Raw genomic sequence first — 72,089 nt, forward strand, 5'->3', positions numbered from 1 at the left:
AAATGAAATCTTAAGTTTAGAAACTCTAAATACTAGTTCTAGTGTTAAGACTTAACTTTTTGGGGTGTCTGGGTAGCTCAGTTGGTTAAGCTTCCAACTTCAGCTCAGGTCGTGATCTCATGGTTCATGAGTTTGAGACCACATCAGGCTCTGTGCTGACAGCTCAGAGCCTGGAGCCCGCTTCCAGTTCTGTGTCTCCTTCCCTCTCTGCCACTCCCCTGCTCACACTATGTCTCTCTGTCTCACAAAAATAAATAAACATTTTTTAAAAAGACAAGTTTTTAACATAAGAATATTATACAACCTTTCTTTGCTCAATTTCTTCATATGTAAACTAAAATGAGATTAGAATTACTGATTTTCCTTTAAAATCTACAATTACAAGAAGCAAATAGATATTTTAAATACATGTGAGATGTTACATGAAAAGTTGAAAAGAAGCAAAAAACCAGCATTTAATGAGTGCATACAATATGCCAGACTTTAAGTAGTTCCTTTATGTTCAAAATTTATAAGATGTTAGTTCAGGAAAAATTACTCTGAATGAGTGAACAAGGAAGACCTCAATGAGGAGAGGGAATTTGAGCTAAACCTAGAAGTTTTCAATACGTAGAAAAAAAGAAAGAACACTCCAAACAAGCTTAACTTTCTGTTTATTAAGGAACAAGATACAATAAAGTGATCTTGTGAAGAAATTGCAAAACTTACCATGCCATTACATGATAATCATTTACAATCATGTTATGAGCATCAAGGAAAAAATTGATATTAGAAACAAATCTCCCAAACAAGCAATGGGACAAATCAATACCATGTGCCTCCTGATATAGTCCATTAAGAAAAACACATCTCTCTGCACTTCGTGTACACAACCTGAATCTAATCATGAGAAAATACTGACAAACCCAAAATGAGGGGATATTCTACAACATAACTGACCTGCATACTTCAAAAATGTCAATGTCATGAAACACAAAGACTGAGGAACTGTTCCAGATGAGAAGACACTAAAGAGACATGACAAACTAATGAAACCCATGATCTTGGATTACATTTCTCTAAGAGGGACATTCTTGGGCCAATCTGAAAAATCTGAATAAGGACTGTAATTAGATAATTGTATAATTTTGATAATTATACTCACATTATGCAAATAAATGTCCTTGTTTTTAAGATATACACACTGAAGTATCTATGGATAGGGGTATCATGTCTCCATCTTACACTCAACCGGTTTAGAAAAAAAATTCTATACAGAAACACAGGGAAGTATAAAACAAGTGTGGTAAACTGTTACTACATGGGGAAACTTGGTGAAGTATATATAGGAATTTTTTCTACTCTTCTTGTAACTTTTCTGAAGGTCTGAAATTATACCAAAATGAAAATTTTTTAAGAAAAAAATAAGGAGAAAAATAAAGTAATATTTCTATGTACAGAAAGAAGAAAACTTCCTGAAGCTCTGTTAACATACTAGAGAAATGACATAATTCATATCAGGAAGGATAGTTATTTGCTCAGGAAATTATTTATAGGACTCTTTGGTGGTGGTGGGGGGAACTGTGTAGCTTCCCATGAGAAAATTTGGAGGAAAATGGTATAATAGAAAGAGAGCTGAATTATTCTGCATAATGAAGCAAGAGAAAAATTTAGTTTCTTCAGATAATCTGGGCATGGGGCTAAACAATAAAAAGAAGAGAAGAAACGTGAATAAGCAATAGGGAAGAAAAAAACCAAAAACTTTTAAACTGGGGCCTAAGGAAATAGCTAACAAGGAATGCCTTGAGAAGGAAGTAGTAAAAGAAATTTTTGGACACAGTTGTCTAATAATAAACTTTAAGTTATATTTTATACCATGGTACATTATAATCTTCCTCCAAATTAAATACCCCCAAATATTTAATAAAAATCTGCTATATGTAACAGTCTCATTTGAAATACTTTGAAATATGAATGGAGGGATAGCATATGCTGAGCAAAGCCATCTGAGAAGACAATTTTGGGAAAGGAAATAGAGAGAAGAGACTGATAATTCAGTTAATTTGTTAAAATTACAAGGTGACCAGAATAGTGGTATTCTGGTGGTGGTGGTATTTGGCTGGTGGGAAGGGAAGAAGTTCAAGTTTTTCACAATATCCCTGTGTGAACAAGAGATTCAACCATTTGTTTTAAATATTACAGGGCAAAGCAACCTAAGGAGAAAGATAGAAGATAAGACTGTATACACTTGGGTTACATAGGCATACATAAATATTAAATAATATGATCAATAAAATGTGATTTTTCCCTACTAAAATTACTTGTTAATATGATACCATAATTACATTTCTAAGAATCCATCTGTGGCAGCCAATCTCAAAGATGGCCCCCAGTAATTTTTATCTCCTAGTGTTCATGTGCTCCAACACTTACTGAAGTAACCTGTAACCAATGACATGTTGAAAAAGTTAGGCAGCATGATGTTAGAGGTTACTGCATAAAAGACATTGTGGCCTCTGCCTTACTTTCTCTTAAATCATTTGCCCTGAGCAAGACAGCATCCATGTCGTGAGGACACTCAAGCAGCCCATGGAAAGGGCAACAAGGTGAGGAACTAAGGCTTTCTATCAACAGCCAAGAGCTACGTGCCAGCAAGGAGAGTGAGCCATGTTGGAAGCAGCTCCTCCCAGCCCAGTCAAGCTTTCATAATGAAAGCAGCGCTAGCTAACATCTTGATTGCAATCTCATTATAGTCCGTGAGCAAGAACCATCCTGCTAAGTTGCTCCCAAATTCCTGACCATAAAAACTGTGAGATAATAAATGTTTATAATGTTTAATACACTAAGTGTTGGAGTAATTTGTTACGTAGCAAAAGATAACTAATATACTCTACTAAATTAATAATCAGAGAGGATAGCTAAGATTCATGTGCAAATATGTTCAACATAGCTTAATTTATGATAGCAAAAATGGAACCTAAGTGTCTAAATACAAAGGACCTTTTAACGAATTATTTTACAGCAATATCATAATTAAAGACAAATTTTACTAGATCTTTCTCTCTCCTGGCAATGTGCTAGCAGGATATATTCCACCGCCATTAAAAATAATATTTTTGAGGAGTGCCTGGGTGGCTCAGTCAGTTGAGCATCTGACTTTGGCTCAGGTCATGATCTCTTGGTTCATGAGTTCAAGCCCCACATTGGGATTTGCACTGGCAGCACAGAGCCCACTTCAGATTCTCTGTCTCCCTCTCTTTCTCTGCTCCTCCCCTGCTCAAAACACTCTTTCTCTCAAAAATAAACATTAATTTTTTAAAATAAAAAATAAAAATATTATTTTTAAGAATATTTAACAACACAGTCATAATATAATGTTGAGTGAAAAAAATAGCATAGCATATTAAACTACATATATGATATGATTCCATGTTTTATAAGTATAGATTTTATTTGCCTACAAAATATATTCATACTTAAACATGGTTATTATAGATTTACAAACTGGAAGTCAAATACACACATAAACATGCAAAAGAAAAATGCTGGCAATTAATACAACAAACATTAACAGTAGTTATCTCTGGTTGGAGTAGGAGTGATTTTGGTATTTAAATTATCTTCTTTTATTTTTCTGTATTATTCCCGAATTTTCACAAAATGTACATATTACTTTATTATCTTCTTTTTAAAAATAGCAATATAGAATTTACCAAAGCACAAAATGTGCAAACCAAGGGTGGTGTGAGATTGTACCCACTCACAGAATTTGATTTCTGGAAAAGCCATCTAGTTCAACACCCTCATTTCACAGATGAAAGAAGTGAGACACAGGAGGGCTAGGTGATTCCTCTGAAGTTTACCTACTTGGTAATGGCAAAACCTGAAGGGAAACTCATTTCCTAGTTTCTGATCCAATGTTCCCTTTACTCTACTACATTACTGCCAAGAAATCAAAGACAAAGGCACCACAAGGTCTCAAAAGGGATGAGGGCAAACGTGAGAAAAATGGCCAAAATAAAAATAATGACCAGCCAACTCAGAGCAGTCATCACTTGAAAAATGAAAATCATGTTCTATGCAATTAGTTACTGAAATTCACTACTCAAACAAATCAATATTTAAGGACTTTTATAGAGCCATCACAACAGGTGGCCTTAGACAAAGAGGGCAGGCTAGACCAGCAAGACTTTGACCTGAACTGATCCAGAACTAACCTGTTTATGGGCAAGTGAAAAGGTAAATGCTATTTCATTGCCTAATGAATGGGAATCTTACTGCTGCTGCCTCAGCCACTCTTACCACATCAGAGCCGCGTGTACGTGCCTTCTCTCTACCTCCTTACTCATGCGGCCACGCGGAGTGTTGTAGCCAGCCACAGCACAGATATTTATAACTCCTTTGGAAGGATCTAAATGAAGAATGAAAGAGCCCCTCACATGAAAAAAACAAAACAAAAACAAAAACAAAAACAAAAAAACACCTCCACAGCTGACTCTTTCCTTACAGAAGAGGCCTGACTGGTTAGCAATCTGGACTTTATTTGTGTTTGGGAAAAATACAGATTTTGGAAAAACTTCTGTAGAAACCATAAAAACTATCTCCAAACATTTAGAGGATTCTAAGTTTGTATGTACTCTGTTGATTCTAGCTGTAGTAAATTATCAAGAAAAAAGCAAACGAACAAACAAAATCCAAATTTACTTCCATCTGATTCTTCCCTCTTCCATGGTAAAATGTTTAATCATTAGAAATGACAGAACCTCTACCTGAAACCTTTTCAAACTCTGATATATAATCATGAAGAATTAATATTAAACCTCTCATATAGTTACGGAATTTCCAAGGAAATTCTCAATTTTTGGACTATGATCAAGTGTGAGATACATGGTGCTTTTCAGTAAATAGGAAGCAACATGAAATTACTTAAGAAACCTCAAAAGAATCTATCAGACCATTGGTAAGGAGGAGATACTACTTGGCTCTTTAATTCTAAGCATCAAATAAGATTCAGCTTTTGCTTTGGTGTTGAGCAAAAACATAATGAATCCACTTCTCTTCTAAAAAAGGGACCTATTCATCCAAGAGGCAACAAATAAGGAGACTGTTGTTTCAAGTGATGATAGGGATGTTTCCAAATATTGTTGACTAAAGGATATGAGTGATCCAAAGGGGACAGAGAACTTGGTTAGCCTATCACTTACTTCATGACTTTCTGCTAGTTAGAAAAAGAGACTGGGGAAATTCCCATACCATTAGGCAAGGATTTCATGGGTGACATAACTCCAGTGGATCCCATACTATCTGTCCCCCAAACTAATACAAAAAAGAGCACATGACCAATTAATAGACAGATAGGCCCTCTTTCCAATAAATCCGTGTACATCACACCTTGTATGTATAAGTATATTTAAATTATTAAAACTCATTTTAAAAATTTGATCTCTATTGAAATTTACTACATGTAGAAATACAAATATATATGTATTTAAAAAAATAAAATACATACTTTCAAAATATGTTTATACTGGCCAGCATTCTCTGGTCAGTTGTGGAATTAAGTGACTGCACTTTTGCTTCAAAGGGATAAGCACTAGACTGGGGAAATAGAGGATCTCAGACACTGGAGGGTTACTGTACAAACACACAGAAGAGTCAGCTTTGCCTGGTGTGAGGAACCAGAAGTGAGGCCCGGCCTGCCCTGGTGTGGAGCTCCCACCAGGGCCCTCTTGGTTAACTGGGGGCTATATCCAACATCAACCATAGTTACACTGGTTTCTGAGATCCTACTTAGCTGAAGCTAAGGCAGAACAGGCAAATAGACGTTGGATCATTCTGACCCATCTTGGCCCAACAAAGACCCATTTGAAGTGCGTAAGGTTGAGAAATCTCCTCTTGATGTCTTCTTAGAGAAGATTTTTATCTGTATGAGACGGTTGAGGTGTGGTCTTGCCTTAAGGTAGAAGAGAAATCTCCACAAATCATCATCTTTGATGTTCAAAATGTTGCCAAATCAATCTCTTCTTTGAATGCTTCTACTTTTTCCATTCATACCTTTCAAACTGTGGATGATAAATTTACCACCCAGTTTTTAGGATGCTGTATGGGAATTGTTGTTTTTTTTTTTAATTTACCACTACCCACATTCCTGGATTCTGACCCTTAGCCTTAATATGTCAATATTTTCACATAAACCTACATGGCCTCTCATCTGTCAATCACTTCTCTGGGACATGCCAGTGAGTCTCCATCATTCTCAAATACTGAGTTTTAAATTGTTTTCCACTGGTTTCAGCACTGTCCATCAAATTGCCATGAGTTGCCTAACTGAATTTCTTGACCTGCTACTTACTTAGGAAAGAGTATTTTAAATTCCTGATCCCTCAGTTTTTTTATTTGTAACTCAAAAATGGGATAGAGGATGATAGTAACAATTCTTCCAAACTCCAAAGATCTTCCTGAGGACCAAATAAGAAAATGTATAAGTAATTAGATTATAAAACTATATATATTATAATAGAAAGCTAAGATAGTATATATTATAATAAATATATAATTATGAGATCATTACTATGCTGAGATATTATAGAGATATATATCTGTCTGTATGGACTGGGAAAAGCCAGCTTCTTATGTGGTCTGAACACCATAGTTTTTCTTTACATTGCTCTTTCAAATTGTAATTTCCTCTCTTCCTAAATCTGATTATCTTTCATTCAGCCGGATTCCACCAAACCTCACTTGTTCCAACATTAAATACCTGTGTGGCCTTGGACAAGTGAGTTGGGCAAGAAATTTATTGAGGGTCTTCAATGATGGATATTAGAGTTTTAGAGTGAGAATCTGATTTGCACAAGGTAATACCTTAAAGACCAGAAGAGAACTCTTATCTTTTGTCTTAGAGCCCAGCCACCATCCCCTGCCCTATCCCACTTCTCTAGTGATACATCAAGGAATTCAAAGATTATTGTCAAACTCAACATAGTCTTACATATGCTGTTTGTTAGTTTATTATGTCAAATATGTCCATAGTCTCTTCTTAGAATTTTTGTGCAGATGCCACAATTTTTTTCCACTGGTGAAAAGCCTCAGAGACTAGACTCTGTTAATAAGAAGTATTTTTTTATATTTCAATAATCATACTAAACTTTAAAATATTATTTTAGTTCTATTGAAATTTTTAACTTTTTTCTATTTCAAATATTTCTTTCTGATTATAAAATTAATGTCTGCCTCCTTTAGATGATTTCTTGTCTGCATTTCAGCTTACTTTTTTATGATCAATATTTTTTATGTACTACTTGATACTTCCATAAACATGAATAACTGTCTCACCACATTCTTAGCAGCAGCAAATTCTATCCATTTTGCAAATCGTTTAACTATTTTATTTCCATATTCCCTACTATCACTTCTGCAAAAAGAACCAATTCTTATTTGTTTAGATCAATTGTCCAATTTTCTAACCAAGTAAGATCTTTCATTTTTATAATTTTTTTCAGTTAAAGAAACTTTTATTCTAGTTTTTATTTTTTTCCATGCTCAATTCATTCTGCTTTTTTTCCCTTTAAATACTCATCATCTATGAGTTGGTTCTTTGTTCTTTCTCTCTCAGATCTAAATATCTCATCCTTGTGTTTAGCAAAGTGCCATAATTAACAAACATGCATTGGAGTCTGATAGAATTGAGTTTGAATTCGGTTCTGTCATCTCCTGGCTATTTGCCTGACACATTAGGTGACCTCACCAGGTCTCTGCTTCTTCCTCTATAATGTGTTGGTGTCCAGTAAGTATTCATTCAACAAGAGCTGTCTTTTCTCGGTATTTTTTGAGTACTTCAGTTTAATCTTCTACCTCACTGATTCTATTTTCTGCATGTGACTTTGGTTCTTTATGTGCTCTTTTGGTATTTTAATTCTCTGAGTCTTCGGTTGATTCCTTCACTCATCTCTTACTCTTCTCAACATGCTTCCCAACTTATTGGGTTTTGTTTGTTTGTTTCTTTTGTTTCTTTTTTTTTCTTTCTTTCTTCCGTTTCTTTTCTTTTCTGTTTCTTTCTTTCTTTCTTTTTTTTTTTTTTTTGCTATCAAAGGGATCACATTTCCTTGGTATTTCTTGGAGGCACAAAGCAGAAACTTCTATGGGTTTCTTCTCTTCCCTGTAGTAGATATTTGCCAAAAGCATGCTTTACCTCAACTCTGTTAAGGCACTATAGCTGTTTTTATATGGTGGAATATCATCTTGTGTCCTCTGTTGCTTTGATCCTGTCCCTTGATGAAAACCTGTGTAGGTCTCATGACTTGTCTGATTGCTTTTTGGTAACGGACAGTACTATAGTCACCTTAAATGAAAAACATAGTCTCCATTCAGAAACTAGAAGTGTCCTGCCAGGAAATTAACCAGAATTGGGTTCCTAGTATGCTGCAGGCTGGAAACTTCCAGTAGAAATGGAGTGAAATGGGAATCAAGGAATCAATCCCATTGCAATTGCACCAAAAACAATAAGATACCTAGGAATGAACTTAACTAAAGAAGTAAAAGATCTGTACTCTTAAAACTATAGAGCACTTATGAAAGAAATTGAAGACAACACAAAGAAATAGAAAAACATTCCAGGTTCATGGACTGGAAGAATAAACTTTGTTAAAATGTCTATACTACCCAAAACAATCTATACATTTAATGAAATCCATATCAAAATGCCATTAGCATTTTTCACAGAGCTAAAACAAACAATCCTAAAATTTGTATGGAATCACAAAAGATAGCCAAAATAGCCAAAGCAATTGTAAAAAAGAAAAACAGAACTGGGGGCATCACAATTCTGGATTTCAAGCTATATTACAAAGCTACAGTCATCAGGACAGTATGGTACTGGCACAGAAAAAAAGAAAAACAAAACAAAAAAAACACCACATAGATCATGGAACAGAATAGAAAAGCCAGAAATGGACCGACAACTATACAGTCAACTAATCTTCAACAAAGCAGGACAGAATATCCAATGGAAAAAAAGACAGTCTCTTCAACAAACAGTGTTGTGAAAACTAGGAAGCAACATGCCAAAGAATGAAACTGGAGCACTTTCTTAAACCATACACAAATATAAATTTAAAATAGATGAAAGACCTAAATGTGAGACAGGAAACCATCAAAATCCTAGAAGAGAAAACCAGCAGCAACCTCTTTTACCCCAGGAAGAGTAACTTCTTACTAGACATATCACTAAAGGCAAGGGAAACAAAAGCAAACATGAACGATTAGAACTTCATTAAGATAAACAGCTTCTTCACAGTGAAGGAAACAATCAACAAAGCTAAAGGGAAGCCCATGGAATGAAAGAAGATATTTGCAAACAACATATCTAATAAAGGGTTGGTATCCAAAATCTATAAAGAGCTTATCAAACTCAACCCCAAAAAACAAATATAGTTAAGAAATGGGCTGGGATGCCTGGGTGGCTCAGTCAGTTAAGCGTCCGACTTCAGCTCAGGTCATGATCTCACAGTTTGTGGGTTTGAACCCCGCATCGGACTCTGTGCTGACAGCTAGCTCAGAGCCTGGAGCCTGTTTCAGATTCTGTATCTCCCTCTCTCTCTGACCCTCCCCTGCTCATGCTGTCTGTCTGTCTGTCTCTCTCTCTCTCTCAGAAATCATTTAAAAAATAAAAAAAAATAAAAAAAAATAAATGGGAAGAAGACATGAATAAACACTTTTCCAAAAGACATCCAGATGGCTAACAGACACATGAAAAGATGCTCAACATTACTCATCATCAGGGAAATACAAATCAAAACAACAATGATATACTACCTCACATCTGTCATCATGGTGAAAATTAAGCACAAGAACAACAGGTGTTGGCAAGGATGTGGAGAAAGGGGAATACTCTTGCACTGTTGGTGAGAATGCAAACTGATAACAGCCACTCTGAAGAATAATATGGAGGTTCCTCAAAAAACTAAAAACAGAAATACTCTACAATCCAGAGATTGCACTATTAGGTATTTTTGTATAAAATACAGATTCAAAAGGGGTACATGCATGCCAATGTTCATAGCAACATTATCAACAATATTAAAACTATGAAGAGAGCCCAAATGTCCATTAAATGATGAATGCATAAAGAAGATATGGCATACATACATACAATGGAAGATTACTCAGCCATCAAAAAGAATGAAAAATTGCCACTTGCAATGACATAGATGGAGCTAGAATGCGTTATGTTAAGCAAAATATGTCAATTAGAGAAAGGCAATACCACATGATTTTACTCATATGTTGAATTTAAGAAACAAAACAGTTGAACATATGGAAAGGGGAGGACAAAGAAAGAGAAGAGAGGGAAACAAACCACAAGAGATATTTAACGATAGAGAACAAACTGAGGGTTGATGGAGGGACGTGGGTAGGAGATGGGCTAGATGGCGATGGGTAATAAGGAGGGCATTTGCTGTGATGAGCACTGGGTGTTGTATGTAAGTGATGAATCACAGAATTCAACTCCTGAAACCAATATTGCACTGTATGTTAACTAACTAAAATTTAAATTAAAAAAAAAAAAGTTTAAAAAAATAGGGTGTAATAAATGGCCTCCTCCCTACTTCTCTGTATTCAATTTCTACCCTGCCTGGTTTACGAACTGCTTCTGGACACTTTCAGGTGAAATACAAAAAGAACGAAGCATTAAGGGAGAAAGGTCTTATTTAGAGATACTCTAATAATGAGCTGCCTTCAGGCCCCTTGGGTCTGGCAGGTATTTGAAGTGTTTTCTTCAGTGAGTGTATCTGAGGGTTCTTTGGTGATCTCCATCACTCAAGCCCCTGTTCTGCAGTTCTCTTGACCTAGGCAGATGTGTCTCTGTTTGGAGTGGTTCCTTGCCACTCATTTTGCAGCCCTTAGGAATTCAGGGCTCATCTGAAACCTCTTGCTACCAGAGTCCTCCTTTCCTCCAGATAGCCCCATGGGACAGGACCTAAGAAGATACCATGCTGGCTCTCTCTCCTGACTGCCCACATCTACCCCAGAGCAAAGTCTACTTGCTTCTTTGAACTAAAATGAAGTGGCCACAGAATGCTATGGTCTTCTCAGACATGGGTCAGGCAGCCATCTTCTGTGAACACCTCCCACAAGCCCTCAGAGGGATCTTGCAGCAGCTCCCTGCACTGTTAGGAGAGGAAAGCAGAACCCCTTAATCCTTCCATCTCTTATGTGTGCATCTAGGTTGGGCAAAGGGAACTATCACTTTATAGTAACAGTTTCCTCTCCAAACAAATATCTTCAAAAGTCACTTCCTGATCTCTTCTATTTCCTTCTGATTTGGCTGAGGGGTCAAAGAGCCATAGCTGAGGTGAGCAACCATTTCCATTGTATTAATCATGTTTTGTTTTGTTTTGTTCTGGTTTTTTGTTTGTTTTTCTAGGGCACGATGTTTTGACTTTCTGGGGAGACTTCAGGACAGGGGAAGAAACTGCCCCTCCCAGGCTAGCCAATTCCTAAAAATGGTAAACAAGTTACTTGAAAGAACATCTTTTATATGCAAACCAACCAATCCAGAGTGTACACCTTCAATATCTCCTTATCAAACTCACGCATCAAGCCATTATTTCCCCTGTGCTCAATAACCTGGGGCCAGGTATCAGAGAATTAAAGACTACCTCTACAGCCAGGAGCCCACTACCATTATACAATATAGCCGGTTCTGAGCAGTTTACCCAACCCCACTTGGCTTTTCTCACAGAAATCCCTGTAGAGATTCTGGGCTAGGCTTTCTCCTTGTTCCTGCTTTTGACTCCTGACTAAAACCTGATGTTTCTCCTGTGGCCCTGTGTGGCATGATGTGCTGCCTTCTCTGGGAAAACATAAATAATAAATTGTCTTTGAATGGCATTGGCCATTCTTTTTCATCCTTCAGGACTGCCTCCATAAATTAAATCCTAGGTATAATGTTAATAAAATTGTAATGCTGCATATGGAGATCTGCTTCACAGTCACTTTGATGTCTGATGAATATCAATGTCATCTGAGTTGACGTTTCAATTTTTATCATCTTTTTATAATTCATAATTAAATTTTTTGATAGAATACAGAGCTCAGACTAAAGTTCTACATATGCCCTCAAACTGTCCCTAGGATATGTTTGTTCATTCAAAAGCTGTTCAGTTGACATTATGTCTGCCAGACAGTACACTTGGTGACGGGCATATGAAAACCTCTGCCACACAGAAGTTTAATGTCTGCTCATACTAGATGCAGCTGATCACATAGAATCAGTGCCCTGGAGCAGACTGCCATTTAGATCTAGAGGCAGAAACTGCCATATGACTTTCAGCACTATATTTTTTTAGTTAACCAGTAAAGGAACACAGTCTTCAATCAGTGTCTAAAGTCACAAGTAAACCAAAGACATAGTTATAGTGTCAGGGATCTAAAAGCATCTAAATGCTTTTGTTAGAAGCATTTACCAAAACACCACTTCAAAGGGATATTAGATGAGAGCCAGCATAACAATCTTAAATCCACTTACCATTTTAAAGGGGAACTAGGAAAAGAGAGGGAGCCTAATGACATTTGAAAAACATGGAGAATTATGATGGCTAATAAGAGAGAGGTTAGAGGAGATGATGAGGAATGGAGCCAGGAGACAGTTCTGAGTCAAAAAGCAGGTGGACACAGAGCTTTTTATCTGGCTCCTGGGAGGCTGGGCATGTTAAAGAGGGCATCTGGCGGAATAAACATTAGCCCAAGAGATCAGGCATCCACAGAAGCAGGTAGCAATTCCGTATGCTAACTCTGTCATTGTTCTAATAGTCTTTATAGAGTTAAGGACACTGTTTTCTTCCTTTTCTATAGTCTAAACATATTAATCTGAAATCCTGAAATTGGGACTGATGGTGAGAAACTATTTCTAATGTCAAATTATAATCTAAAGAAGAAAAGGCAGGTTAAAAAGACCAGAAGAGGACAGGAGGGCAATGGGCTCTATTCCTTAGTAGGGGACTGCCATGTAACCGTAGGGGTTAGAGTCAAACATTTCTCCCAGAAATTGGGGTTCCAGGTTTATTTACTTGTTTTCAAAAACTAGCTGAGGTTCCTGAAACCATCATCACCTTGTTCTAAAGCCAGCTACCCTTAGCTCTAAATAATGGAACATGATACCTCCCTTGGTACGGAGGAAGACCTAAGTCTTCTTACCTTCCATTGGTAGGTTGAGCAGCTACAGAAGTTGATACACTGTTCTCAAATACCAGGGACTCTGTCTCTTCTGAGAATTGAAGAGTCAGCAAGTGCTGTCTAATCTCCTTCTTCATATCAATGATGCCTAAGGGTTAATACCAGTCCAGACAGAAAACTTCCTGAGTGGTTGCAGCAGATTGAAGGAAGAGATCCACTTGCCAGCAGTGGAAGTATGTGGAGACAGGGAAAGATTATTTGAAGTACAATTTAAGGGAAAGCCAGGTCAAGGCATCTGTGTGGCTTAGTTGCTTGAGCATCTGACTCTTGGTTTTGGCTCAGGTCCTGATCTCATGGTTTGTAAGATTGAGCCCTGCATCCTGCTCCGTGCTGACAGTGCAGAGCCTGCTTGGACTTCTCTCTCTCTCCATCTGTTTCTCTCTCTCTCTCTCTCTCTATCTCTCTCTCTCTCCCCTTGCTTGCTTGCACTCTCTCACTCTCTCAAAATAAATAAACTTAAAAAAAAATAAGGTGAAGCCAGGTCAAAACAAAGGTTTACAATCTGATCAAGTAACCAAATAAGTCTATATAATAGGAGAGGAGGTACAGGAAAAGGTTTAGTGTTTCATTGAACATGAGGAGACTGGAGCAGACATAAAGAAATTCCATATCTAAAAATTAATACAGCCAAAGTAGTTCATTAGGTAAAATTCAAAGCCAGAAATATAGGTGTTGAAGGGGCAAAAGGGAAGTAGATCCTTCCCTTCCATGACTAAGGAAAAGAAATTAAACTATTTCTCTCGTCTTTCAACAGTCACCCAATCTTAAGCTGTCTTTTCTCAGTTTAACCATTTAAGATTGAGTTTTCTCTTTTTGTTTTTAAACCTGACTTTACCCATTTGAAAGTTATTCATGAAAAATGTGCACACACAGTCTACATAAGCCTAGGGGTCCTCTCAGATCCCATAATCCACTGAAGACAGTTTGTAGACAATTCCCTCATGCAAAGAAAGTATAGCCAAGAAATATTTTGGGACTGACTTTCGCTGTTTATAATATTCCAATTCTCATAGCATTAAAATTGGGGAAATATTGTTGTACTCCTACACTACAGTATAAAAGTTAACACCTCTTGGGTTAAGAGATGGCTATGTAGTATTCACATTCAGAACAAATTTTGTATCCCAGACACAGAGCTGGAGTGGTTTCTAATTTAAAATTAGATGTTCAAGAAAAGAAATCTGGATACTATAAAAAAAATTATACCTGTATCAGGCTAAAAAGGATTTTTTAAACAATTGTCAGGCCAACACATCATATTGCCAAACCCATAAACCGCTTCAAGAAACAGATGGAATTTATATCACAGACTCTCAAACCTCATGGGAGGGATCTTTGAATCCAATTAACCCTTTGGCAACAGGGTTTAATCTGGAGGGATATGCTCAAAGCATCCAAAAATATTTTGTCTAGACTTAACCCACTGCAAAATTTTCTATGGTACATTCTCTGGACAGGACAACATGGATCTAAGGCAGTGGGCAGGCACTGATGATATCATCCCAGAATGTAGGTTCTCTTTATACATATCCTCAAGCGTATCTCCGTAACAAGTTTAGAAGACAGGTATTCCACACCAGTTGGATCTGCCGTTCAGTCTTGCTAGGATTGCAATGGCAAGTGCCAAGCCCCAAATTAAAAGAAACTACAAAAACATGTTCACATGTGCTGAGCTACTACCAACAATATTCAAAACTGGCAAAAGCTGGAGAATTATAATAGAATGTTTCATTTAAAATGGCCTCAGTGCAATTTTTGTAGATATTTTCAACCAGTTTTAGAAAGAATTTGGAGTTTAAAACAATCCATCCTCTTTAACATTTTATTGACATTTTGAATATTATCTCTTTCTTCAGTGGGTAGACTGGGCTGGTTATGAAATAGTTCATTTAATTAAGTTGATTCTTGTGGTTATAGGTTGCTTGCTGCTGCAGTACTATGGGAGCAGAGTAAGGCCTCCTTTCCGTGAGGCCTCAATAACAAGTGTTCAGCCATTGTGTCTGGAACCACTTGGGTGTGGTTTTCTGCAAAGGCAGAGAAGAGGAATGGACAAGCACTTCTCAAAGTTTGATGGCAAGACTCTAGGTTCTAACCTGGTTTGCCCACAAACAGAAGCTCTTCATACAGTGATGACCCTGGGAAGGGAGGGGAAGAAGAGAAAAAGGAAAAATTAGGTAAGCAAGGGAGAATTTAAAAAGGGAGAAATGAAAAGGCCAGTAGCAAATCAAAAAGGAAAGAAAATGAAAGCAGTTGATTCAGTAATTTATTGACCATATTGTTGAGAGGAGCTAAATAATAAGTTTAAGAAATGTGGATAGAAGATCAGGATGTCCACTCTCACCACTTTTATTCAACATAGTATTGGAAGTCCTAGCCACAGCAAGCAGACAAGAAAAAGAAATAAGAAACATATAAATGGATAAGAAAGAAGTAAAACTTCTACTCTTTGCAGATGACATGATACTATACAGACAACCCTAAAGACTGCACCACAAACCTACCAGAACTGATAAATGAATTCAATAAGTCACAGGACACAAAATCAATATACAGAAGTCCACTGCATTTCTATAAACTAATAATGAAGTAGAAGAAAGAGAAATAAGAAAACTATCTCATTTTTTCAACAGAAAGAATAAAATAACTAGGAATAAATTTAACCAAGGAGGTTAAAGATCTGTACTTTGAAAACTATAAAACACTGATGAAAAAAATTGAACACAACATAAACAGATAGAAAGATATTCCATGCTCATGGATTGGGAGAACCAATATCGTTAAAATGTCCATGGTACCCAAAGCATCCTACCGACTTAATGCAATCCTTTTCAAAATATCAACAGCATTTTTCACAGAACTAGAACAAATAATCCAAAAATTTGTATGGAACTACAAAAGACCCCAAATAGTCAAAGTTGTCTTGAATAAGAACAAACTTGGAGGTGTCCAATCCCAGATTTCAAAATATAGTAGCTGTGGTAATCTAAGCTGTAGTAGTCAAAACAATAAAATACTGGAACAAAAATAAACACGTAGATCAATGGAACAAACTAGAGTCCAGAAATCAACCCATGCTTATATGGTCAATTAATTTATGACAAAGGAGACAAGAATATAGAGTGAGGAAAAGATAGTCTTTTTAATAAATGGTGCTGGGATAACTGGAAATTAACATGCAAAAGAATGAAACTGAAATGCTTTCCTACACCATAAACAAAAATAAACTCAAAATGGATTAGAGATATAAATGTGAGACCTGAAACCATAAAATTCCTAGAAGAAAACATACGCAGTAATTTCTTTGACATCAGCCACAGCAACAGTTTTCTAGATATGCCTCCTCTAGCAAAGGAAACAAAAACAGAATTAAACTACTAAGGCTACCCCAAAACAAAAAGCTTTTGCATGGCAAAGAAACCATCAACAAAGCAAAAGCAACCTACTGAATGGGAAAAGATATTTGCAAATGATACATCCAATAAGGCGTTACTATCCAAATATATAAAGAATTTATACAACTTGACACCCCCAAAAACAAATAATCCAATTAAAAATGGGCAGAGTACCGAAACAGACATTTTTCTGAAGAAGACATACAGATGGCCAATAGATACATGAAAAGATGCTCAACATCACTCATCATCAGGGAAATGCAAATTAAAACTACAATGAGGTATCACTTTACACCTGTCAGAATGACTTAAATCAAAAACACAAAAAATAACAAGTGTTGGTAAGGATGTAAAGAAAGAGAACTCTTAAGCACTTTGGGTGGGGACTGCAAATTGGTGCAGCCACTGTGGAAAACAGTATGGAGCTCCTTTAAAAATTAAAAGTAGGGGCACCAGGGTGACTCAGTCAGTTAAGCTCTGAGTCTTGATTTCGGTTCATGTCCTGATTTCAGTTTGTAAGATCAAATCCCACCTCAAGCTCTATGCGGACAGCACAGAGCCTGCTTGGGATTCTCTCCCCCCCTCTCTCTGTCCCTCCCTCACTCGCTCATGCACTATCTCTCTCTGTCTCTCAAAAAAAATTATATTAAAAAAATTAAAAAATAGGATTTCTAAATGATCCAGTAATTCTGCTACTGGGTATTTACCCCAAAAAAACAAAAACACTAATTTGAAAAGATATATGCACCCCTATGTTTACTGAAGCTTTTCAATAGCCAGGATATGTAAAGAACCCAAATGTCCATCAATAGATGAGTGGATAAAGAAGATGTGGCATATATACACAATAGAATAGTACTCAGCCATTAAAAGTAATGAGATCTTGCCATTTGCAACAACATGGATGGATCTAGGAGGTATAATAAGTCAGAGAAAGACAAATACCATATGATTTAAGAAGTAAAACAAATGAACAGCAAGGAAAGAAAAGAGACAAACAAATAAAACCCAGACTCAAATACAGAGACAAACTGGTAGTTGCCAGAGGGGAGGTGGGTGAGGGAAGAGTGAAATAGGTGAAGAGGATTAAGAGTATACTCATCCTGATGAACACTGAGAAATGTATAGAATTATTGAATCACGATATTGTACACCTCAAACTAACATAACACTGTATGTTAATTTTACTTGAATACAAACATTTTTAATTAGAAAAGTTTATAAGTTGATAGAAAAATCTGGAAGGAAATACATGGAAATATTACTTATGATGGTGATTTTTCTTTTCAGTGCTTCCATCACCATTGCTGAATTATTCTTCAGTAGTTTCTCAATGTTTTATGTTCATTTCTTTAACAAACTTCTCTTATCTCCTCCTCTGCCTCAGACAGAATTTCCTCTGGAAATTGCCAGCCATGGTTAAACATGTTCATCATTATTAAAAGTAATCACTGACATTTCTAAATGGCTATCCACTTTCCTAAACACACTTCTAAGGTGTATCTCTCAGTTGCCATGACAACTTTGTACTCCAGGTTATCAATATCATTGCCTCATTTTACAGGTGAGAAAACTGAGACTTAATGAGGCCAGGAGATTGACCAAAGATCAAATCCCACCTCACCACCTTGCAGTGACTTGGCATTCTGCACTTTTTCATCTGTGCTGTTACTGCTCAGTAGGCAAAGCAAACTTTTGTAAATGGGTGATACTTGAAGAAGGGGGTCTCAGCACCTTTGAATGAAAATGTCTTTATTACAAAGATGCTTACCAAATGTTTATAGATAGCTCAGGGAAAAATTTGTTACAAGATTAAATAAACAAAATTAATGCAAATAATTAAACGTGGTCTCTGATTTCAACCTTGTTTTAAAAACTGGAAAGCAGTTTGAAGGGAATTTCATGTAGGTGTGAATAGTGATAAACAAGAGTTAATGGCACAGCAGAGCAGTTAAGGGTTAGACCCTGGAATTAGTCTGCCTGTATCTGAATCCTGGCCATGCCGTTGATTAGCCAAATGGGTATGGGCACATAACTTAACCTGTGCTTCAGTATCCTCATCTCTATAATGAGGATAATGATAGTATCTATCTCATTAAAATCAACATGAGAGTCAAAAGAATTAATGTAAGTAAAGCATTTTACTGTCTGTTACATGGTAATTCCATAAAAGTGTTAGCTATCCTCATATTGTGATGATTATTTTTAGGCATTACATATGATTTTAATTTTCATCTTTATATGTTTTGAAATTTCCAAATTTTTAATGTGTGTATGTTAACTTAATGATTTTTTTTAAGTTTATTCATCTTGAGAGAGAGAGAACACAAGCAGGGGAAGGGCAGAGTGAAAGAGATTGAGAATCCCAAGCAGGCTCTGCACCATCAGCATGGAGGTTGACATGGGGCTCAAACTCACGACCTGTGAGATCGTGACCTGGGCCGAAATCAAGAATTGGTCGCTCAACTGACTGAGCCAACTGGGCTCCCCAGTTTAATGATTTAATACAAAAAGACTATGAAACTAATCAAAAGTAACCAGCAATACACCACCTTCCACAGCTACTTTAGCTGAAGGTTCTGTCCCTATTAAGATTCAGAGCTCCTTTATAACACTCTCCATTTTTTTAGCTCCTTGGAAAATTTGTCTTACTGACAGGTAGGTGCCTTGTTTGCTGAGGAAAAGCTATGTGAATTATAGCTATCCCAAAGTCTCCCTGATGAAACCAGAGCAGATGTTTGAGAAAGTATTCAAGGTATCCAGGATTCCTTAAAGGGACAAGGTCCATCTTGAAATCATCAAGCAAAAGAAACAAACACCAATTTCCAGGTAACCTTGTGCAAATTAGATGGCAGGTAAATTAATCAAGTTTTCCTGACACTGAGTCTTTCACTAACTTATACAACCCTTAGCAACTTGCTTTGGGCTATTAGTCTCACCGTAAATATGTGGTGAAGCAGATGCAAAAGCATTTACCCCAAAAGTTAACAAAACTAGATTCACGAGAAACATGGCACACGCCAGACAGCTGGGAACAAATACAGAAAGCAGAACGTCTTCCAACCAGATGCTTCTCAAAATATGTGGCAAGCGTTTTAAAGAGTCCTGTAAGAATTTCAAGAACCATTCTTCTAGATGAAGAAAAGCACAGAAGGAATACAGACAAAGAGCAGATGGTATGCACAAGCTGTCTAAGATTTTGAAAGGAGAGATATTACAATTTGATAAAGTAGTGGCAGTTTATGTACGTTTTAGGCAGCACCCGGCACGTGTGTTGTATTTCAGTGGACGGCCCCCTACCCCTTAAAGGCTCCGTCACTCGAACAGCGTCTGCGGTGAGCTGGAAACACTGGATATAACCCGTTTGTATTCAAATTGTAATTTAAGCTTCCCAAATCAACAACAACTAGGGAATTGGATAATGATTCTATGATAATTAGCAATATATATGGAGCTCTTAAATTCGCTCCATTCGGCTTCTTTATGGAATTTTTAAACTGTTTTTTATTACAGTTGAAAAGGTGACAGTGTTCTTTGTGATAATACATTGAACTATGCTTAATGACTATTTACTAGTCAAAAGTCCTATTCTGGGGATACACAGAAGTTGGTACTAACCTTGAAGTGATGAAATGTCCAAAGTCAAATACCTCTGTGTTCTAGAACCACTTACCTCTACCACCATTTTAGTCATTAAAAAGAGGAGAAGTGCTGGCATATAAGGCATAGCTTTTGTGCATCTATCAGTAAACAAATGTTCCCTGAAAGACTTCCTAATGAGACAAGGACTAGAGAGCATAATCAGAATAAATTTGCCAATAAGTTAGAGTTTCAGTGGAAATAACACTAAAATGTTTGCGAAAAAAGTTCAGTGCTTGTGTGTCGTTTTGAACTTTCTCCACCAATTCCTTTTTGCTTATTTTAAAAATATAACAGATAGAGGGGTGCCTGGGTGGCTTAGTCAGTTAACCATCCAACTTGGGCTCCAGTCATGCTCTCACAGTTTGTGAGTTTGACCCCGGAGTCGGTCTCTGTGCTGACAGCTCAGAGCCTGGAGCCTGCTTCTGATTCTGTGTCTCCCTCTCTCTTTACCCTCCCCCCCCCCGCTCATGCTCTGTCTCTCTATATCTATCTAAAAAATAAACATTAAATATACACTTTATATTAAAATATATATACATATAAAATGAAGGGTGAAAGAGGAAAAAGTGAGAGAGAAAAAAGTATTTTGATCATTTCTCTACTTTTCTAGCCATTAAGAACCTTAGAGATTGATCAAAGGAAGGTTAATATAGTATACATAGGCCATGCTCTAAATGAGCATTTTCTACTTGCTCTACTGGATTGCTGAATGTGGGAACAGACCAATACTGAACAAATCTAATTACACAGATTCCCCAAATTTATCATGATTTCCACCCATTAGATTCTTGCAGATAGCCTAAGTCTCTTTTCACTCCCAAAACAGTTACAGAGCTGTGGCCAATCTGTCTATCCAAGAGATATATTAAAGTCTTTGCCATTTGATTAGGACTTTCCATTCCTGAGATTAATCTGCTTGACAAATTACACTGTCTCTCCTGCCAAAATGATATTTTCCTAATACAAATGCAACCTTGTGACAGAGTATGTTTCATTTTCTCCCTTATTTCAAATCCTGCTACCTACCAGAGGACAATTTTCCCTTCTGACTGACAGCAAAAATAAATCACTATGTGAAGGGAGATGGGAAAATAAAGCTTTCACATTGGAGGGCACAGATTTCTAATTCATATTCAAAAACTGATACCTAATTCTCTTCTGGGGCTTTGGCTGTATTCAGAAAGCCAACTGCTATATAGGAAGAAATGGATTTTTTAATATTTCATAAGGAGTTGTGTTCACTGAGCTGATACCAATTTCTGTCTCAATAGTCTTAGGTACCCAGAGACTAGATGTGAACAGAGCAGTGCCACTTTGTTCTTGAAATGGGTTCTACACTCCTTTCTAGCTGTTATCCCATCTCTGCTTCCTTGTACTGGCTGCCTCCATTTCCTGCCTGCTCACCCCCTTCCAAGCTTTGCATTTGGTTTCTTCACTCCTATGCTTCCACTCAACATAAGGTGCTCTTTTGATATTACCAGCAGCCATTTTCTTGCCAAAAAATAATTATGTTCCCCTGTCTTCTCTACTTTTGAGTTTCCTGCTGCATTTAGAACTCTCTTCATCTCTTCTTTCTCTAACTGCTCTGTTTCTCTCTTCTTAGATCATTCATTCCCACTCCTCAAAGCTGCTCTTTCCTGTTTCTCAAGGGTCTGTCCTTTGCCCTCCATACTTTTCTCTCACACTCAGTCAGTGAGTTTATAACACCATTGCTTCACCTATGTCCTGAGAAGGTAATTCCCAAGTCTTTATCTGCGTTTATTTTCCCAGCAGCCTCTCTTTACAAGTAGATGAACTGCTATAATCTCAAATTCAACCTGTTAGAAACTGACCTCCTCATCTTTTCTCCAGATTAGCTCTCCTTCCCCAGCACTCCACTTCTGTCCTTGATTTCACCATTAGTTCGGCTTGCCAACTCACAAAACTTATCTCTCTTTAAACCACTTATTGGACATGTAAAAAGTTGTACTTATTTAATGTATATATAATTCAATGAGTTTGGAGGTAAGGGTACACCCATGAAACCATCACTATCATCAAGGCCACAGACAATACCCATTACCTCCCAAAGTTTCCTCCTGCCCCTTTTATTATCTTTGTGTGTGTTATAAGAACACTTCTCATAAGATCTTTTATTTTAAAAACTTTTTTTCTAGTATTTATTTAGTCCTAGCATACAAACTTCAACAGAGCCCAGACTTTATTTTGTTCACCAATGAAGGTTGATACTAGAAGAGTGTCTGGCACATAGTAGGTTCTCAACACTGACTAAATGAATGAATTGTAAGTATTCAAGGATATACGATATATAAAATGCTTAGCAGTACATTGCAGAAATGAGTCCTCAATAAATGTTACCTATTATATGTTAATTATTATTATTATTATTTCCAGTAGTTGCAGTATTAAAAAGATGACTTCCTGCATTTTTGTTAGTGTTGTCTTGCATTTAGAAAAAAAAATTTTTTTTCAGTGCTTTATTTTTCTTCATTTTAGGAGAGCAGGAACCTGGTTTGTCTTTGTCTTTTTTATCACTGGATCCCCAGCAACTGGAACAATACAAAAGAAAATGTCTAATGAACAATCTCTCCTGGTTTTGCAGAGTGGGAGGCAAAAACAGAAAGGGAGGCAGAAATCTGGAATAAAAGAATCATTCTTCTTATTCACATATAGGTTTTTGTAGCCACTATATTTAGAAAAATTTTGATGGTCTTTTGAACACTCAACAAGTGACAATTGGTCTAAAGAGAACATTAAAACACTTCCAATTCTAATCATCACAAAAGCAGATGGAAGTTATTTTTACTGAATTTGGACTATTAGAAAAACTGATCCGACACAAGAATTGAATTATTTTGTGTCTCTGTAAGATTATTACAACTTGACAAGAATTCTTACTCAATATCATCAGAAAACCAAAACATAATAGCAAAACACAGGATGTTTACCTAAAGAATACAAAAACACAAATTCAAAAAGATATATGCACCCCTATCTTTATTACAGAATTATTTATAATAGCTTTAATACGAAGCAGCCCAAGTATCCATTGATAGATGAATGGATAAAGAAGAATGGATAAAGAAGACATATGTGTGTATGTATAACATATATACGTAATATATATGTAATATATATGTTATACATATTAATATAATGAAATATTAGACACGAAAAAGAATGAGATCTTGCCATCTGCAAGATGGATAGATTTAGATTGTACAATGCTAAGTGAAATAAGTCAGAGAAAGACTAATACCATATGATTTCATTCATATATGGAATTTAAGTAATCAAATGAAGGAAAAGAGACAAACCAAAAAATCAACTCTTAACTATAGAGAAGAAACTGGTTGGTGGTTTCCAGAGGGGAGGTGGGTGAGAGCATGGGTAAAATGTGTGAAAGGGATAAAGAGTACACTTATCATGATGAGCCCTGAGTAATGTATAGAATTGTTGCATTGTCACTATATTGTACACCTGAAACTAATATAACACTGTATGTTAACTACAATGGAATTAAAATGTTTTAAAAAAAGCAAACAAACATAATTCAATTATTTTATCCCTGGTTTGGTTTATCATGTTAAAATGAGCTTTTAGGGTTTAGTTTTGGGAATCTGTCTACTTAGATTCCTTTGATCCATTTTGTTAGTTTATGTTGTTTCATTAATATAACTTATCTTCTTGCTTGTTTTGAGTATTTTATTTGCTTTTTTTCCTGTGTATTTAACTTCTCTTCTCCACAGTCTGATTTGGGCATGCTAGAAAGTATAATGCGTTGGAATGCAATGTTAGTATATTTCTGGTTGTTAGAATCTTGCTTTTAATCCTTCAACTCTCATCGGTCTCCAAATTATAGCAAAAACTGCAGAGTCTAGTCTTCCAGTGGGAAAATACTAGTCCAATTCCAGTTGTGGCCCCTTCTAGCTGTCTGAGGTTTGAATGACTGCTTATAGCATGCGTGAGAGCCTTAGGATGGTGGTTAAGAAAACTGACTCCAGGGGAGCCTTGGTGGCTCAGTCGGTTAAGCCTCCAACTCTTGATTTCGGCTCAGGTCATGATCCCATAGTTTGTAGGATCAAGCTCCACATGGGGCTCTATGCTGACAGCACAGAGCCTGCTTGGAATTCTCTCTCTCTCTCTCTCTCAAAATTAAATAAGCATTAAGAAGAAAGAAAGGAAGGAAGGAAGGAAGGAAGGAAGGAAGGAAGGAAGGAAGGAAGGAAGGAAGAAGAAAGAAAGCCAACTCCAGAGCCAAACATCTTAAAGTACTGCCTCAGTATTCTTACTTATAAAATGGATGTGATAACAATGTCCACCATGTAGGTCATAGGCATGAACTGAGTTAATAAATATGAAGCACTTAGAACACTACATGTCATGTAGTAAGTAATATTGTGAGAATTACAAGGAATTAAGTGAGATGATAGTGGGGCTCACAATGATGGTAGCTAACATTTGAGAACTTGCTATGCATTAGACCACATATGAATTCATTCAATCATCACAAGTTATGAAGTATGTGTAGTTATTATCCTTATTTTATAAATAAGAAAAATAAAATCCAGAGAAATGAACTAAATTGAACAAGGTCACGCAACTAGTAAGTGATAGAATCCATTTTCAAAACCATGAAACATGATGCAGATGATCCTAGTATATGAGTAGGTCCATAATGTTGTATATGGTACCTTGCCAGTCTCTATCATCTCTAGGGAAACTGTTTTATCTTACAGTCATGATTGACATTGTCTTGCAAAGTTCTATGCTGAGAGCATTTCCCCCCTGTGTCTCCTCAGTTCCTTAGAAATGTATCAATGTCTCAATAATCCCCTTGAAATGTTAGTCTATACATAACTAAGAGATTTAAGGGTAAGATAACTTTCTACCTCCATTTTTGCACCTATATCATGAATGAAACATATACAGCACAATGGTAAACAACCTGAGCAGTATCTGTGTTTGAACTTGGCTCTGCCATTTTCCAGCTGTGTAACTTGGGCAACTTGCTTCAGTAACTTTCTTAGGCCCAATTTATTCATTCGGAAAATGGAGGTGATACAAAACCACATTGAGATACCACCCCACACCAGTCAGAGTGGCTAAAATTAACAACTCAAGAAACAACAGATGCTGGCACAGATGTGGAGAAACTCTTGCACTATTGGTGGGAATGCAAACTGGAACAACCACTCTAGAAAACAGTATAATTTAATTCAAAAAATTAAAAACAGAACTCCCCTATGACCCACCAATAGCACTACTAGGAATTTATCCAACGGATACAGAGTGCTGATTCATAGGGGCACATGTACCCCAATGTTTATTTCAGCACTTTCAACAATAGCTAAATAATGCAAAGAGCCTAAATGTACATCAACTGATGAATGGATAAAGAAGATGTGGTTTATATATTCAATGGAATACTCCTTGGCAATGAGAAAGAATAAAATCCTGCCATTTGAAGCAACGTCAATGGAACTGGAGGGTATCATACTAAGCAAAGTAAATTAGTCATAGAAAGACCGATATCATATGTTTTCACTCATAAGTGGAACTTGAGAAACTTAACAGAAGACCATGGGGAAAGAGAAGGGGAAAAAAGTAGGTACAAACAGAGAGGGAGGGAGGCAAACCATAAGAGACTATTAAATACAGAGAACAAACTGAAGGTTGATGGGGGTGGGAGGAGACGGGAAAACGGATGATGGGCATCGAGAAGGGCACTTGTTTGGATGAACGCTGGGTGTTGTATGTAAGTAATGAAGCATGGGAATATACTCCCAAAGTCAAGAGAACACTGTACACACTAAATGTTAGCCAATTTGACAATAAATTATATTTTTTAAATTATATTTTTAAAAAGAGAAAAGGGAGGTGATAACAGAGTTGACTTCATAAACTTGTTAACCATTAAATGATATAATGCATCCAAAGCTCTTCCAATACTTATACAGATAATCACTAAATAAACATCAAAAGGAAGAAGGAGAGAAATTTCTCCTTACAATGTTTCCTAACACATGTTTTTCCTATAGGAAGGGTCACAGTCCTAAAGCCAGTGAGACTAACTTCCCAGCAATTGAGTCACTGATTTCTGCTATACGTCTGAAAAGAAATAATCATTAACATTGACTGTCTGACAGACCAGTCTCTGAATTTAAATATCATATACTATTAGCTTCCTGTATTTTTTAGTGAGCTCCATGGTTCATTTATCTTTGAAGATTCTCCATAGATTAGTTTTTTCCTCAATAACTTCCCTCAATCTGGTGTGTATTCACTCCATCCATGCCTTTCTTGTTCCCATCACACTTGGGAGATACACCTCTAATATCTCCCACATTCTCCTCAGACAAATAAAGGGATCTGACCTAACACTCCAGGGCCATCTCAAGGGACTGACTCACACAAAGAAATTCTCACTATTTTAGCATTTCCCCCGTGTTGGATGACTGACCAACCTTATGGCAAATTCAGCTTCAGTGAGGAGTCTTCCTTAGGGTTGTTTTGTCCACAGAGACTTTTAGTGGCAGAGATATGAAAGTGGAAAATATGAGCTCTGCCCAGTAGACCAATGCCATCAGTTTCACAATAGTGACCAAGCATTCTTTCCTCAGAAAGCATCAGTTGCTTTCTCCAAGAATGACCTGGTGGAGCCTCCCCCGGAGCCTCCCCAGCCTTCAGTTATTGACTCCAAGGCAAAAAGCAGAGGCTGGCATCCTTCCACTCAACCTCCTTCACACTCACTGACAGCTGAACAAGCTCCACACTTCTCTCTCCAAATGACTGGCAACACCAGCAGAAACTTGGAACAGTAGGCAGACAAAGAAAAACAATTTAATTTCTCTCCGACTGGCTGCTGCTTTCCAAATGTGACAGATTTTCTAACCAAATGGTTCTTATTCTAGTGAGTTCAGGCTGAAGTAGAAACAGGGTGAACAGTGACACCAAATGGTTAGAAAAGGGGGTTATTAAGAAAGGGTGTTTATATCCCATCTCTCATCAGAAATTATTGGGGTGACTTACAGAGATAAATATTATTCAACAAGATAACAAATTAAAAGCAGGCAGTAGTTAAGGAAACAAAATGCTTTGGGGCCTAATGCAATTCAAGGGAATAAAAGGCACAGCATAGGGAATATAGTCAATGGTACTATAGCAGCAGTGTGTGGTGACAGATGGTGGCTACACTAGTGGTGAGCAGAGCAAAGCATAGAGAAGTTGAATCACTATGTTGTACACCTGAAACTAATATAACATTGTGTGTCAACTGTACTCAAATAAAAAAAAAATAAAATAAACTGAGAAAGAAAAGCCAAAAAAATGCTTTTGGGCTTAAAATGTCTTCAGGATAGTGGAGAGAGAGAGAGAATTTGGGCTACTAATTTGACTTTAGTCTTTCTTGCAGTGCATAGGAAAAGAGGAAAACTGTTTAGTTTCAAAGAAGTACAATTCTTCCTGAATCTACAATGACAGAAATTTCCAATAAAGGGCTCTCTCAAATATCCATTAAAAAGGAAGGACCTTGGAAATGTACTTCAGTCCTTGCTTTTTTTTTTCTTCATGTGTGTCTTCATTTATGTCATATTATATTCTCTAATTTTGTTATATTTTATTTGGTTTTTTGGGAGTACTATTGGATCATACTTACTTACAGTCTATACTCAACCCCTCCCCAACTAAAACAAGCCAAGTGGACAAGTAGATCAGTTTTTTGTAAGATTTTTTTTTTAAATACCTCAGTGGAAACACCAGTGAGCAAGGAGGAAAAAATGTAGGCATCGCTGTTTGCATTATTAACCATTCATGATGATGTTCAGAACATCTTTAATCGATGTATCAAACTATTTTAAGTTGCATAAAAGGTTCATATATTAATTTTTTTTATTATGGATTCACTGGAGAAATGGTTGGCAGAGAGCATGTTAGAGAAAACAGAACTAAGTAATATGGACAGGAAACAACCTAGAAAAACAAAGAGAAATGGTCACTAAGGAGTATATGGAAGCTCCAGTTGACAAGTAAGAAATGGGAAAGATTGGGGCACCTGGTGGCTCAGTCGGTTGAGCGTCCGACTTTGGCTCAGGTCATGATCTTGCGGTTAGTGGGTTTGAGCCCTGCGTCGGGCTCTGTGCTGACAGCTAAGAGCCTGGAGCCTGTCTTCAGATTCTGATTCTCCCTTTCTCTCTGACCCTCCCCTGCTCACACTGTCTCTCTCTCTCTCTCTCTCAAAAATAAATAAAACACTAAAAAAATATATTTAAAAAAAAGAAGTGGGAAAGATAAACATGGGGGCAGAGGGAAGAGTGAGCTAAATCATAGGAAGCAAAACCATGGCAGATTCTCAGGTTATTGGTGACTTAAGCCAAAAGAGGGAAATGAAAAACAAGATGAAAGAGATAGATAGGAGATGGTGAGGAAAACAAAACTTCAAGTCAGGAAGAGAGGAAGTCTAAGAATGCTTTTAAAATAACAGCTGGAAATTTTAGCATACTCCAAGGTTAAAGTGCCAGAAAGTAAAGAGAATGTGGAAAGAAACAAGTACTTGGCTCATAATGGACTCGTAAGAAACACTTGGTAGGCTTTGGTTGCTGTTGAGACAGAAAAGAGATAGGGGAGTGGAAACAAGATTAGAATTTGTAGAGGAAAGAAACAGACTGAAATAATTTTTTTTAGGTTTCATACTCTTTCCATGATGTGATGTAAAGGGATAATCAGAGAATTACTGGGATAATTGAAAAGTGAGAAAATGAGAACCCTGGTAAAAGATTAAATAAAACCCAGTCTTTTCTCCATAAAAGAATAGGTTAACAGTAACTAAGAATGTTTTGGGAAGTTCACAAGTTGTGCTGCTAGCCATTTCTGGAATATCCAATTGAGCTCATTAAAACTGTCTGTTTACCTCTTCATGATAAGGAAATGCGATCCTGAAAGCCCCTTCCTCTTCCACTTTGTTCACATCTGTCATGTTTGATATAAATTTTTATTGACTTTTTGGACTTGTGTTTCCTCCACTACACTGTGAGCCCTCCAGGACCAGAGACTGTGTCTTATTCTTTTTGTATATTCATGTTTAGTACCCAATATTATTTCCCTTGTATATCTATGCCCTGCCATTTCCAGAAAAAAACTTAATATGTTACTTGGTTTTTGTTGGGAGAACTTGCTTCTTCCAGTCTTCACTATTTCAGTGACTAGCAATCCTTCGTCCAGTTGCTCAATCCAAAAAATGTAAGAGTCATCCCTGATTCTCCTCCCCCTTTTCTCTTCCCAGTTCATCCATTATCAATTCCTGTTGGTTCTCTTTTCTGTATAAATCTTATACCATCACTTCTCACCACTTCGCCATCACCACCCATCCTGGATTGCAAGAGCAGCTTCCCAGTTGGTCTCTCTCAATCTTCCTTTGCCCCTGGCAGTTTATTCTTTACAGATAAGCCAAAGTCAGATCACATCATTCCCCAGATTAAAATCTTCTAATGTTTTCCCAGTGTACTCAGAACATTCCCTACCATTTGGCTTCCTTTCTTGCCAATCTTTCCCTTGCTTACTAGGCAACATTTACAATAGCTTTCCTGTTGTGAATTGAAGAAGTCAAACTCATACCTGTTCCTTAATCCCATATCCTTGCATAGCTAACCCTTTCTAAGTGTTCATTCTCTGAGCAAATATTAATTCTTTGGGGGCATTTCTGACTACCTTTTCTAAAGGAGCACACACAGTTTGCCTCACTCTGTTTTATTTTCTTCATAGCACCTGTTACTCTCTGGACTTATACATTCATTTGTTTTCTATTTTCCATGCCCAATTATAAACTCCCATAAAAGCATATACTTTGTCTATTGAGTGTAGCCCTACATTCCCAGGATCCTGAAAACATATAGGGTGCTCAATCAATAAAGACCAGTTGAACAAATAGATATGTTGGAAAATAGGTCCTGGGTTCACAGAGACACTTCCCATTCATTATCTAAAACATATGCTTGTTGTATGTCTTGATTTCTTACTATAAAAAAAAAATTACTATCTTTCTTGGAAAAAAGGTATTAAATAAATGGCAAGAAATTTGTAAAGACTAACACTTCTCAGGAAACGATGCTATGTTAATAAAGCGAATTAAAGGAGTTTAGAGATGAAAAGAATTTTAAGAGGCCGTCTAGCCAAATCTCATTCTTATTTCTTGATTCTCGCTATACCAGACCCTCTAACACTTCAGAGCAGGGGCACCCACTACCTCATGAGTCAGTCTGTTTCACTGTTAGATGGCTAAAGTCAACATGCTGTGGTGACTATAGTTAATAATACTGTTTTGCATATTTTCAAGTTGCTAATAGATCAAAATTTTAAAGTTCTCATCACCAAAGAAGTTCTGTAACTACATATGGTGATGGATGTCAACTAGACTTACTGGGGTGGTTATTTCACAAGGTACACAAATATCAAATCGTTATGTTGTATACTTGAAACTAATAGAATGTTATATGCCAATTACACCTCAAAAATTAAGGTTGTTTGCTGAAGTAAAATATGCCTTTTTTCTGAGTCACAAACTCAAGAAAACACAGAAACCAGTTAGATAACAGTTCTGTGGAGGTGGCCAAGAGCATGGCATTGGAACAAACAAGAGAGTGCCTGCCTCTCTTGTTTAAAGCAGGTAGCTCTCATTCCAAAACTGATGATTGTTGCCACGAGAGGAAGCAGACCCAATGTTGCCAAAGTGTTCTCAGTTTTCAAGAGAGGCTTAAATAACAGATTTTTTTTAATGTGAAATGTCTCCATTTTAAAAACCCTATATGACTACATCAAAACTTGAAGACTGTTGGCTGATGAACTAATCTAAAGCATCATAAAAAAGCCTTCTCCATCTTCCTCTGGACGATCCAGAATTTAAATACATTTAGGATAGCTCCTCTAATTTCCTTAATCTATATTTCCTTGGCTAATTTAAAGATTTAAGAAATCATGCTATAATTATTTATATAGCAAAACTCAAATAAGCAGATGGCTTTAAGGATCTACTGGATTAACTCAAATATTTAGGTTATAGTTGAGTTAAAAACAAACAAACAAACAAAAAAGTAAAGTAAATGGATATAAGGATGATTACAAGGCAAACAGCATTGTGGCAACAGCTTTCCTTCTGGTATTTCATCTTGCGGCATCTTGTCCAGACCACATTTCAATCCTACCATTTTATGTACCGTTAAGATTACTAGTTTCAAACTTCACACAGCACATCATGTACTTGAGGGAATTGACCCTCAGTGAACCACACGACAAGTTTTAGTACAGGAAAATTCAGAGCATTACTTTCACGCAAATATTGTAGCTCACCCACATATATTCAGAGCAGCAGCCCTATCTGACCCCAAAAGGAAACTTACACTGTATTACATCATAAGAAAATCAGTATCTTTTTCTTATTTCACTCCCACCCCATTTATCTTTTTTAGAACATTCTTTTTGTGGGGATGAATACTGTGATTTGAGTTGAGGAAGACAATAATTAATAAAAAAAAAAAATAACTCCCCAAAGCAGAATACCTGGAATTATAAAACTTTCAAAAATGTCTTTCAACAATAAACCATATATTTACATTGTTTCTAAAGCATTATTTACTAATGTTTCTCAAAACTCTTATAAGACAGTAATTATACCAAATTGCTTTATGATTACATTACATTGATTTGTGTCTCTTCCTACTTTCATCATACAGACTACTGATCTGTTTTGTGATTCTAACTCTAATTTTTCCTCTGTATCACAGAGCCATGGCCTTCTTATCCTATTTTATAAAAGAGCTTCTCTTCTGTTTAGTTTGACATCTTCTTGTCTTCCTAACTTTCCAATTAGAAGTCCTACTTCCCAGCTGTAATTGGAATTATGATATATTTTTATAATCATTATGACTCAAAAGATTGTCCTTAAAAAATATAACCCATCATTATAGCATTAACATATATCAATAAATCTCCCTTTCCATGAGCTGTCTTCTTTATGGTAAACTCAAAACATACTCCTGATCACCTTGCAGGATTGAGCTCCCTTATATTTGAGGCACAAAGGGTGGTAGACTTCCCATTGGTTCAGTGAGATGTGGGCAGCATTTGGATTTTGATGCCACTTGTGCTTATCTAACCCCCCTCTCAGTTGAAGACATTACTAGATACCAATGGAGTTTCTTTAGGTTTGGATGGGCTCAATGATAAAATTGCCATTTTTGTAGATCAGAAATCATTTTGTAATAAAAAAATTGTAAATCATAAATGGTTAAATATTAGCAATTTCATATGGTTCAACATAGTAAACTTGAGGGTAAATTTTAAAGTAATAAATCAGTGGACATCTATATTATTAGAATAAAATTTTTGAAACTTGATCACCTATAATTCCATATATTTCCATTAAATTATTTCATAAATAAGACCTAAAATCAGGGAATTAAAATAAAATAAAATGTTATATTCTATTAATGGCAAATTAAAGTGTTCATATATTTAAAAATTATAAACAGACCTCAAAATATTATTACAGAACTGATTAAGGGAAAGAAGAGAGGGAGGGAAGGAGGGAGGGCAGGAGGGAGGACGGGAAGGAAGGAAAGAAAGAAAAAGAAGAAAGAAAGAAAAAAAGGAAGGAAGGAAGGAAGGAAGGAAGGAGGGGGAGGGAGAAAGGGAGGAAAGAGGAGGGAGGAAAGGTAGGAAAAAATATATAACTATAGTTCCATGTAAACTAAATAAAATACGAATACATAATGCTTCTACTCTATGTGACTTAAGTTGAACAGTAATAAAAGCACAAATAGACAATGCAACAATGGAGCATGCTATAAATAAATATTAAATTATAACTAAGAAATATATTTTTAGAGGTCACTATGTGATTGCATTATCAACACTGTTTCCTTTTTTTTTTAATGTGCAATCCACTATGTATTTTTATTAAGGGCAATAGCCCAGATAAACATTTTGGAACATGAAAGACACCAGAGAATACAGTTCTTCTGATCCTTATTAGAGGACAGACTTCAGCTAAGCAGAAACTATGGCACAAGTCCTGGAGATGAGCTTTGAATCCACACAACTGTAGAACTAAGACTAAAACAAAAGAGGTTATGATTGCTAATCATCCCCATACATATATACCCATTAAAAATGTGAGTATCAACATTGTTTCTTGAATAGACAGAGGTGGTATGATGGTCACTAAAAGATATAATCTTACTACGCCTTTGTGGAAAGACCAATCACCATGAGTAATAGCTAATGTCCATACACTGTATTAGTCAGAGTTCAGAAAAACAGAACAGGATATATCGAGAGAGAAAGTGATTGATTTAGTTGAAGAAAGTGGTTCATGCACATATGGAGGCTAGCAAGCCCAGAGTCTGTCAGGCAAGTTTGAGACCAGGGAAGGTCAGATATTGCAGTCTCAACTCTGAAGGCAGGATCGAGGCAGAATTGCTTCTTCCTCATGGGATCTATCTTTTCTCATAAGGCCTTCAACTGATTGAATGAGACCCATCCATAACATGGAGAAAAATCTGTTGTGTTCAAAGTCTACTGATTTAAATGTTAATCACATCTAAAACGTACCTTCACGGCAACATCTAGACTTGTGTTTGACCAAACAACTAGATACCACAGTCTAGTCAAGCTGATGTGTTAAACTAATCACCACACAAACTATCTTTGAAATGGGACCTAGGTGTACATTGATTTTCTCCCAAAGTTAGATCACCATTTTGAATAATTATGAATGCTTAGCAACAATCTCCATAATCATTTGTAATATGGAGCCTAGATAACTAAATGGAGAATATAGTTTCAGGCTAATAGCAACATTTGTGATGGAGCCTACTCTTGCCTTCTTATACAAGACTGGCACCAAATAATAGCCAACATACGAGGTCTCCCCATGTTTAAGGCACCCTTTTTTTTTTTTTAATTTTTTTATTTCTAGGAGAGAGAGAGAGAGAGAGAGAGACAGCGTGAACAGGGGAGGGTCAGAGAGAGAGGGAGTCACAGACTGAAACAGGCTCCAGGCTCTGAGCTGGCACTCAGCACAGAGCCCGACGCGGGGCTCGAACCCACGAACCGCGAGATCATGACCTAAGCGAAAGCCGGACGCTTAACCGACTAAGCCACCCAGGCGCCCCTAAGGCACCCTTTTTAAAGACATTTAAGACTTCCCTTAACTCCTAGGTTATATTAACTCTCTAAGGGTAGAGATTTTAGTTTCCTCCTCTCCTCTAATATACTTATTACAAATCCTCCTCTATCATAAAGTCATCCTAGGTTAATCAGAGCTGTAGTCAAATGTTTCAGTTAACTATTCTCAACTCACTGTCTTTGAACAGTGTCTCTGAAACTCCACAGAATTGCCCCAAAATATTTATCATTGCAATAATTAATAATCTTAATTTATTAAAGATGAAGCATTTTTATTATCTTTAAAGTAACATGTAGGGGTGCCTGGGTGGCTCAGTCAGTTGAGCAACTGACTGTTGATTTTGGCTTAGGTCATGATCCCAGGGTTGTGGGATCAAGCCCCATGTTGAGCTCTCTCACTTTAAAATAAAATTTTAAAAAAAACTAACATGTGGTAGAATATTATTTATGAAAGAAATAGGAAATTAACATTATTTATGAAACAATAGGATAATCCTAGTATAGGAAAATTCTAAAATAGGATGTAGTAATTACTTTTTTAAGTTGTGGCTGATTGACAAGTTGTAAAATAAACCTCCTAACAATCTCAATAGTACATTCATACTGACTATATCATTATTAACTGGAGAGTACTTTTCTGCCTCCAAAATGACACTGAGTATTCAACTTAAGTCTTTAAATAAAAAATGGATTTGAATTTTTATAATTGCTTATCATCTTGGAGATACACCAACAACTTCCATAACCACATAAAAATTGAAAAAATGACCTCTGCAACATTAATCATCCTACAATTTGTGTTTGATATGTCTTAGTGTACAGTTCCCAAAGATAACTTTCATTTTAAATGTCATCTGCAGCCCATCTGGGACTCTGACATATGGAACATCCAAGACCTCAGTGGAATGTCTCTGGTTCTCTATGGTAACTAGGACCATATGCACAGTCCTCCACTGACAAACCAAAATATGAAAGAAAAAAAAAGAGAACTTTTTGATGCATTTCCATCTATAAACAAAACATTGTAGAAAAAAACAAAGACACTAAAAAAACCATTATAGTCTTCATATTTAAGCAATAAAAAAATCCCAACCACTGAGGATACAATGTAATTTGTTACAGCCTATGACTAATCACCACAGAATAATTCGGCTGGTACCAGATGGGGAGAAAATTCTTAATTACTGAAGATATATGTTGTAAGGTTATCAGCACTTTAAACCACTAAATTTGATTAACACTAACAATATTATCATAGGAATGATTACTCTGGGAAAGACTTTTTGTGGTTGATGGTAGACTGTGAAATAAAGTTGAAGCAAGCAATAACATACAATACAGGGTATGAGAGTATATAATTGGTATCCCAGAGTTTCCAGTGGGAATATATACACAAGACAGTCTCTAGACATCCAAAGATATTTAATTTATTTTTTAATTTGAGAGAGGGCATGAAAGGGGGAGAGGGGAAGAGGGAGGGAGGAAGGGAGGGAGGGGGGAGGAAGAGAGAGAGAGAGAGAGAGAGAGAACCTTAAGCAGGCTCTATGTCCAGCGCAGAGCCTAACACAGGGCTCGATCCCACAACCCTGGGATCATGACCTGAGCCAAAAATCAAGAGTTGGACACTCAATTGACTGAGCCACCCAGGTGCCCCTCCAAAATTTTAATTTTTATCTCACCAAATTTTATTGTTTTTTCTGTAGTTTTTATAAGATACATAAAATTCAGTGCTATAAATGTTGATTTGAGATGCACACTCCACAATTCCCATTATGCATGGCTTGCAGTAAGAAAACCTGTATTAGACTACAGAAATACCAATAGTGGCTAGGTGTCAGGCACTTTTCCAAAAGCTTTGCATGTAATATTTGCTTTATTCCTTACAACTCTATCAAATAAGCACCATTATTATCCCCATTTTATGAATGAGAAACTGAGTCACAGAGAAGTTAAATAACTTGCTCAGGGTCCCAACCCTGATGTGGTAAAATATATTTGAAGCTACACAGTCTACTCCACTGCTTCTATTAGAATGATTTCATTATATAGGCAATGCTGATACTAAATTTTATGCTCTAGTTAATTTTAACTAATTTCAAAGTCAATACAAAGAAACATACTGCATAGTACATGACCCAACACAGACTCTCCAGTTAAAAGTTTCCCCTCAACATGTGAAGTGTAGATTCCTTTTGGAAGTATACTGTTGGTAACAAACAAATATGTATGTGTGGACCATCTTAGAGAATTTGCTAAACATTTAGCAGAATGAATGTTTTCTACTCATCACTGCTCACTCAAGGTGTTCAAAATCAGAAGCTATAGATAAGGTGCATGGAGGAGGAAGGTTACACAGTGGAAGAGGCCAGAAAGTCTGCCATTTCCAATGAGTTGCCACATAAAGGAAAAAGAAGATTGATTTCTAGTATTGGTTCTACCATTTACTATCTTTGAGATTTTTGAACCAGTTATTTCACTTCTCTGGCCATCAATTTCTTAATTCTAAAATATAGGAACTGGAATCATTGATATCTAAAATGAATCTATGAGTCCTTAGCATCCTACAAAAGCTGAGAGCCAAGAAATCTGAACACAGTTAAAGCAAGTGTGCAGGAACTGAATAACATAGACCAGCTGACAACATGGTCACATAGGTAGCGTAGGGACAAAGCTAAAGAACAAAGCTGGAGGGGGTTAACATGTTCATTAAGCTGCCTCGTAAAGAACTTCTGGCAAGTAATATATTGTAATTAATTTGTGGCTGAATTATTTAATTGTACCTTATATACTAGTATTCTAACTCATCAATTAAGAATAACTTCGCCTCTTTGATTGCAAGCAGGGCTTCTTAGAGGTCTAGAGGGTCCCAGGCCACTTCTGTTTTTTCAGGTCCTTCATATTTAACAATAAAAAAATACCAAAACATGATTCAAAAATTACAATATATTTCAAGTCTTCATGGTAGAAAAAGTAACATCTCTAACACAGAAAAATATGCACTATAATTGTGCTATTAACAAGCACATTGCAAGTTTCAAGAGAATAGGTTAGTGTCACCTTAGGCAATGTTTCCAGTCAAAGGACATTAATGGCACACATCTTCATTCATTTTCATTTAAATGATGTGCAACATTATTTAAAGATGATAGCAAAAGTCTAAACGTGAGGTCCTCCTTTCTTGGCCCCTGTTATCACACTGTTCGATGAAGGTAACCGCTAAGTGCACCCTCAGGTAGAACCAGTTTAATCTCAACCTACCATTAAGAAATGAGCTCTTGGAATGGAATGAGCAGTAGACAAGGACTGGTAGAAACTGGAAAGGATGATTTTTCTCCTAGAACATTTTAAGAGCTTCTACTACCAATCAACTACATTGGCCAAAATGACCCCAGGAGTGCCTCCTTCATCTTGGAAGCCTGAAAGAATTGCAAAACACACTCTTGACTAGTTGAATACATTGCTTTCATAGTAGGAATATATTAGAACATTCACTTAACACATTCATATATGTCTGTCATCTTCGTTTTTCTAGAACTGAATAGGAGCTGCTCTTTCTGAACAAAAATAGTTTATGGCATTTGTTCCTAACTGAGAAAAATCAAACCCAGTTGCAAGTATGAAGATTAACCCTTATTTTCTTTTGGTTTCAGCTGGAAAACAAGTATATCTATATAAGAATTGTACCAAGTGATAAAAATTCGGGGCAGGGGAGAGAATTAATAGTTTCCTTTCAAAATACACAGGATTAAATAAATAGTCACCTATTACAAGATTCTTCTTTGGTCTCTTCAAATACAGTTTAAAAGTAATGCTAATGCCTAGAATCTTTCACAAATATAGTGCAATAGCATTTTAACCCAACGGTAGAAATGAAAATTAGCTTCCAAGGTAAAACATGATTAGGAAGAAAATTATCTTTGGATAATTCCTTAAGTAAACCATAAGGTTTAGAATCCACAGGTTTTTAAAATTTTTTTTTTATTTTTTTTAAAATTTATTTCTGAGAGAGAGAGAGAGACAGCATGAGCAGGGGAGGGTCAGAGAGGGAGGGAGACACAGAATCTGAAACAGGCTCCAAGCCCTGAGCTAGCTGTCAGCACAGAGCCGGACGCGGGGCTCAAACCCATGAACCGTGAGATCATGACCAGAGCCAAAGTCAGAAGCTTAACCGACTGAGCCACCCAGGTGCCCCGAATCCACGGTTTTATACACAATTGTATACAATATTTTAAAGCATATTAAGGTTTAAGATAATGATGCTGAAGCAACCAGAAACAAAAGGAAAATCTGTACACAGACATGTGAGCTCTCAAACAATTTTGCCTTTAAAGAGAAAAAAGTTGAGGGTTATAAATTTTCCTGCTTGCCTTCAAGGTTTATACTCCATTATATTTCATTTTAAGCCTCTCTAGTCCTAATACACATTCATAGATTTGGTTGTTGTAGAAGTTCCATAAGATATCCCTTTTTTTTTTCTTTCTTTCTTTGGACAAATAGGTTTAGAAGGTCCACTATCTGCTGGCACCTAACCCATGGTCCGGCACATAGTAGCATCTTAGTAAATGTCAATTGTTCATTGAGAAGTTGCTGGGGAGAACTTGGTCACCAATTCCCTGTCTTTCCAAGCTGGCTTTTCTCACCATGGCACTGCTGAACAGTAGTCACTCTGACACCCATGGGTATATTCGATTATGCAGCTGATAAGAGATCGGTGTTTTTATCTAAAGCAGGAGACACTCAAGCAAACGCAGGGCCCAGGCAGGTAGAGTAACTGAGGCAAGTGACCCAGGTGTGGACTGGTGTGAACCAAACGGGCCACATCTGCCTAAGGGTGGCAGGCACCGGGCAGGGAGCTTCCCCAGCAGGTTGTCTGCAAAAACACCAGCCCCCCACCTCCACACCAGAGAGCAAAAGAAAATCCTGCTTTTTACCAAAAAAATATCTTTTTTTTTTTTTGGTCTCAAGTAAATAAAAACAATTCCCCCCAGCCTGGTGTCTCACAGTAATGGTGACCACTGAGATTTGACTCGAGGGTCCAAAACATAGCACAGGGTTAAAAAAAAAAAAAAAAAAACCCCAGGGGAAAAAAAAAAAAAAGATTTGGCCCTAACGTTGTGAACGTGGGAGCTGGGAGATTGCAGGAATGGAGGTACCAGACTCTCAAAACCACAGAGCAACAGCTAATGCGGCTGCAGAAAAACATGTTTCTTAGATATGAATTCCAATGGAATTCATCAGACTGTGCCTCACGGGGGTATTCTACTGATGTCTGAAAAGTTTCAGAGCCAAGACACATCTACCCAAATGAGAGCTGAACTGACAAGAACAAATGTGCACCTACCCTGGAGCATGAAACGAAAAGAGCTACTAATCTTATGCTTCTGGACACCGGCAAAGCGGTAGCCAAGATGGATGAAACACTCTCTTTTTCTCCTATTATTTCTCACTGAAGAATTGAATGTTAGGTACATAAAGAGAGATCAGGGGCACCTGAGTGGCTCAGTTGGTTAAGCGTCTGACTCTTGACCTCGGGTCAGGCATGTCTCAAGGTTTATGGTTTCGAGTCCTGCATTGAGCTCTGCACTGGCAGCATGAAGCCTGCTTGGGATTCTCTCTCTCTCTCTCTCTCTCTCTCTCTCTCTCTCTCACTCTTTCACTCTTTCACTCTCTCACTCTCATTCTCTCTCCCTCTCCCACTCATGCATGTGCTCTCTCAAAATAAATAAATAAACTCTAAAGAGAGAGACCAATAATAGGGTAGGAATTTTCACTTCTCCCAGAACATCCAGCACCATAGTTGCTTTTAAAACTGGAATGCTGGGAGGCACCGGGGTGGCTCAATCAGTTGAACATCCAACTTTGGCTCCGGTCATGATCTCCGGGTTCATGAATTCGAGCCCCACATTGGGCTGGCTGCTGTCAGCCTATCAGCGCAGAGCCTGCTTCAGATCCTCTGTCTCTCTGCCCCTCCCCCATTTGTACTCTCCCCTCTACCCCAACAAACAAACAAACAATTGGAATGCTTAACAAAAGGCTTCTTATTTTGCTGTTGGGATGTTCTTCTAGCCCCCAAATAACCAGCTATGTTTCAGGGGTGCTCTATTCACAACGTATTCCTTACAAGTATATAGCAAACCATACTTATGGATATAGAGGTGACAGAAAATAACCTAAAGAAGAGCCCACAGTTCAGTCTACAACAGCCTCCGACTTTCCTCTTCTCATTCGTGTTAGCTTTTTACTCGCTCGCCACTCCTTCTAGGCTCGTCTCAGCTTGTGAACTTTGCAGACAAGCAATGCTTCTGGAAAGCCTACCCTGGAATGTTTCCTTGAGTCAGGTGGGGTATGCAGAATTTGGCCAGCTCTCATCAGAGCAAGAACTGCCCAAGTGAACTCCAAGGAATGCCTCTCAGCACACTGTCTGCACTGGCGTGTGCCCAGGAGAAACACGATCCCGCCTGCTAACCTTTGAGGCATAACCTTTTATTCTCCGCAGTGGAGTTTTGTTCGCTGAAACTGTTGCTTGTGAGTTGTATGGAGGACCATGGTTTTCTTAGGAGAATCATTTACAGTGAGTAAGGATTTTTCTCCCTCCATATCAGTTACTCTTAATCATGTTATCTTTTAAATAGATTCTTTTCTTCCACACACACAAAAAAATGGAATATCATGCACTAGCCTTGGCGATATCAGTTTACACAGCTCACAAAGACATGGCATGGCACTAAAGACTTTGTGAGAAATTCATCTGGCAACTTGAAGCTTTTTGAGTTCAAACCAGTTTTTAAAATTCTAAATTATTTGCTTTTGTTGCCCTGATCAGAAAAGTAGTGAATTCACTCCTAATGAGTTACTGCCACGTATGTTTTGAAGACTGGCTTCTGATTAATTTTTAAATAAAATCACTTACATAAGCCTATCATTATTAACTCCATGTAAGCATGGGGCATACAGCAGCATTGTCCAACGACTTTCTATGATGATGGAAATGTTCTCTATTCTGGCTGATACGATAGCCACTAGACTCACATGGTTTTGAGTGCTCAAAATGTGCTTGATATGACTGATTTACTGAGTACTCAAATTCATTCCATTTTAACTACTTTAAAACTGTGCAGGTTTAGGGACTTGCTACTGAAAGTGTAGCCACCTATAGGAAGCATTACCTTTATCTGGGAACTTGTTACAAATGCAACTTTCAGGTCCCCCGCCAAGACTAGTGAATTCAAATCTGTACTTTAGTAAGATCCCCAGGCATTGTGTGTGCACATTCGAATTTGAGAGGTACTGATCTCAAAAAGTGGTTTTCAACACCAGATGCACCCTTGAGGTTGCCTGAAACCTTTTCAGGGGCTTAATGAAGTCAAAGTATTTTTACTATTATTAGTATTTATGTGAACATGTAATATACCTATTATTGTTAAAGAGAATCGTAACTATTTTTTAAATTTCTCAGGTTTAATTTCTAGTATGGTAAATATTGAGAGATATTTCTCCTGTTAACAAAAACAGCCCGATAGTGTGCTCATTACCTTTTGAGAGCGTAAGAGTCCTGAGACCACTAAATTTGGGTGCTCCGGGCTTGGAGACCTTGGCAAGCTTGGAGAGAGTCAAAGCTGGAAATCACTACTCCCTCCACCTGAAACAGAAGTATTGGCTCTTCCTAAAGATCCAGAAGGAAGAGAAGCACTGGGCACACACTCGGAAGAGAACATACAAAGTTTCTATGCTTACACATTGACTCTTTCAACCCACTTCTCGGCACCCACTATGACAATCCGTACAAAAGCTGTTAAGAATTTATAAATAGACACACTTATTATAGCATTTTGCAATGTGACCTGAGAAAAATCTGAAGGCCTATCAGGGTGGAGTGTTAATTAAATCACGGTGCATTATACTATATACAGAATAGTACGCAACATTAAAAAGACTGGATGAAATCTTTATGTGTCCAAACCTAGAGTGTTGTCCATGATATATTATTAAATGAGAATGGAAGTTTCAAAATAATGTGTGAAGGATAGCCCTTTTCCAAAGCAGGGAAGCAGCTCTCTATGTATGTCTAACTTTACATGGATTTGGTCTTAAAGAAAGGTATAAAAGGGTATACACCAATCTGTTACCATTGGTTGAGCTCCTCAGAGGATGGGAGTGGATGTAAAATGAACTATATTATTACCTTTCCTGCATACTTATTCTTTTCAAAATGTATAACAATTTTGAACTCCCCGTTTATTCAGCTGTGTCCCCTTCTACATCCAGTGGCCCTTGCTCGTTCTTCTTTAGAGTTCGACACATGGTAGGCATTGAGAAACGCAAGTGAAGTGACCTTTGTATCACTCTCACCCTTCTGAGGAAAGGAGAAAAGGAAGAGTTGTAAGGAGAGAAGAGACAACATTCCAACTGTGGCACATAATTCGGAGCATAAATGTGGTAATCATAATGTACAGTTTTCTCCCAAATTCAATAAAAGTTGATTGCAGGATCAATGTTCCAGAAACAATTAGAGATTTGTGCTGGTGACTAAGATTTTCCTCACTTTGGAGCAGCCGGTTCCAGCTTCCATCAACTACAGATTCATCTTTTATGCCTGCTGTGTCCCACTCTCCCTTCTGTTGCCCACCCCTTCGGTCTCATTCGGCACAATGACCCACTGCAACACCAACAACTAAACTCTTCAGCTCTCAGCACATGCCCTGCTTGATCTCAGCTCTGGATGTTCATATTCGTGTTCCCTGTGCTTGAAACTCTCCTCTGTTCCCTTTCCCAGAGCGCACATGCCCAATTCAGGTCACAGAATAGAAAATCACCTTCTGTGGAAAGTCCTCCTCATCAGAATACTGAATTGTGTGTCCCTGCTCCATACTCCTCAAACCCTCCTCTCTGACCATACACCCTACTATAATTTTTAGTGAGTTGTTGATCTACTCAGCTTTAGCTTCCTGAGGGCTAGAACCAAGCCTGTATTGTTCTCTACTGTCACACTAGCACCAATGTACAGGGCACCCTGTTGTAACGTTTATTGAGGACACACCTTGTGTCAGGCTACACACTAAAGACTTCATCTACATTATCCCATTTAACCTGCTATTAACCCTTAAGCCTATACTACTCTGCCTCCTTGTAGACACTCCTTATTGTTGGATACCATCTGCTGCTCTAGATTCTCTTCTTCCTCTGAAATATCCTGACCCCATCAAACAGTCTTTTACCACGTTTATGAGACATTTACTTGAGCTTAGCTTTTACTTAGCTTAATTTATTTACCTTACTAGATCCATGGGATCCAACTCCTCATGCTAACATAGTAAATCTAGAAAATAATATTTATGAAAACAGAAACCCAAGTGATAGGCACTTTTATGGGGCACGCAGACAGAAATAATGCCTTAACCGAAATAGTGAAAATTCAAGCATCCCAGCTGTACTAGGAGGAAGACATTTTTAAAGAGGAAACTTTAGCACTTTTTTTAGTAGACCATGTCTTTGGGGTACATCTACTCTGCCTATTTGGAAAGACAGCCCTTGGTCTGGAGCACTTTTGTGAGTGTTCAGCCCTGATCCAGGACTAACAGGTACCCTTGAATATCTGCATATCTTCTAACCATAGAAAATACAAAAGCAACTATATTTCTCCATTCATGCTTTGATTGCATTGATTTCCAACGAGTAGTTTAGATTATCTAAAAAGCAAACAGTGGAATATTGTGTCTACAACTGTCCTAATTACACATAAGCCCAGAAAGTTTTGGAATCCACTATAAAGTACTAAACCACCCACACTCCAGTGAGATCAGGTTGAATGTGAACTGACTCTCCAGGTGCAGACAGTAGAGTGTTCTTTGCCTTGACACTGAATCCCTCAGGGCTGTCTTTGATGTCAGACCCCCCCCCCCCCCGAAAAAAAAAGTCAAGAGCCACATAGGCATTTGTGAGAAAGTTTTGTGAGAAAATTTTATGGCATTGGCCCCTAACTTGGCAGGAATGGCAGCAAGCTCTCCTGGCTTGAGATGTTTGGCCTTCCTGAGTAGCCAAGGCTAGTGAGTCAACAAAGTATTTGGGGAGTAGGGATAGACAACTGCAAACACGTGACTAAAAAACCTTCCCTTGACAGCCTAATAGGAGGAGAACTTCAAAATACAAGTCTGGAGGTCTTGGGTGCTAAGGAGCTAGAATCAGAAGGGTGGGTAAATGAAGGTGGAAAAAGAAATAGAATATATAGTATAGAATACAGTATATAGTATAGACTAGAGTATGGAATAGCTAAGGTCAACCTGTTTCAAGGCAGTATGGACAAACTTGATGCCTCCACTCTGCCATCTAGTGGTAAGAAGTACCTCGCGCTGTATTGAGCTCCTGCTCTAGGCTCCACTTCTTTTCTTGAAGGCCTTTTCCACTCAGTACCTCATTTACTTCTTAAGGGGAAGCTGTGAGCTAGACAATTTTCTCTGTTTTGCTGATAAGGAAACTGAGTCCCAGATAGACTAAATGGCTACAAAATGAGGGAACTGGTATGTATTCCATATTCTGTAAGGTAGTATATACATAGTGTATTGGAAAATTCAGGGTAGTAATTGACTCTCTCACCAAACCCCAGGATAGATTAAGTAAAATATAGAAAAATCTTCACATGGTAACTGAAGAATGTAGCGCTCACAGAGAAAACATCACCTCAGTGACATTATAATGGCCTGAAAAAAGGACAAACATAAGAGTGTAAGAGGTGGGGATAAGCTTAGATAAAAACTAACTCAACTCTCTTACTTTATAGTTGAAGAAAGTGAAGACAAGAAATCCAAGTGGCTCTTCCCGGTTCAAAGATGAGTTAATGTGAGAACCAAACATCTGTCTCCTTTGTTTGAGTTTTTAACAAAAGAAATCAATTACTTATATTTAAACATTTCTGGAAGGAGGGACAGATGGTAAGAAAAGAGAAAGAAGAAAGGATGTGAGAAAGAAAACCTAAAACTAATTTCTCGCAATCTGCACTCTAGGTCACTGTTATTATGAAAATAACAGTAGCATAATCAGAATGAATTGGAACACCTGTAAAAAAAGATAGAGTTTCAGTTTTTAGAGGTCAAGCCTCATTCTTTTAACCCTCACACTTTGGAATGTATATAACCATATTTATAACAATGTAATTACAATGGGAAAACTGGAAGCACCCACTTGCCCAACAATAAGGAATCAGTTACATGAATTATGGTATGTATCTAATCAGTAAAGCTATGCAATCATTTAAATTATACTTTATTAAAAATTTACAAAAAGAGGAAACTGTTCACAATAAAACATTGAGGAAAATATAAAAGTAAACTGCATACAATTCTAATTTTGTGTTTTAAAAGTAGATGTGATGAAAATAAGCCAAAATATTAGAAATTATTACCTCTGAAATATTTTAAGTACTTTTAATTTTCATCTTATACTTCTCTGTATTTTCTAGATTTTTCTGAAATGTACATTTATAGATTCTATTTATAATCCTACAGAGAAAAACTTTAAGCTACAGCTACTGTATGACAATATGCACTGTTGTCAAAAATGTAGAAATGATGGTTAATCTAATGTTCTGGCAAGAAAACATAGTACATTTTAGGGTGCAGTTTGACAGTATGGTCCAAAACTCAACAAGCAGTTTCCTGGGATATTATCCTAAGACAATTTGAAAGACATGTGTTAGAGTTTAAAACATTTGCCTCTTAGAAAATAATAGGATACACAGACGACATGTTTCTTAACAACCCCTGCAGTCTGGACAGCAAAACCTCATCAAACATCTTAATATTTTTTAGCAATCATAAAGTATTGAAGCAAGCTGGATAAAATAAGACCATAAATAGTCTCATGTGAATTCTAGTCAGATTTTATGCAAAATAAAATTGCCCCAAACATTGTAAAATATTTTTGGTTTACAAAGCTTTTTGGATTTCAGAAATATAGACTAGAGAATGTGGTCTCAAAATGAAGATATGTCCATCACTACAGTTTTTATTACATCACTAAATGTAGATTACTAATGGATTACTTAAAAGGACACTATAGAGGGGCACCTGAGTGGCTCGGTTGGCTAAGCTTGATTTCGGCTCACATCATAATCTCATGGTTCGTAGATTCAAGCCTCACATCAGGCTTCATGATGACAGCATGGAACCTGCTTGGGATTCTCTCCCTTTCTCTTTTTCTCTGCCTCTCTTTCTCTCTCTCTCTCAAAATAAAAAAACTTTTTTTTAAAAAAAAGGAAACTATGGAATAATATTTGTCTACTGAAAGAATGATATCAATCTGTAGTCATTGGAATAGAAAGATCTTCACAACATATTTTTGAGTAAAAAGTTGGTTGCAAAAATGGATCTTGCTTTATTAGGATTTATTATGATTTTTGCCTCTAGGATGACGGAGTAGACATTCTTTTCCTTATTTCTCCTACTAAGAAAAACTAAAAACCCTGTACATTATAAATAAAACAAACATAAAAAGACTCTGAAAAAGTCAGACAACTTGAGGACATTAGGACCCAGAAATGACACAGTGGTGAGGTCCCTGAACTTTCTTTTGCCTCATCTCAGATTTGGAGCAGAAAAAGCCAACAATCCAATACTGTTAATGGCTGCACAAAAAATACCCTCAACAAATATCTACTCTCTCTAGCCAAAGCACCAGGAAAGGGGCAACCAATCAAGAATAAAACTTTTAGGCAAATACCTCTCTCCTCCAGCCAAACAAAAAAGAAAACGTGTGATCTCACCACTACTCATGCCAGTAAAAGTGGAATGGGACTCTAGACTTCGAGTTTCATGAGGCTGTAATGAAGCTCTCCAATACCCCACCAAGTATTAGAAAAGGTCAAATAAGGAGCTGGGACCTTTCTCTTTGCTGGCTGATAATGAGGCCCACCCACTACAATGACAGTAGGTATCATGTGGGGAATCTATCCCCATCTTCCTCCAGCAGTATTGAGTCACCCCTTATCTCTCTCTAGGAGGCCTAGAAGAGACTCAGGTCTTACACAGCCGCTCACTCAGCAGTAACTAGGCTACCCCTGCCGAGGAGTCAGTGGAGACCACAGAGGAGCCAGAATTCCCACCCCTGCCCAGCATCAAGGAAAAGTAGCACCACTACTGGGTATCAGCATAGATGCAGTGGGGAACCTGGGCTTCTATCTCCACCTAGCATAAGGCTGTAATGAGGTGGAGTCACCCTTCCCCAGCTGAAGCAGTATCCAAAAAGTCAGTTAAAACAGAAATTTTAAATAAGACACAGCATACAGAACATAATATTCCGAGTTTTTTCTTAGTAAAAAAATTACTCATACCAAGAATGAAGAAAATCTCAAACTAAATGAAAAAGACAATAAATCGATGCCAATACTGACATGACAAAGATGTTACAATTATCTAACAAAGTGACAGAAAAAGAGAGGAAAGAAAGCACGGTTGAAAATGTACCTGAAAAAATAATGGCTGAAAATTCCAAAATTTAGCCAGAAATATCAACCTATAGATTTAAGAAGATGAATGAATACCAAATAGTAAAATAATAAAGAAAATTCCCACCAAGAGACAGACTAAGTTCAAATAGAATATATTCCAGTGATGCAAGTCTGGTTTAATAGTTGAAAATCAATCAATATAATCTATATCAGTAGACTAAAGAAAATCATATATGTTAATTGATTCAGAAGAAGCATTTGGCAAAATTTAATACCAGTTCGTGATTTAAAAAACAAACCTCAGAAAACTAAGAATAGAGTAAGAATAGAGTAACTTCCTAAACTTGTAAACAGAGTATCTACAAAAATCCTACTGCTCACATGATACTCAATAGTGAAGACTGAATGCTTTACCTCTGAGATCAGATAATAGGCAAGGATGTCTGCTCCCAGCACTCTCATTTAACATAGTTCTGCAGGTTCTAGTCACTGCAGTAAAACAAGAGGAAAAAATTAAAAGGTATGCAGATTGGGGAAAGGAGGAAATAATGTAAAATAGTGCAGTCACTCTGGAAAACAGTTTAGCAATTTCTATAAAAACTAAACATGTAACTACCATATGACTCAGCAGTTGCAATCCTGGGTATTTATTGCAGAAAGATGGAAATTCATGTTGACAAAAAAAAAAAAACCTGTACACTAATGTTTATGATAGCTTTATTTGTAATAGCCAGAAACTAGAAACAATCCAGACATTTTTCAACAAGTGATTGATTAAACAAATGATTACATCCAAATGGTGGAATACTACTTAGTGATAAAAAGGAATAAAAACTACTGGTACATGCAACAACTTTGGTAAATCTCTACAGAATCATTCTGATGGAACAGCCAACCTTAAAAGGTTATATACTACATGATTCCATTTATATAACATTGACAAAATTATAGAAATGGAGAACATATTTAGTGGTCATCAGGGGTTAAGTAGGAAGTGGAGGGTGGGGGAAAACTGGTGTAACTATAAACTGGCAATATGAGGTATCCTTGTGGGAATGGAAATGTTCTCTATCATGACTGCAATGTCACTATCGTGGCTGTAATATTGTACATTTACAATATGTTACCACTGAGATAAACAAGGTAAAATGTACAAGGGATCTCTCTGCAATACTTCTCACAACTGCATGTCAACCTACAATTATGCTAAAATTAAAAAGCTTAACTAAAAATGGCTTCAGAATGCATTATGTATGCTTTCACTTATGGAAAATTAAATATATCTGCATAGTCATTTGTGCAATCAAGTGGTCTGAATGTGCTTACCAAACTGTTCATAGTAATTGTCCTTGGGTGTGGGATTTCAAGGAATCTTGCTATTTTCTTTTTGAAAAGTTAAAGTGTTATATGAGTAATATGCATAATACATAAATATTCTTACTGTAAAATAATGGAAATGAAAATTAAAGCAAATCTTCTCCCAAGTAACTTTCCTCCCCAAAGGTAATAATTGTTAACAATTTGGTTTGTATTCTTCCAGACACAACTCTATAATTACAAACATATGTGAATATACATATATGTACATATATATATATTAGGATCATGTACAATAAATAGAATTATAGCTGTAATTCTGTTGCTTGTTTAAAAAATTATGACTTGAAGATACTTCTATGTCTGCAAATACTCAAAACTACTTGATCTTTTTAATCAGAACATAATTGTCCATAATTAATCTAATTAGTCCAGAAAAGCTTAGATTATTTTCCATTTTTTATAATTATGAACAATACCATATACACATTCTTACAGACATAAAAATACTTCTATAGGATAAATTCTTAGAGATGAAAGTGCTAGTGGAAAATATACATTTATTTTAGAGAAAGAAACTACCAAATTTCCCTCTAAAAAAGCTAGACTAAATATACACCTTCCAACAGCATATGAAATATCTCTTTCAGAATATACTAACACAGAATATTATCAATCCGAGCTGTTTAATTTTTAAAATTGTACTCAGAAATGGCAAATAATAAATGATATTAAGATATTTTTTCACCCCAAGTAAGACAAAAAATAACCTGACTTCATTTCACTTCCTTCCTACCCTCCCCCACCCATTCTGCCAGCATCCATATTAGAAATCATCTGTGATTTAAATTTCTAGTTGTTATTATTTTTGTCAGATGCACCAAACATTGAGACTTTATTAGATTCATGGGTACCTTTGCTCTCCAGTGTTACTTGCATCCAGTGTCTTCCTCTTTGTTTTACTTCCTTTTGCTTTTACTAGAATACAGCCTCAAGCAATTCTTTCAAATGGAATCTGTGGGTGGAAAATTTTCTAAGCATGGCCAAAAGTATCCTTAGCCTTCACTCATGAATGCGACTTTGACTGGGAATAGAATTCTTCGTTTAAAATAATTTTGTCTCAGAATTTTGAAGACCTTATTTCTTTGTTTCTAATACTCAGTATTGCTTAATAAAAGCCCGATGGCAACCTGTTCGCCACTCACTTGCATTTAAGCAGCTATCTGTGAAAGCTTTTAGACATCTCTTATCCTTGGAGATCTAACATTTCACTAGTGTCTAGTTGTAGGTCTCTTTTTATATATCCTGCTTAGCACTGCATGGTCCTTTCAACCTAAAGACTTCTTGCTTTCTCCAGATCTGGACATTTTTTCCTCTTATTTAATTGATCCCTTTTTCCCGTCTGTTCTCTCCCCACTTTCCTGGGACATTGCTATTGCCTGGGTATGGGTATTCAAGGTCTATATTCTATTCCTTTTAATGTTTTTCTCATAGTTTCTATAGAAACAGAATAAAGTCCCCTGCCTCCCTACCGAAGAGGTCCACATAATGTTATCCAGAGTCTAAATACATGGCCTTACATGAGAAAAAGGACTTCACAGCTGTGATTAAGTTAAGGATCTTGAGATGGGAAGACTATCTTCAGATATCTGGGTGGGCCCAAGAAGGAGGCAGTAGTGCCGGAACCAGAGACAAGGCAACAACAGAAGCAGAGAGCAGAGACACAGGAGAGAAACACTTGAAGATACTGTGTCACTGGCTTTGAAGACAGAGGAAGGAGCCAAAGCCAAAGAACGCAGGTGCCGCTAAAAGCTAGAAAAGATTCTCTCCTAGAGCTCCCAGAAGGAAGGCAGCCCTTCCAACACCTTGATTTTAAGATTCTGACCTCCACAATTGTAAGATAATAAATTTGGGCTGTTTTAGGCCATTTGTAACAGCAGCAATAGGAAACTAATGCCCTTTCTAATTAACCCTGTGTTATTTTGCATTGCATTCTGTAAGAACTACCCTCTTCATATGGTATACTGAGTTGGTTTTCAGCTCTGTCCTTTCAGCCATTTAACCTATCATTTGAAATGTCTTGTTTTTGTGAGGATTGTTTTTTTGTTTTGTTTTGTTTTGTTTTAATGTTTATTATTATTGAGACATAGAAAACACAGCATGAGTGGAGGAAGGGCAGAGAGAGAAGACACAGAATCCAAAACAGGCTCCAGGCTCTGAGCTGTCAGCACAGAGCCCGACGCAGGGCACGAACCCACAAACCATGAGATCATGACCTGAGCCGAAGTTGGACACTCAACCAACTGAGCCACCCAGGTGCCCCTAGTGAGGATTGCTTTTATTTGCAAGAACTCTGATTGTCCACCCTTCAGGGGATTATTTGTTTTTTACAGATGCATTGTACATTGAAATTAGGAATATTAATTGTGCTTACTGTTTACTCCTCTAGTAACTCCATTTCCTCAATGTTAGTTTTTCCATTCGTGAATTTGGCAGCTCTTGTGATATTAGTTTCCCTTAAATGCACAGCAATTCTCAGGGTTTGCTCTTCGTTATATTTGAGAATCTCATTCACCTAAATGATAGTCCTGGTCACTCTGCCCAGTCCCTGATAATTGTAGGAAGAGAACAATAAAGACAGCTTGACAGAATGAATATAGTTTACCATTTGAGTCTAGGGAATTCTTTCCATTGATCATGAGGTGATAGGAAAAATGAAGGCCAGTGCAGCACGGGTGCTAACAATCAGAGTAGATGCCAGTCAGTGTGTTATGCTCCCTGGGGCCTGCTGGAGGAGACAGCTCCACCCCTTCCCTGCAAGAAGTCCTAAGTTGCCTGGACTCCCCATCCTCTTCAGAAAGCTGCACTTCTGTGTCTATCTTGGGGCAAATGCAAGAGTAAGTTTTTCCCCTTTTATTATTTCTTAGGTAATGCATGTGTGTCTATATGCACATGCACTTCTGTATTTGGGTCTGAGTCTTCCTTTTCTCCTCTTGTAGGCATCCGAGTTATTTCCTAATTTGCTTCTATTTAGCCTCCTGTTTCTAATTCAAACTCTAGGGGTGCCTGGGGGGCTCAGGTCATGATCCTGTAGTTTGTTGAGTTCAAGTCCCATGTCAGGTTCTGCACTGATGGCTCAGATCCTGGAGGCTGCTTAGGATTCTGTGTCTCCCTTTCTACCTGCCCCTTCCTTGCTCACGTAAGTGCTCTCTCTCTCTCTCAAAAATAAATAAACATTTAAAAAAATCTAATTCAAATTCTAAACTTATAAAATTTGACTTACTTCATCGTGACCAACATAAGATATAAACCACTATTTTATTTCAAGTAAAGAATCTTATATAACATGGAATCTTGTACTGAAGATTTATCATTGTTCCCAATTTCAAATGGGAATCCTTCACAGCTCAAGAGGCATCTCTCTGCCCCATAGATTCATGGAGAAACAAGAGTGCATGAGGCTCTTGACAATGCATATGTGAGAGGAATACTTTCAGATGTATCCTAAAGTCACTTTTTAAAATATTCTGTTCTTACCTTTAAAAATAAAGATGTCAATAATTAATTTCAAAAATAAATTTAAAATAAACATCTGTTGTCCCAGGATAAGGCAAAAGAATCATTAATAAATATCATTAGAGGGGCACCTAGGTGGCTCAGTAGGTTAAATGTCTAACTTTGACTCAGGTCATGGTTCATGCATTCCAGCCCTATGTCTGGCTCTGTGTTGACAGTTCAGAGCCTGGAGCCTGCTTCGGATTCTGTGTCTCCCTCTCTCTCTGCCCCTCCCCCACTCGCTCTCAGTCTCTCTCTCTCTCAAATAAACATTAACCTTTTTTAAAAATACATACATACATACATACATTAGATTGTAGTGTTCTAATTTCATATAAATCCCAAAACTCTAAAATCACAGACCTGGAAAAAACATTAAAGTCAACCAATTTTAGGCTCTCATTTTACAAATAAATAAACTGAATCCTTTAGAGTTTAAATGATTTTCAAAAGAAATAAAGTCTTTGTCTGTAGACCCAGAATGGTTAATCCTAAACCACTGTGCTTCTGTGATAAATTGTTTAGAGTTTTCTTTAATCTCTCATCACCTAGATATTTGGTAGCACCACCAAAGGAACTTCCTTGTTTATGCTGAATTATCTGATTAGCTATTGCATTCTAAATACATAAGACACTGATTTGCTGTACATTCTATCCTCCAAAAGTAATGACCAGCCTCTCCATCTATCTCCCTAACTTATAAAAGAAAGCATTATATTATAGGAAGCACAATCCAAGCCAATTTTTTTCTAAACGGAGTCTTTCTTTCAAAAATGAAATGAAAGTAGTAAGAAGAAAGAGAGCTGTGAGATGTGGGCTGTATTACTCTAACACTAGAGAGGACCTCAGTGTTCATGCACCAGTAAAGAAAAGTGGGGCCTGGAAGGCCGCCATGTAACCTTCTCATTTTGAGGCCCAGCTTTAGGACTCATGAGCTGGATGACCTTGAGTGAGCCATGTACCTGCACTAGGTTTGGTTTCTCCAAAGTTAGTTCTCAGATTTCATTTTTATTATTATCTGATTTCCTCTAAGATTAAGAAAATTTCTTTTAAATTACAGAAAATATGTAATATTTTCAGCCCAACAAGGCTCACTTATAAAATTGGGAAAAATATAGTTACTTTTCTAAGCAAGGAAACAAAAGATTGTATACCAAGATGCATAACCTTGATTCACAGATTCATGTTACCATCACTCTCCAAGCCCCAGGGCTCAATAGAATGTCCCCAAATAATTACCCTTGCTTGCTTCAGAAACTTATGGCCTGCAGCCAATTTATGTTGAGAAACATCATTACAACTGGTATTTTTCCAAACACAGATTAAAATTTTTACCGAGAAAGGCTGCACACACTAGCCAGTGTTACCAGATTTTTTTCTGAATTGCTAAATGGAAATGAGCCCGATTTAGTAATTAGGTATCATTTTAACTTTACATCAAAATACTTTTTAATTTTTTTTTTGCATTACTTTCATAGCTTTCACTTTCACAGAATATTAGAAATAATTTCCTTCACTTAATCTTGGTAATTTAACTCTTTTGCTGTTTGACAGAAATTTTTCCTCCATTCTGTTTCAATTGATGTGAAATTTGCCTGGCTGATATTGCTTTCAAATTAAACAGCCCGTACGTAACTATTGCTATTACAGGGGGTGCAATTATAAGTGTCAAGCTGCAGCTGGCTTCCTCCTCCTCCTTTTAGCTAAAGAAAAATCACTGAGCAACACTAGTGGGATAAAGCTTCTGCCAAGGTCTCTGAGACAAGAGTTATGTATTACATGCAAATCAAGCATGCACTACAATTTTGTGAAATAAATCCTTAGAAAACTCTTAGTTAAGTCCATTTTACCACTCTTATATGTAATGATGCTTTTATTAAAAAATGTAATGGCTTAATCAGTCATCATTTATACCTACTGGTTCATGACTTGAAAATAAAATTCTTTCAACAAGACCATGTGGAAACTTAATGATATGATATTAGTTATACTGAAGAATGATTTCCTGGCAAATTTGTATAAATAGGCTAAATACTCAACTTTTAACAAATAGTACATGCTAATGTTAATCTTTATACCTTATATATTTATAAGCTACAAGATTTATAAAATTTCTAATCATTTATGTGCACTATCTTGCTTGTGCCACAAAACAGTCCACTGATGGCGGTAGAGGTGATCTCTATTTACAAATGTTATGTATCTCTATTCTACAAGGTAATATGTGACCATTATCTAGACAGAGGTGAGGGTCCTTTAAAGCATTGGTTTTTGAATCTCAGCCAACTGCCTGGGGCAGGGAGACTGTGGAGCAGGACAAGCCGATTGCTGGAGCTACTCTGTGAGGTTTGCCTGAACGGTATAGTTTGAGACACCAAGTCCAGGGAGGAGAGATTGCGGTGTCACCATTTTTCTTAACATCAACATGGTGTGGCTTCAGGGAGCAGCATAGTGGCCCCCAGTGGAGGCGGGACCTGCTTACACCAAATCCTCCCCTTTGGAGCCTGGTAACTGCTTATCTACCAGAGTGAGACTGACACTGACTGACCAGTAGGCCTCTCCCCCAGACTAGCACAGCCACTGGTCCCAGGCACCAACAGACAACTGTGATTTTTTGGACTCTTTCTTTTCTTTTCTTTTTCTTTCTACCCTCTTCTTCTTTTTTTTCTTTTGCAATCAGACTCATAGTTTCTGATCTGTTTCTGGTCGATATTGATCAGGCATTTTATTATTCTCTTCTTTATCCACTTTTTCTCTTTCTTCCTCTTTATTTTCCACTCTCTTTCTCTGGATTTAGCCTTATAGTTTTTTGATTCTCTGGCATTCTTTTTTCCCCTTCCATTTTTCTTTTTTTTAATGTTTTTAATGTGTTTTATTTATTTCCGAGAGAGAGAGAGAGACAGCATGAGCAGGGTAGGGTCAGAGAGAGAGGANTTCTGGCATTCTTTTTTCCCCTTCCATTTTTCTCTCTCTCTTTTTTTTAATGTTTTTAATGTGTTTTATTTATTTCCGAGAGAGAGAGAGAGACAGCATGAGCAGGGTAGGGTCAGAGAGAGAGGAAGATGCAGAATCCGAAGTAGGCTCCAGGCTCTGAGCTAGATGTCAGCACAGAGCCCGACACGGGGCTCGAACCCACGAACCGTGAGATCATGACCTGAGCCGAAGTCAGACACTCAACCGACTAAGCCACCAGGTGCCCCCATTTTTCTCTTTTTATGGAATCAGTCTCCCCCTACCCCCCACTCCTGCTTTTCCTATTTTTTCTAAGGTTACTTCAACAAACAAATCAAAGTACACCTGGCTGAAGATCCAAACACCACTACAAGCAAGGAGGAGCTCTGCAGAGGACTGACGGGGGGAGGGGGGAAAGAGCAGCCAAAACACAACAGCAGAGTGCAGGTAACATACACCAAAAACATTCCCTGAGGTAACAAGACCTGGATGGTGTATGACTGCTTTTTAACATTGTAGTCATTGCAGGTACAGGACATACAACAAGCTTTTAAAACGTGCAGAAGGCAGAAACATAGCCAAAATGACAAAATGAAGGAATTCTCCCCAAAGGAAAGTTCAAGAAGAAATCACAGCCAGAGAATTGCTCAAAACAGATATAAACAAAATATCTGAACAAAAATTTATGCTCCAATCAAGGGCATAAGAATAGATTTAAAAAAACAAGATCCATCTATATGCTGCCTATTAGAGACTCATTTTACACAGGAGGACACCTGTAGATTGAAAGTGAGGGGATGGAGAACCATCTATCATGCTAATGGATGTCAACAGGAAGCTATAGTAGCCATACTTATATCAGACAAACTAGATTTTGAGACTAAGAACATTATATCATCATTAAGGGGTCTCTCCATCAAGAAGAGCCAACAATTATAAGTATTTATGCCCCCAACATGAAAGTACCCAAATATATAAATCAATTAATCACAAAAATAAGCAAACTTATTGATAACAGCATCATAATAGTAGTCAATTTTAATATACCACTTAGCAATGGACAGATTATCTAGGCAGAAAAATCAATAAAGAAACAATGGCTCTGAATGACACATTGGACCAGAAGGACTTAACTGATATATTCAGAACATATCACCCTACAGCAACAGAATACAAATTCTTCTTGAGTGTACATGGAACATTTTCCAAAATAGATTACATTTTGAGTCACAAAACAGTCTTCAACAGGCACAAAAAGATTGAGGTCATACCATGCATATTTTTAGATCACAACACTATGAAACTTGAAATCAACCACAAGAAAAAATTTGGAAAGCCCGCAAATATATGGAGGTTAAAGAACATCCTACTGAAGAATGAATGGGTCAACCAGGATATTAAAGAAGAAATTAAAAAAATATATATGGAAGCAAATGAAAATGAAAACACGATAGTCCAAACACTTTGGGAGGTAGCAAAGTCAGTCCTAAAAGGAAAATACATTGCAATTCAAGCCTATCTCAAGAAGCAAGAAAGTTCCCAAATATACAACCTAATGTTACGACTAAGAGCGCTGAAAAAGCAGCAGCAAATAAAGCCCAAAGACAGAAGAAGGAAATTAATTAATTAATGTATTAATTCTATGAACAATATAGAATCCAGAAAAACAATAAAACAGATTGATCAAACTAACAGCCTGTTTTTTTGAAAGAGTTAACAAAATTGATAACCCCTTAGCCAGACTTGTCAAAAAGAAAAGACAGGGCCCCAAACTGATAAAATCAGAAATGAAAAAGGAGAGATCACAACCAATACCACAAAAATACAAACAATTATAAGAGAATACTATGAATAATTATATCCAAAAAAACCTGGACAATCTGGAAGAAATGGACAAATTCCTAGACATGCACACTCTACCAAAATTTAAATGGGAGGAAATAGAAAATCTGAACAGACCCATAGCCATAGGGATTCTATCAGACATTAAAAAAAGACTTAATACCTATTCTTCTCAAAATCTTCCAAAAAATAGAAAGGGAAGGAAAGCTTCCAGCTCATTCTATGAAGCCAGCATTAACTTTATTCCAAAACTAGACAAAGACCCCATGAAAAAGGACAGTTACAAGCAAATATGCCTGATTAACATGATGGCAAAAATTCTCAAGAAGATACTGGTAAATCAAATTCAACAGTACATTAAAAGAATTATTTACCATGATCAGTAGGATTCATTCCTGGGCTGCAGGCCTGGTTCAATATTCACAAATCAATCAACATGATACACCACATTAATAGAAAAAAGGATAAGAACCATATGACCCTGTCAATAAGTGCAGAAAAAAGGCATTTGACAAAATACAGCATCCTTTCGTGATAAAAACCCTCAAGAACGTTGGGAAAGAAGGAACATACCTTAACATCATGAAAACCATATACAAAAGGCCCAAAGAAAATATCCTCCTCAATGGGAAAAAACTGAGAGCTTTCCTCCTGAAATCAAGAACACAAGAGGGATGTCCATTCTCACCAGTTGTTCAAAATAGAGTTGGAAGTCCAAGTCTCAGGAATCAGACAACAAGATGAAATAAAAGGCACCCAAATTGGCAAAGAAAAAGTCAAACTTTCAATCATAACAGATGATGTGATACTCTACATGGAAAACCCAAAAGACTCCACCAAAAAATTGTTAGAGCTGATGCATGAATTTAGCAAAGTCACAGGATATAAAATCAATATACAGAAATCGGTTGCATTTCTATACACCAATAATGAAGCATCAGAAAGAGATATCAAGGAATTGATCCCATTTACAATTATACCAAAAAGCATAAAATGCCTAGGAATAAACTTAACCAAAGGGGTAAAAAAAATCTGTACACTGAAACTATAGGAAGCTTATGAAAAAAACTGAAAAAGACACAAAGAAATGGAAAACCATTCCATGCTCATGGATTGGAAGAACAAATATTGTCAAAATGTCAGTATTACCCAAAACAATCTACACATTCAATGCAATCCCTATCAAAATAGTACCAGCTTTCTTCACAGAGCTGGAACAAACAATCCTAAAATTTGTATGGAACCACCAAAGATCCCAAATAACCAAAATAATGTTGAAAAAGAAAACCAATGCTGGAGGCATCCCAAAAAGAAAAAGAAAACCAAAGCTGAAGGCATCACAATTTTTTAACTTGTATTACAAAGCTGTAATTATCAAAACAGTACGGTAGTGGCATAAAAACGGACACATAGATCAATGCAATAGAATAGAGAACCCAGAAATAAATTCAAAATGGATGAAAGACCTAAATGTGAGACAGGAAACCATCAAAATCTTACAGGAGAAAACAGGCAGCAACCTCTTTCACCTCAGATGCAGCAACTTCTTACTTGATGTGTCTCTGAAGGCACGGAAATAAAAGCAAAAATGAACTATTGAGATCTCTTCAAGATAAAAAGCTTCTGTACAGTGAAGGAAACAATAAACAAAACTAAAGGCAACCAACAGAACTGGACAAAATATTTTTATCCAATACCTTGAAAGAACTTACCAAACTCAACACCCAAAAAACAAATAGTCCAGTGAAGAAATGGGCAGAACAGACACTTTTTCCAAAGAAGACATTCATATAGCAAACAGACACATGCAAAGCTTCACTCATCATCAGGGAAGTACAAATCAAAACTATAATGAGATATCACCTCACACCTGTCAGAATGGCTAAAATTAACAACTCAGGAAAGAATACATGTTGGTGAGGATTGGAGAAAAGGGAACTCTATGGCACTGTTGGTGGGAATGAAAACTGATGCAGCCACTCTGAAAAATAGTGTGGAAGTTCCTCAAAAAAATAAAAATAGAACTACCCTATGACCCAGTAATTGCACTACTAGGTATTTATCCAAAGGACATAAAAATGTTTATTTCAAGGGACACATGCACCCCAATGATTATAGCAGCTCTATCAACAATAGCTAAATTATTGAAAGAACCCAAATGTCCATCAAATGATGAATGGATAAAGAAGGGTATATATACAATGGAATGCTACTCAGTGATGAAAAAGAATGAAATCTTGCATTTGCAACAACATGGATGGAACTGGAGGGTATTATGCTACATGGAATAAGATTTATTCATATATTAGGAACTTGAGGTAGATATTTATTTCCTCCAGTGTAATAGTGGACTTCAAAAAAGTTTTAATTTAAAAAAGTGTTTATTTTTATTTATTATTTTTTTAATTTATTTTGAAGTCAGTTAACATACAGTGTAGTCTTGGCTTCAGGTTTAGAACCCAGTGATTCAACTCTTACATATGACACCGTGCTCATACTGAAAAGCGCAGATATCGTATGGTTTCACTCATACATGGAATTTGAGAAACTGAAAATGTGAATATAGGGGAAGGGAAGGAAAAAAGATAAAAACTAAGAGGGAAGCAAACCATGAGAGCCTCCTAAATACAAAGAACAAGCTGAGGGTTGCTGGATGGGGTGGCTGTGGGTTAAATGGGTGATGGCATTATAAGAGGGCACTTTTCAGGATAAGCACTGGGTTTCATGTATAGGAAATGAATCACTGGGTTCTACTCCTGAAGCCAAGATTATACTTTATGGTAACTAACTTAGAAATAAATTTTTAAAAATAATAACAAATAAAAATGTCCTTTAAATTTAAAAAAAAATTTGTTGAAGTCCACAATTATTTACACTGGCGGGAATAAATATCTACCTCAAGTTCCTAATATATGAATAAACTCATCGCTGAAACTATATGTGTTTTTTTTCCCTTGCTAAGCTTTATGTTCTCATAATAAAATAAAATGGCTGCTCCATAAACAGCAAATACTGAAGTATAAGTAAAAGCAGGGGCGCCTGGGTGGCTCAGTTGAATAACCATCCAACTTTTGATTTTGACTCAGGTCATGATCCCAGGGTCATGGGATCAAGCCCCGAGTAATAAATAAAATAAACATTCAAAAAAAACTTTTAAGGGGCACCTGGGTGGGCTCAGTTGGTTAAGTGTCCAACTTCTGCTCAGGTCATGATCTCGCAGTTACAAGTTTGAGTTCTACAATGGATTCTCTGCTATCAGTCCAGCATTCTGGGAGTGCTTTCATCCAGCCAGTGAAATTCCCTTCAGTGCTCTTTCACAGGTCCTTAATGTATTTTGAGAAGTGACATCACCAAAATAGTGACAAGAGTGACATAGGTTGTTCCTAACTTGCATCCCCCTGAAAGAAGAACAACTATTCAAGAACAAGACACCAGTGAGAGAATCCTAGAATATGGGAGTGAGACTGAAGCACCCACCCTGAACCACAGAGACCAAGACAGACTGCATTTAAAGGGTAAGAGAATTGGCCACACATTGACTGCATTGCTCTCCCTGAGGCCAGTGCCACACCATGTAGAGAGGTCTCCCCAGAATCTCTGGTTCCTTCAGTGGGGAAAAAAAAGAACCTGTGAGGACAACTAGCTACCACCCAGTGTTGTAGGAGCACTTTAGGAGTTTTGCAGGAGCCCCTATTCTGGTCTTGCACAACAGGGATAACAGGGGAATCTATGAGGCTCAACCACTGGGAATCTGCCTGTAACAGAGAAGTGGGAAGGGGCTTGCAACAATCATCACATGGATCTTGGCAGCCCAAATTCATACCTGCAGTGCCCAGGTAGAAATCTCCAACCAGAGGCTTGGCTCATCTCTAGAATCAAATCAGTGGTACACTTTCTCCAGGGAACCTGGCAGGGTTCAGATGTGCCTAATTCATATCCTCAAACAAGTAGTTTTTCCAGCTCAAGAACTCAGCTTGCACACACCCTGGAAAGAAGCTTAATCACAGACCTACACACTGTGGAGAGTGTCTTCTAGTCCCATCTGACCAGAAAGTCTGGAGACAAATTCTGGAAGCTGTGTGGTGCAGAAGAACTTGAGCAGAGAGGTGGGCAGAGCCAACAATTTGCAGAGCAAAGCCATTGGCCCTGTGTAGTCAGGAATGTTGGGATGCGAGTTGGCTTGAATTAAGACAAGAAACAAAGAGCTTTACTGGCTTTAGAGCTGCTTCCCTGGCTGTTCCCAGGCAGGGAATCTAATTCATAGCCCTGCTCATCCTTGAATACAGACTTCAGCCTGTCTAACTAGGGAACCTAACTGGAGCACATGGGAAGCTTCATCACCTATTCAACAGTTCTACATACAGTGACACTTGAACAGAGAGCAGACTATGGTTTCCTTCATCTGCAGACCAAAGCTGGTGGCCTCGTCTGACCAGAGAATTCAGTGCACACTCTGGGCTGATTTGAGTGCTGAAAGAATGAGCTGTACAGGCCCTGGGTTCTGTCCTGCTGCCCTGCCAGGATAGGGAAGCTAATTCATAATCCTAGCTACTGAATATAGTACCCAGTCCCAGGTATTTAATAAACCTGACCAGAGAATCCAGGCAACCACAGAGCCCATCCTACAGCCTTACTTGGGTAGGGAACCACATCAGCAGTCCCATTCAACTGTTCTCAGCTAGTAACACAACCTCCATCCCTTCCTCAGAGTTTGAACCGTTGCCTCACCCAAAAATAGACCTTAATAACAGATTCCCACCTGCCCAAGAATATTACCAGCAGACACACCCAGAAACCTAAAACTAAGCAGACTGGTGAAAAATTTTCTCTGCCAAATCAAATAGGAAAGTCTGGAAGAGGAGCCTGTTTACTCTAATGAACACATACCAACATAAGAAATCAAGAATTACAGAAAATCAGAGAAACATGATTAGGAAACTAATAAGGCTCCAATAATGGCTGAAAACTTCCCAAACATAGGAAGAGAAATACACACCCAGATCCAGGCCCAAAAGATCAAATAGGTTGAATTCAAATAGGGTACATTGAGATACATTATAATTAATTGTCAAAACTCAAAGATCAAGGAGGAATTTGAAGAGCAGCAAGAGAAAAGATAAGTTACATACATGGGAGCCCCCATAAAACTATTGGTGGATTTCTCAACAGAAACTTTTTGGATCAGGAGAGTGAAATGACATGTTAAAAATACAGAAAGAAAATAACTGTCAACCAATAACTCTAAACCTAGTGAAGCTGTCCTGTAGAAATGAAATAGGGATAAAAACTTTTCCAAATAAAATCTGCAGGGGTTCATTATCATCATGCCTGACTTACATGAAATGTTAAAGGGAATTCTTCAAGTAGAAGTATAACTCTAATTAACATCATAAAATCAACAAAGTATAGTGTAAATCTCACTGCATAAAGATAAATATATTGTCATAGAGATTCTGCAGTATGATAAGAGTGGTACATAATTTAGTTAAAATTCACTTAATTCACTTAAAACTCTACTTTAAAAGTTAAAAAATGAACATAGTAAGAATAACCATTATAATAATTTTTATTAGTTATACAATATTAAAAAATCATGTAAATTATAACAGCAATAGCCTAAAATGTGATTGGGGGAGAGAACATAAAAAGTATATAAAGTTTATGAATTCTGTTGAAAGTAAGCTGTTATCAGTTTAAAATAGGGTACAATAAGTTTAAGGTTATTGTATAATGATACAGGAGTTTATATATCAAGAAAATATAACAATTATAAATATTTATGTGTAAATATTTATCAGCATAAATATATAAACCAAACCTAAATAGACAAACCAAAACTAATAGAGCTAAAAGAAGAAGTAAATAATAATACAGTAATAGTGGGAAATTTTAATACCTCACTCCCAACAATTCTCTAGACAGAGAATCAATAAGGGAACAGTGGATTTGAACTATATAGACCAAACCAACCTAACAGAAATATATAGAAAATTCTACCCAACAATAGCAAAATACACATTGTTCTCAGGTACATATGGAACATTTTCTAGGATGGACCATATGTTAGGCCACAAAACCAGTCTTAACAAACTCAAGAAGACTGAAATCATACCAAGTATCTGCTATGATGACCACAATGGTATAAAACTAGAAATCAACAACAGGAGAACTGGAAAATTTACAAATACATGAAAATTAAACAATACTCTCCTGAACAACAAATGGACCAAAGAAGAAATTAAAAAAGAAATAAAAAAGTTTCCTAAGACAAATGAAAATGGAATCTTAACATACAACTGGATACATTTGCCATGTGATACAGCAAAAGTATTTCTAAGATGTAAGTTCACAGCAATAAATATCTACATTAAGAAGCAAAAGAGATCTTAAATAAACAACTTAACTCTATGCCTTAAGGAAATAGGAAATTGAGCTTAAAGTTACCAGAAGAAAGGAAATAATAATAATTAGAGTAGAAACAAATGAAGTAGAGAACAGCTAAGTAATAGACAAGATTAACCAAACTGAGTTAGCTCTTTGAAAAAATAAACAAAATTGACTAACCCTTGGCTAGACTAACCAAGGAAGAAAAGTGAAAGGATCTAAGTAAACAAAATCATAAATGAAAAAGGAGACATTATCACTGATACCACAGAAATTCAAAGGATCATAAGAAGCTACTATGAACAACTATATGCCAACAAACTAGACAACCTAGAAGAAATAGAAAAATTCTTTAGAGACACACAACTTACTGAGACTGAATCAGAAAGAAATAGTAAATATGAACAGACCAACTACTAGGAAGAATACTGAATCAGTAATCTAAGATCTCCCAATGAAGAAAATCCCAGGACCAAATGTCAAACATTTAAAGAATTAACCTCAATCTTCCTCAAACTCTTCCAAATAATTGAAAAGAAGGGAACACTCCCAATTTCATTTTATGAAACCAGCATTATCCTGATATGGATACTAGTAAAAATACAGAAAAGGATACCACTAAAAAAGAAAACTATAGGCCAATATCCCTGGTGAATATAGATGGAAAAGTTCTCAACAAAAAGCTAGCAAACCAAATTCAATAGCCCATTAAAAGGATCATTCACCATGAAGAAGTGTTGATATGAGGAAGACTGAGCATATGCAAATTAATGTGATACATCATGTTACTAGAATAAAAAAACATATTATCTCAATAGATACAGAAAAAGCATTTGATAAATTAGGCATGGAATAAACAAACTTTTATGTAATAAAGGCCATATATGACAAGCCCACAGCTAACATCATACTCAAGGGTGAAAAGCTGAAAGCTTTTCCCCTGTGATTAGAAACTAGACAAGATTGTCCACTCTCATTACTTCTATTCAACACAGTATTAAATGTCCTAGCTAGACAAAACAGGCAAGAAATTGTCTCTATTTGCAGATGACATGATTTTATATATAGAATATATATGTATGTACATGAAATATAGATACAGATATAGAGAGGTAGAATATTTATAAGTTAGGCAGAGCCTATGTGCTTAACTGTTCTGCTTAGTTTGGAAAAGTCTCCATTGAGTTGCAATGCCTATCCAAAGCCTGTCCCAAAGAAGGGATGGATTTCTGTATTTCTTTTTTTTTTTTTAGAAAAAAAATTTTTTAATGTTTTATTTATTTCTAGGAGAGCGAGAGAGAGGGAGCGTGAGCAGGGGAGGGGCAGAGAGAGAGGGGACACAGACTCTGAAATAGGCTTCAGGCTCTGAGCTGGCAGTCAGCACAGAGCCCGACGCGGGGCCCGAACACACGAACCGCGAGATCATGACCTAAGCGAAAGTCGGACGCTTAACCGACTAAGCCACCCAGGCGCCCCGGATTTCTGTATTTCTGACAGATGACAGAGATGGGATTCCCTTGCTGTCATATCATTTCTCTTACAAATGGGGGTGCAGGACTGTTTTCTTGCTCTGCAGTGGAAAAAAATTCAGACACTGAAAAGTCAACTGGTTCATGAAAAGATCATACAATTTGTTAATCCCAGAGAAGGAAATTGATCTGAACCTCCTAAGTCTCATGCTCAGTGTTCTTTGCATTTGGCCCCATATGTCTCCAGCAACCTCAAATCAGTCAATAACATGTTAAACACTCCTTGGTCTATTAGAATTATGCATCGTTATTTCAGGACAAAGTTAGGAGACTATAGGCTTGAAATTTCCCTCTTATCCAATCCATGACATAGGTAGGAGTAAAATAATGCTTTGCATTTCCGAAACCTAATTCTTTTATTTATATAAAAACGTTGTTCTATGTCTTCTTGGGCTTTTCCTTTCTAGACTAAATGACTACAAATCATTTATGCTTTCCTCTTTAACTGTACTTCTAGGTGGTTTAATTCTTTTCACCACCTCTTTCTGAAGTCTTTCAAAGGTTCCCACATCTTTCTGAGATTGTGGGCTCCTAAGCAAAATTGTGATAGAGGCCTGACTAATGTTGAGTCTAGAAGGATTAGTGACCTTTTTTATGAAACTATTTTCTTGTTGACAAAAACCAGTAACTTGCCTTGATATTATAAAAATATGTGAAGATTTATATATTGTTGATTCATGCATGTTTAGTTTGTCATCAGTTATGAGCTTTTTCTTCTAGTTTCAAATACAATAGTGTATAGTAACCAATGAATATGGATTTAGTTTTTCTTTTTATGGTCTTCTGTCCTTTGCCTCTTCTTCAAACTAGTTACATATTTGTTTCTGCTTCTTGACAGTACTGTCCAAGTATCCAGTGACCTATGCTGTCAGTGAATTTAATGCATGTGCACAGCATACACTTGGCCATCATTCAAATGACAGATGAAAATATTAAATGTGTCTCCCCATCAATCTTGTTGACATAACTACTCACATAAGTCTAACACATTGTACATATCCACAGATATATGGGCTACTGCCAGATGTACAAGTAGTGTTGAGAAAATACAGAATAATAAATACAAAATAATCTTTACAAATAATATTGTTGAGGAAGTAAATGTTTGTCATCAAGACTAGATAGAAAATCTCTTTATTCATAAATATAGCATGTTGGAAAAGTACTATGAAACTTCCCATTAAATTTGATGGATAAACTCATGCTCACTCATAAAACTTCACTAAAGAGGTAGTAAAGTGATAAAACAAAAATCTATAAGGACCCAGAGAATAGAAGAGGAGTCTATAGTGAAACAAAAAAAAAAGAGATAGATAAGTTGGCAACTGTCTTAATGGATCCAAGAACATAGACCCTAGAAGGAAAACATGGCCCCTAAAATGCTACAACTTTGTGGGGCACCTAGGTGGCTCAATCAGTTAAGTATCTGACTTTTGATTTTGGCTCAGGTCATGATCTCACAGTTTGTGACTTTGAGCCTCATTTCAGGCTCTGCACTGACAGAGCAGAGCCTGCTTGGGATTCTCTCTCTCTCTTTCTCTCTTTCAAAATAAATAAATAAACTTGGTTTGTTTCTTTAAAAAAATAAGATACTATAACTTTGTGACATGCAGATACTGCTAGATGAGAAAGAAGTAGAACTAAATATTTTTATCTTTTTAAATTATTTTGAGAGAAAGAGAGAGAGAGAGCATGAGTGCGGAGAGGGGCAGTGGGAGAGACAATCTCAAGCAGGCTCCATGCTCTGCACAGAGCCTGTCGTAGGGCCTGATCCCACGTCCCTGGGATCATGACCTGAGCCAAAATCAAGAGTTGGGCGCTCAACCAGCTGAGCCACCCAGGCTCCAGAACTAAATATTTGCTGAAATATAAGAAGCAATTAAACCGCTAGGGGTGTCTGGGTGGCTCAGTTCCTTGAGCAGCCAACTCTTAATTTCATCTCAGGTCACGATCCCATGGTTTTTAAGTTCGAGGCCTATATAGGACTCCACACTGTCAGTACGGAGCCTGCTTGGGATTCTCCCTCTCTCTCTCTCTCTCTGCCCTTCCCCTACTCTCTCTCTCTCAAAATAAATAAACATTTAAAAATACATTTTAAAAAATGATAGCATAACTGAAAACTCAAGAGAAGTTGGAGGATAAAATAGAAGAAATTTTCCAGAAAGTAAATAAAAAAGACAAAGAATAAAAAATAGAGGAAATGTAGATGAAATTAAGTGACGAATAGAAAAAGATTCAATATTTAATGATGAGGCAAAGAAAGAGAGAAGAGTGAAATAATAGGATTAAATTATTAATGAAATTATTCAAGGAAATTCCCCATATAAATTTCTAGATCAAGATGATCTAGTAAATTCCCCAGACAGTGGATAAAAATAATCCCACACATGACATATTTTTATAATGTATTAGACAGGACAAACTTAGAATTATAACAAGTCAAAACTTTCTAAAATATTCAGATAAATTTTTAAATTAATAAATTAAATTCTTAACTATATTAGTTCCTATTCCAATGTTTTTTAAAAAATGTTCATTCTCTTAAACTATAAAGCTTAAAATCAAAAAGTTAATGTATCAGATTCTCTTAAACACAGCACTTTAAATAACAAACAGATTATCTTGAGTTTAATACAAAAGCACTAATATTTAGGTTTGTTTGATTCTATCATCTGTGGTTTTAAATCAAAATTGTACTAGGGTTAAATCACTTATCCGTTTAGGTGGAGAATATTATTGTCTCACAAAGGCTGAAATTATAGAGCATAATGCCCTATGGAACAGAGAAATGATAATTCTGGGATGATTCTACCCAAGACCACCCACATTGCTGCTAATTCCTTCCAAAATTAATTGGATTCAACAAATCTCATTGCTCCCTAATTGGATTCTGGATTCTTTTCATGCTTTGTCCAATTTTTATGATATCTTACTAGATTCTACATTCATCTAGTTATTAGTATCATTGTACCAGCCACATTCTCTAGTCATTCTTCAGAAAGAAACCATAGTATTAATTTTCATTTATGAAGAGGATTCAAATCCTGGCTCTATCAGTTTCTAGCTCCATGACATGGACAAGTTGTTTAATCTCTCTGAATCTTAGTTTTCTCTTCAAAATGGAAAACCTTTACAGGGTTTCATTAGCACTTTATAAGCTGTAAAAAAGCTATTGTAGTAAGGTAGGAACTGTTTGTATTCCAAAAGAGAAGCAAGAAGGAATAAAACAAAAGTAAGCTTTCCTCCCATATTATTTAGGGATGGGACACATGGAAAAGAAGTCATCATATTATGACCAAAATAGATGATACAGTATAAAATAAAGAGAACGACTTTTAAAACATATATCATAATTTATATATCCAAATTATTATTATATTCTTCCAAGCACCTTTGTAGTATTACCATTTTCTATAATTGTTTGGCTCACTCATTTCAGAGACTGTGATACATTTTTGTTAATATCCACAGACCTGATAATTTTTGTCCCTTGAAGGTGAATTTGGTTTTAAAAATAAGTCACTTGCATACAGAATTATTCATTGCCAAATGTTCCTTAATTGAAGACTGGTTTATACACTGAAGTACTCTACAGCGGTGAAAGAAATAAATGTGGAAATTATGTATAGATATGAGATGACCTCCAAGATTTTTCTTAATAAAAAAAGTTGAAGAATTGTTTATGAGTATATTGTTATTTATGTTGAAAAATACAAAAGAAGTGAACACACATATGTATTTGTACTTACTTAAAATATGTCTGAAAGTATTTGTGAAAGGAAAACGTTGGTAGCTTCTGGGTCATAGAATCATGTAAATATATTTAATCTTAATAACATTAAGCTTTTTTTTTACAAATCATAAAGTCTGATGAATAAAGTGAAAAAGCAAGCTGACTAACATCCATGAATAAGACTGAAATTAAGGAAATGAGAGTGATTTTCTTATGAAATCCACAAATTAATTTTTCATAGACAATTTAAAAATTCTTTTTTAGAAAATATTTGATTTCTTTCTTTGGTAGACTGATGAACAACACTTATTTTGAAGTATACATTCTAGGATGTTTGTTCTTTTTAAAAAGTGCAATACTCTTATTACTTTAGAGTCATAACTTATATATATTAACATATAAAAATAAAAACTAAAAGAAGAAAACAGACTTTTGCTTTTCTATAATTTTGCAAATTATCTTTACACATCCATAGAAACATATATTCTCCAAGTAAACAAGTTTTTTCTAATATCAGAATTAATCTACTTTTAAAATTAATTCTATCATTAATTATGAATGGATAAATTTCTGATAAATAAGAATTCCTCAAAATTACATCTATTTTCTGCTACACTTAGCATTATAGAATATCTTTATCAGCTTTTTGTTTGAGTGTATATGTATGTGGTTTTAAAAGACCTATGTAATGATTAACAGAGTTTTCTATTCCTTTCCACCTCTGGCTATGTGTGTATTGACAGTACAACTAACATTTGTAGGTATGTATGTTGTCTATGTATACATTCCTAAGCACAAAGCCACCACACTTAAAATGTTAAGACTTGCTGTTGGTGGCAAAAAAAAATAAAGCATCATATTAGACTTGGTATAATAGTAGATCTATAATTATCTTTTTAAAAATATAACATTAGTAAGGACAAAAAACACAAGAATGGTAAATCATTCTTGCTTTCAGGCTCTGAACGTCCTTTCAAATAGTTAACTGCAAAACGCATAAAACTGTGAGACACATAAAAATGGTATGTAACAAACAGTAAAACATAATGGAAGTTTAACTGTTAAAAGAATAAAACCTGCTAAATGAATAATAGCAGTAGCCAAGCCGGCTATGATTTCATGCTTTTCCATTGTAAAATGTAGGAATCCATTCACATACAATTCCAGAGGGAAAGTTCCACAGTTTTAAGATATTTGTGGAGTAACAAGTCAGCTTTACTAGAATCCTCCCCATTTTAAAGACAAACAAAATCTGCTGATGTTGCACATTCCTGAGAGAAGTAAAGATTAAACCTCCCAAGAATTAGAAATGCTTAGTTATCCAAAGTATAGTGCTCTGTGCTCATACAAAAGATGGCCACATAAGAAAGCACAACATAAGCATTTGTTATCATGAAAGGGCACATGTTGTAGGAATCAATCTGCTCACTTGTACCATGGCTGGTGAGCTCCATTCCATGATTCTCTAGTTTCCTACATAGCACACACTCCCTCAACAAGACACATTAGAGTATTTTGCAAAAGGCTCTTCCTTTCTTTTCTAATTTAACACAAACGAAACTCTTATTTTACAGAAACGACGGAAATGGAAAAAGTCTCTTCACTTCCTCCCTAATTCCTTTTAGTAGACTGATTGCACTGTTGACCCTAATTCTTTAGTTTCTCTCTATTATGTGAGTTTGGAGTTCCTCCACTAAAGCAGAGTATATTTCCATACTGGAGTGACTTGCTTTGACCAGAAGAATGAGGTGGAAGTTATGGTGCCCAGTTCCAAACCTAAGCCTCAAGAGGCTCTGCATGTTTCCAGTTACTCTCTTATATCTCTTCCATCATCCTTAGAGGGATCTTGGGATTATCTGTTGGTCATAGGAAGAGGACAAGGAGAGATACATGGAGCAGAACCACCTCCAGCCAACTATAGACACAAAAGTGAACCCAGCCAAGACTGGCCAAGCTGTCTGGCTGACCTCAGCCTGGACAATCTGATTGGCAGAGTCATAAAAAAATAATAATAATAATTACTGTTTTAAGTTTTCGTATAGATTGTTATGTAACATCTAGTGATATATTCCTTCAACACCCCCCTTTTCTTTTGCATTATGTTTCTCTACCTGAACTCTCTTATCACCATTTTGTAGACTCATAAGCCACAGATACGTATCAATATATGAAGTATTTCCTTAGACTAGGAATTCCAGTTTTATTTTAGGTTTTAAAATCTCTTCTACTCTCTTGGGGCCCCTAGATGGCTCAGTCGGTTAGGCATCCGACTTTGGCTCAGGTCATGATTTCACAGTTTGTGAGTTCAAGCCCTGCATCAGGCTCTGGGCTTGACAGACTCTTCAGTCTGACAGAGCTTCAGACTCTTGTGTGTCTTTCTCTCTCTCTGCCCCTCCCCCCTCTCAAAAATAAATAAACATTTAAAAAAAAACACAAAAACTTTAAAAAAAGAAAATCTCTTCTACCTTCTAAAAAACTTTCTTTTTTAATCCTAGAGAGAGAGTGTGTGAGTGAGAAAGAGGGACCGAAGGGGGAGAGAGAGAGAATCTTAAGCAGTTTCCATGCTCAGCACAGAGACAGATACAGGGTTTGATCCCACATCCCTGGGATCATGACCTGAACAGAAATCAAGAGTCAGATGCTCAACCGATTGAGCCACCCAGCTTCCCCTAAAAATTCTTTAAAAAGCACATAACAAGAAATAATCTGATTTTCCTTACTCAACTATATCTTTAATCAAGTTAATTCATCTCAGTAACATCAGATTATTCAAGGGAAAATGACCACATCATGTAAGATATTTGAATTACTAAATGTTTATATAATCTTACTTAATAAGATATATTATTAAATGTTTATATATTCTCAATCTTTACAAAAATCTTCTACATATCATTTTATAGGTGGATTGA

General features: G+C 36.7%; 1 long non-coding RNA gene across 1 annotated transcript; it reads right to left on the reverse strand.

The window, feature by feature from the left end:
- Positions 1 to 15,087: 15,087 nt before the first annotated feature.
- Positions 15,088 to 50,125, reverse strand: LOC144220835 (uncharacterized). The gene is made up of 3 exons (XR_013331872.1): positions 50,097 to 50,125; positions 48,280 to 48,354; positions 15,088 to 15,350 (listed from the first exon to the last, which is right to left on the reverse strand). It is a non-coding gene; the product is annotated as an uncharacterized LOC144220835 (long non-coding RNA).
- Between the last annotated feature and the right edge of the window lie 21,964 nt (positions 50,126 to 72,089).

This window comes from Crocuta crocuta, unplaced genomic scaffold, assembly GCF_008692635.1.
Source record: "Crocuta crocuta isolate KB4526 unplaced genomic scaffold, BGI_CrCroc_1.0 scaffold1, whole genome shotgun sequence".
In the NCBI taxonomy this organism is placed as follows: domain Eukaryota; kingdom Metazoa; phylum Chordata; class Mammalia; order Carnivora; family Hyaenidae; genus Crocuta; species Crocuta crocuta.